We start from the raw sequence: 72,089 nt of genomic DNA on the forward strand, positions 1-72,089 counted from the left end.
AGATAGGATGGCAGCTGTAGGACCCATTGTGAAGGAGCACATGGAGAATGCTCAGAGAGATCAGAGTACCACTTATAATCAAGCAGCCCAACCCGGAGAATTCAAACCAGAAGACAGACTCCTAGTTCTGGTCCCCACTGTGGAATGTAAGTTCTTGGCTACTTGGTAGATTTCGTACGAAGTAATTGAAAAGGTTGGGGAAGTCAGTTGCAAAGTACGGCATCCGGGGAAGAGGAAAGGTGAGCAAATTTACCATATTAACCTCATAACGAAATGGTACGATCGAGAGGCATTGTTCATTTGTCTTCCCCCCAAGCAGTCAAAAAAACCTGTCCCCAGGATACAGTGCAGTTTGGTCCAGACTCGGTCTCTCCTCACCAACGTCAGCAACCAAAGGAGTGAGTGGAGGGTAATCTGGATGTATTTTCATTCCTCCCAGGCTTTCATGTTCCAACATGAAATATGCACCCTGCCGGGGAAAACGATGAACTAAAAGTCGTATCAGGTGCCAGAGGCCCACAAGAGACTGATTGATGAGGAGGTAAGGAAGATGTTGGAACTGAAGGTAAATGCAGAGTCCAAAAGTGTTTGAATTTGATGCATATCCCATGCCTTGTGTTGATGAGCTTATTGGGCAATGCATGATTCATAACCCTCCTTGATCTCACGAAGGGGTATTAGCAGGTTCCCTTGTCTGTAGGGTCAAAGGAGAAGATAGCCTTTGCTACCCCTGGAGGCCTTTTGCAGTACTGGATGATGCCCTTTGGTCTGTTTGGAGCTCCCGCCACATTCCAGCACGTGATGGATCAGGTACTGCAACCCCACCAAGTATATTCATCTGCCTATTTGGATGATGTTGTGATTCAGAGCCGAGGAAAGTCACTTACCTCATGTGCAGAAGGTCCTGGAGTCCCTCCGACAAGCAGGCTTGACAGCGAACCCCAAGAAATGTAAGCTGACATTCAGGGCAGGGCCTTGTCAAACCCCAGGAGGCAAAACTCTGTGCTATCCAGGACTGGCCAAAACCAATGATGAAGAAGCAGATGATATCCTTTTTGGGCCTTGCAAACTTTTACAGATGATTCATCCCTGTCTTTGCTATGGTAGCGGCCCCTCTCACAGAACTGACTACAAAGAAACACTCCTGGATAGTGACATGGAGCGTTTGGCAACCTGAAGAGGGCCCTAAGGTCAAAACTGGTCTGTACTGCCCCCGACTTCAGCAGGGAGTTTGTGGTCCAGGCAGATGCCTCAGAGGTGGATCTGTGCACGCTGCTAGCCTACATCAAGGTGAGGAACACCCAGTCCTCTATTTGAGTCGGAAACTGCTGCCTAAAGAGAAGAACTATTCAATGCAACTACATGGCATGAGTGGCCGCTTGTTACAGAAGCCCTGAACATTTATACCTCTTTTTAGTGTTGTATAGTGTTTTTAGTGTATTTTTGTTGCTGTTTTTTAGTCACACCCGGGATCAGCTGTTAGCCCTGAACCACACACCCCTTTGCTGCGACGAACAGCCGGCGATCCCCAAGGTGTTACGGAGGAGGAGAAGAGGATGCAGAGCGGGAGTGAAGCGCAGGGAGTGAAAAAGATGGTATAAACCATATTTACTGTCTGTAATCATGGGGAACATAAGATCTCTCCCCAACAAGATGGAAGAGCTCACGACGCTGACCTGGCTGCAGAGGGAGTACCGGGAATGCAGCCTCATGTGCTTCACTGAGACGTGGCTGAGTAAACTTTCTCCGGACTCACACATCACCCTGGACGGATTCCAACTAGTCTGGGTGGACAGGAAAGCAACGGAGTGCGGTAAAAAGAAGGGAGGGGGAATCGCTGTGTTTGTGAACAATAGATGGTGCCACCCGGGACACATCAGTGTGAAGGAGCAACTCTGCACCAGAGACTTGGAGCTGTTAGCGGTCAGCATGCGGCCATACTACCTCCCGAGGGAGTTCTCACGTTATTGCCGTGACTGTGTAAATCCCCCCCTCGGCGGTTGCTGCTGCAGCTACGGACCAGATCCACACTGTCATCTCGCCGCTTCAAAACCAGCACCCCCAATCCCTCCTCCTCATCCTCCGGTGACTTTAACCATGCCTCCCTGTCCTCTGCTCTCCCCACCTTCACCCAGTATGTGAAATGCCACACCAGAGACAATAAAAGTTTGGACCTAATGTATGCAAACATCAAGGATGCATATACGCTCAGATCACAACCTCATCCATCTGGTCACAGACTACACCCCTGTGGTGAACAAACAACCACCTGTGAAGAGGCTTGTGAAGGAGTGGTCTGAGGAGACCAGTGCCAGGCTCAGAGACTGCTTTGAAACAACAGACTGGGAAGCACTCTGCAGCCCCCACGGCAGTGACATTGACAGTATGACCCACTGCATCTCTGCCTACATTGATTTCTGTGTGGAGAAAACTGTGCTCTCCAAGTTGGTATGGTGTTTTACCAACAATAAACCCTGGGTGACCTCCGAAATAAAGGCCCTGCTGAATGAGAAGAAGAGGGTCTTCAGTTCGGGGGACAAGGAGGAGCTGCGCAGAGTCCAGAAGGAACTCCGACTGAAGATCAGGAAAGGGAAGGACAGCTACAGGAGGAAACTGGAGAAGCGGCTGGAGCAGAACAATGCCAGGGACGTCTGGAGAGGGCTGCAGAACATCGCAGGCCATGGAAAAGGCCCCCCCTTCACTCCTCAGACTGCCACCTTCAACACCTTCAACAACTGACTACCTCACCAACAGACCACAGTTTGTGAGGCTCCATCACTGTGTGTCTGACGTCCTCTTCACCCTCTACACATCAGACTTCACCCACAACACCACCCACTGCCACATCCAGAAGTTCTTCGGCCATTGTTGGATGTGTTTCTGAGGGGAACATTCTGGAATACAGGACAGTCATCAGGGACTTTGTCAGCTGGAGTGAGCTCAACCAGCTTCAGCTTAACACCAGCAAGACGAAGGAGATGATCGTAAACTTCCGGAGGAAAGCATCCCACTTCACACCGGTGAACATGCAGGGATCGGACATAGAGGTGGTGGAGAGCTACAAATTCCTGGGTGTTCACCTCAACAATAAACTGGACTTGACTGACAACACCCATGCTCTTTATAAGAAGGGCCAGAGTCGCCTCCACCTGCTGAGGAGACTGAGGTCCTTCGGAGTGTGCAGGGCTCTCCTCGGGACTTTCTATGACTCTGTGGTGGCCTCAGACATATTTTATGCTGTGGTCTGCTGGAGAGGGGGCAGCACGGACAGAGACAGGAGCAGGCTCAATAGACTTATTAGAAGGGCGAGCTCTATCCTGGACTGTCCTCTGGACTCCATAGAAGAAGTGGGGGAGAGAAGGATGTTAGCTAAGCTGACATCCATCATGGACGACACCTCTCACCCCCTACATGACACTGTGGGGTCCCTGAGCAGCTCCTTCAGCTGCCGACTGTTGCACCCACGGTGTAAGAAGGAGAGGTTCTGCAGGTCCTTCATCCCGACTGCTGTCAGGCTCTCCAACACCTGCACCACCTGATAATGTTGTAGTTTCCTGTTACTGTTCATGTTTCGACTCACTACTACTCACCATGGCTGTATTTTTATTTATCCGTATTTACATTTCTAATATTTTAATTATATACATTTACCACTTACAATGTCTAAGATCACTTACAATGTACAATATTATTTATATCATCATGGATACACTTATCTTACCATAGTACTTATATCATGGTCACTTTACATCGAAATATTTTCTTATTTCATTTTATTTCATTTATGCCTTGCAGTATTATTCATGTCATGGTCACTTACTTTTGCAGTATTATTTATATCATGGTCACTTACTTTTGCAATATTATTTATATCATGCTCACTTACTTTGGCAATATTATTTATATCATGGTCACTTACTTTTGCAATATAACTTATATTATGGTCACTGTACATTACAATACTTTTTATATCATGCCACTCTTTTATCCTTAGTACCCTTTTGCACATTGTCTGTTTGCAGGTCGATTGTTTTCTTTTTTATTGTGTAGGTTACAGAAATTTCTGTCTGGTTTTTTTTTGTGTTATTGCCTTTTCCATTTTTATTTCTGTAGTGTATACTACACTTTCTTTCTGCTGCTGTAACAAGTAAATTTCCCCGTTGTGGGATGAATAAAGTATATCTAAACTAAATTGCCAAGAATGCAGAAAAAACTTGAAACGGTGAAATAAAGCTAAATTTGCAATAATGCTTTACACAGGAAAAGAGCAGGTAGGTTATTTCCCTCCCTCCCTCTCTTTTAGGTTTTGTGTGTGTTTGTGTGTGAGTGAGACTGTGTATCTGCGTGGTGTAGCACTCTTCTTTCATAAGCCTCCTCCCCTCGCCACCATCTGTTCACAGTCAGACAGCAGCTCTCACCTGGACTCTTTTGGTTAACTGTGGATAGTTGGACTTTTTTCCAGTCATGATTACAGTTTCTTCACCGGTTTTTGCTCTGCTACTGTTTGTGGTGAGTGTTGAAGGAGTCTCCTGTTTCATTTACCTTATTTGTTTTCCCACGAATATGATTTGAACTGAGAGTTTAGAACTGTAAGTTGATTTTGTCTGGTGGTATATCGAGTCTCTGTGGAGTTGGGGGATATAAGTTGTCTGTGTTAAATTGTGTTAATGTTTCTAAATTAACACTCAGAAATGAACAACTTCACTTATTCTGGAGGTACATGGGCAGACATATTCAATTTAGCCATAGGACCAGAATTGATTTGCAAATGTTTGTTCTTCCTACTTGTTCTCATTGTTTCTGGATGTTTAATCATGATTTCTAATGTTTCAATGTCAGGCAGATCATAAACCTGTTCAAATAATAATCTTATGTCAAAAACTAAGTTTAGGGTTGTTTATCTTTTGCATCATAGGTCAATTATCTTCTTTATGTTGATCCTCACAAATATATGGCTGGTATGGCAGCACAGCCACCTGTACATGGCAAAATCGCCCATTCCAAAATTCTCAATTTAACGAAAAAATCAAGGTTCAAACCCCTGCCATGAATATTTTTCTTTAAATCATAAAATGTGAAAATCAAAGATCATATTACATAATCTCCATTTGTATATTAACTATATAATATAATAATGTTTCTGGATCACAAAAGTACACTTCTCAAAAACAGAAGCATTTATGGATTAAGATATTGTAATACATAATGCCATGGACCCAGTATTAACAATAGGTTATGATTTCTGAGTTCTGAATTCTAAGGGATACTTAGTTGAATTTTGTATGCAGATGAGAATTCATCTTCAGGTCTTATTAAGTTGTTCCACCTCCTTATATGACCAACCAGTTCTTCAGGAACTCAATGGATGATTCTAACCAGAACATGTTAGCACAGCAGCTTTGTAGCCCAAGGCCTTATTTCTGAGCTAAATTGGATCTCAGCCATGTTCTTCTCCCACTTTATTATATGACTTTCAATGATTCATCACTAAATAATGACTCAAGCAGCACCAACCATATTTTCTCAGATGAAGAGTGAAGACAAGCAGTATCTATCACGAGTGTCGACATTACATTCTTTGTGCTCAGCAGTTTTTAATTAATGTGGTTGTGAGTCATACTGAGGTCACTCCCTTTTCTCTTCTCTTCATAGCTCCTTTGTTGTTTTGGCATACCCATACATACATGTCCTAGGAGTGGTTGGGTGTGAACATAAGCAGCTAAACAGGACCAGACAGGTGGCTGTTTTCACACACACCCTTACAGTATCTGTTCTCATAGAATAGAAAAAAACATCTGCATCAGCCTCCCACCTGTAATAATAGGTTAAAATTACATTTTGATAGCTAACTCCCCACAGAAGTCCCTGTAAACTGTTCAGTACAAATAAAAACTGTTGTCCACTGAAAAAAGTGACACAGGTTGAAAAACATAATCTGCTCAGGTTAAAATTCTTTGATTTTTGCATTACTATCGAAAATAAAAATAGCAGAGTAGGAAGGCTGCTGCATGACAGCAAACCCTGCAGTCTACATCTTGAAGTATCCTTGGGCAAGATACTGAAACCTAAATTGCCTGTCAGAATGTGAATAATGTTTAATAGAAAAGCGTTGCTTATAGAATGGCTTTTTGAATGTGTGTGTTTGAAAGTGACTTATAGCACTTTGAGTGGTCGTTCGTTAATTCTAAAAAACGACATAGAAATGCAGTCCATACTGCTGACAAACACAGTTCAGTGTTGAAGTGCATGTAGGCTAATTTTGACTAGCCAATCTCAATTTAGCAGCTCATGCAACTCTGCTCTTGCTAATCATCTAGTCTAGGTTACACCTGTATTCTTTAACCATGCAGCAATCAACACATGAATAATTTATGGTCAGTATTTAGTGAGTAACAAGTCAGTACCACTGGGACTCTCCCCTGCAGCTTTGATAATAATTTTCAGCATGTAGTTCATAATAATTCAAATAATCATCAAACAATAAATATGAATCAAACTTTCAAAATCTCTAATGGTTGTTAGAGATTTTACTTAAAAATTCCAAATCCCTAGGACTTCCGGTTATGGAAGCTTAGGAAGCAGACGCATGGTGCCGTGCTCCGCTTAATAGCTTACTGAAATTGGCCTTCTGCCGATTTTTCACCAAGTCAACTCGACGATAACCGTGCTCTAATAAGTGGAAACACTGAAAACGAGACCATGCCACCGAAAAAGAACGTCGGAAACAAAGATGAGAATAACAAGCAAGTGCCGTCAACGAGTGCCAGCAGCAGCGACGGGCTAGCTGACCAGCCTCCACAGCACGCGCCTCAGTGGTTCATCTCTGAAATGGAGAAAGGAATAAATAGGATAGAGTCCATGATTGAGGGACGTTTAAACAGGCTTTCCGAAACAATGGAAAAGATCGTCAAAGACAACGAAGCTATTGGACACCGAGTAAAGAGCATCGAGGGGAAGCAATGTGAGTTTGAAGACGCGCTAGCCGCCATGCAGTGTGAGTTGGATGACTACAAAAAAACTACGGACGGCGAACTGAGTGACCTGAGGGAACAACTGGATGACCAAGAGAACCGAGCCCGTAGGAAGAACCTGAGGCTGGTCGGCTTTCCAGAAGGAGTGGAGGGGAAGGACACGGTAGCATTTATACGAGAATGGCTACCCAAGATGCTTGACTTAGAAGGGGAAATCTTTGAAGTGGAGCGTGCTCACAGGTCTCTGCTACAACGCCCAACAGACGGCGCCAGACCCCGCGCCATTGTGATCCGGCTGCTCCGCTTCTCTAACACGGTCAAGATCACCGAGGCAGCCCGAAACAAAAGTTTGCTACAATATGGCAACTCGGCCATAATGATATTCATAGATATGTCAACAGCCCTGTACAAGAAGAGGAAAGCCTTTGCACCTCTGAAAAAGAAACTCAAAGAAAAGAACATCACCTTTAGGCTGCTGCATCCAACCACTTTCATAATGGATCTGGAGGGGGGACGGCGCACCTTCACAACGCCTCAGGCTGCTGAAAATTATCTGAAGAGATACCACCCAGATGTGCTGCCATAAGTCTAACTTACTACAAGGTAAACTGGATTACGCATCTTGACCCTGTTCCGTGATCTACAAAGACTTATATCAGCAGCAGATGGACAGGACTGACTTCCGATGGCCGAAGAAACTTATTTCCCCTGCTGGTGCAATTTTACCGCCCAACAGTGCTTGAATGACACGGACCTGTTTGGCCAGAGGATTTTTGTTCTTGCTCCGACGCGGTGTCACTGTTCCCTGGAGTAACTGCATGTCTGCCGTTGGCATCGTTTTGGACTCGTAACCTGGCTGTCACTCTCCTTCTGGACACTGCTCAAACTTGTTCATCTTTATCGCGGACCCCAGATGTAAGTAGGTTACTAGGGGGGTGCATTTGTGTTTTAAACTATGTTTATAAAATGTTCCAAATCACCATATTAAGACAGACATGGTCTTACTTGTGTATACTGACGTTGTTTTGGGTAATTGTTATTATTTACATTGTTCCCTCACCTTAAATAGGCTAGTTGTAATTTTCTGGTGTGAACTTGGCTTAATGGCTAATAGATTACTTAATTTTTAAGGAGGTTAGGCACCATTTAATGACGCAGCAATATAGGTTTCAGCTGCGTTAAGAAAGCGTCAGGAAGATTAGGGTCCGCACTTCCTCAGTTGGGGAGGGAGTGGGGCAAGAGGGGTGTTTTCTTGTTTTTTGTTTTTTGTTTTTTTTTTGTTTTTGTTTTTTCGTTTAGTCTATGTTTGTTCTTTTTTCCTTTTACATCCTTACTCTGTACACAAGACATAGAAATGTATCCATTAGATAAAACAATAGCCTGGATTTATTGCCTGTTTCTGGACCTTACGTCACCTCATAGGAGAAATAGATATCTAGGGGGAAAAAATGACAGCGGTAGCTTTTAAGTATTTGACATGGAATACTAATGGCATCAATGATTTGTCAAAACGCAGAAAGGTACTTAACTTTCTTAAGAATCATAAAATAGATATAGCTCTACTACAGGAGACTCATCTAACCGATGCTGAGCATGTTAGACTAACACGCCAATGGCAAGGGCAGACCTTTTACTCCTCCTTCACAATCCAATCCCGAGGTGTCGCCACGTTGATAGGTAAAAATGTCCCTCTACAAGTAGATAATGTTGAAAAAGACAAACAGGGCAGATACTTGATACTTAAAGGCTCCCTATCAGGTGAACCCATCACGTTAGTTAATATATATGGCCCAAATTACGACTGCCCTCAATTTTTCCAAAGTTTATTTTTCACACTAACTTGTCATGCTAGTGAACTTTTCATAGGTGGTGATATGAATTTAGTCCTGGATCCATCCAAAGATCGGTCATCCTCTAACCCCAAAGCTCTGTCTCAAGCAGCGAAAACTCTCAAAAAAGAAATGGCTGATTTCAAACTTGTAGATGTCTGGAGAGATAAACACAAGTCAGTACGTGAGTGTTCCTTCTACTCACATGCTCATAAAAGCTACTCTAGAATTGATATTTTTCTTACTCATGCTGACAGATTTCACCTTATATCCTCATGTGAATATCTAGCTATGACTCACTCGGACCATGCTCCTCTCATGCTCCAGATGGCCCAAAAGAACGCTACTAGTAATTTCAGACTTTGGCGATTCCCCACACACCTACTTAACGATGTAGATTATGTTAAACTTATTAGTGATAGAATGGACAGTTTTATTAGCATTAATAAAGGGACTGCCTCACCAACAGCTGTTTGGGAATCCTTAAAAGCTTATGTGAGAGGTGAGACTATAAGCTATACATCATGGAAAAAAAAACAATACATGCTGAAAACCAAAACAGTTGAATCAGAGATTAGGAATCTTGAAAGGGAACATTCTCAGACTCATAGTGATACGACTTTAGATCTTTTAAACATCAAGAGGACTGAATATAATCTGCTAACCACTAGGGTGATCGAGAATGCTATTTGATGCCCTGTATCACTGTTGTTTGTTTGAAAAATTGAAATAAATAAATTGTTCAAAAAAAAAAAAAATTCCAAATCCCTGACAAATGAGAGCAGAATCTTTAGGGATTCACTCTACACTTGCTAAAATGCATTCTATTACATTGTTATATTTTTCTAACCATATGATAACATTTGACTTTTTTATATGTCATGGAACCTCAAGCTACTATGACATACCTCAGTAGTTCTTTTATTTTTTTGCATAATTTTTTTAAGCATTGAAACTGTTCTCAAATAATATTGGTAACATACTCTTCTGGAAAAACAATAATTTACTTAGTCAAATTGAAACCTATCCAATCTATTCAAAATTATCTGCTGGTTCTAGGTTGTTCCTGTGGTGAAGGCCAACTCTGGAGACAATCTATCAAGAAAAAGAAGAGAATGGATTCTCCCTCCAAAGCCTCTAAAAGAAAATGAAAACTACACTCATCTGGAATCTATAGCCAGGGTGAGTGGCTGATCTACAGTTCAATTTAACGCTATAACTCTGAAGCAGAAGATAACAAATGAAACAGTAGAATCGCAATGTCTTCACTGAGTGACACACAAATTCACTGGATGTTGCACGAGAGTTAGTCAGTTGGAGCCATTGTTTATTTACTTTTATTTGAACTATTCATTTATTTAGGTATTGATAAGCCCCAACTATGTATTTTAGTATGGAGAGCAGATTATAAAAGGTGTAATTATTTGTTAAGAATTATATTATTAAATTATATTATAGAAAATGCACTGCATAACAGTTCTTAATTTAGATTGAGAAGATGGCATTACCCTCAGCAATCTAAAAATGAAAACAGACATCAGTTCATCACCCTTTTTTCTTCAGGAAATTGTGTCAATACATTTTGGTGAACAAATACTAAATAACCATCACCAGCCATTAAAGAGAGAGGTAATGCAACAGCAAAGAATGGTCATTATTTGTTTACTTTTTCTTATTTAGTACTTCTTGAGCAATGAAGTGATCTGTTTTTCTGTTTTGTTGGTTTGTTCTGTTTCTTGTTTCAGATTCGATCGGATTTTGAGATATACGATAAAAACATTCGGTACTCCCTTGAGGGCATTGGTGCAAACCAACCTCCCTTCCACGTATTTGTTGTTGACCCTATAACTGGATTCATTCGTGTGACGAAAGTGCTTGACAGGGAGAACATTCATACATACAATGTGAGTGATCTGTGACTTTATTCTCTTTTTCTGTACTTTATGACTTTCATGTCACTTTTCCTGTGTTCAATTCAATATCTGTTTTTTATATGTAGTACCAAGATCTTTAGCAATATTATACATCAATGGCAAAGGTGATTATGTGTGTGATTATAACTTCTGTTTCAGCTGTCAGGTATTGCTAAATTCAGTGGTGGCGCCGAGGCAGAGAAAAGAATTGACATACGAATCAAGGTTGTAGATGAAAATGACAACGCTCCAGTGTTTGGAACCATTGAGAATGGGAAGGTGGATGAGCTCAGTCCTGCAGGTCAGTCTTCAGTCTTCTTCTTCTTTTGTGATTAGTTTAAAACTTTTAGAATTGTTCTCCTCAATCCCCACCTTTATCACAAGAATAGTGGTGCAGGAAGGGATGAATGACACGTCTGAGTGAACCAAAAACGATTTTAATCTCCTATTTAGTGTTTGACTGTGGGAAGTTTTTATTTATTTCTGGTCTCATTCCCACCTTGGTTGTGGAGCTGAGTGTTTTAGCCACATCCTCAGTCTGCACACCTAGCTTTGGTCTGCATGCAGTTTCCACAACATTTTATAGACAATTTTAACTTGGGATTGTGGCTTGGATTGGATTTTAGAAAAGACAGGAGGCTGAATTATGTTGGCTAATCCAACATGTGTTCCACTCCTCTTAGTGTGTAGCGTGTGTAACTGTTCACAATCACCAGCACACCTGTATGTGCTCAGATCACTCACTCCTCACTATTTATCTCTCCTTCTTCTATCCAGGCATATTTATGTTATATTAAGTTTATTTCATTTATCAACCAAACAAAACAATTTAAATGCAAACACAAAATATCAAATCTTAATTGAAAAGGAGCAGTAAGATGATTAATGTTATATAATCTGCCCCTCTTTCACAAGACATGAATTTACAGAGCAAATAATTGAATAAAAATTAAAATTAAAATAGTTGCACGCCAACACACCCCCTCGCATCCCTCTATTAGTTTCTAGGTTACACTTCATTTTATACCATTCATAGAAATCTCACAAAATAATTAACCTGAAAAAAATCTTAATTAACACATATTGTATTTCCTCAACATACTGGCTTTAAATGATTTTTTTTTATATATGTTTGTTTCAGATTATTTGGTTTCTTTGTTGAGATGGTTGCATAAACTGATTCCTTTCACTGTAATGCAACTTTCCATCAATTTGGTAATGAATCTCGTTTTTGAACAGCTCTGTTCCTTTTAATTTATAGTGGCTTTTTCTCTTGTTCATATCTTTTCTGGCTGTTGGTAGGCAAAGTTTTTTTTATGAGTTTTATACATTACTTGCAGAATGCTGTAATCTGCTAGTTCCTGAAATTCCAACAACTTGAGTGAATAATGGGTTTGATGGATCTCTATTTTGACTTCTACTGATGATTCTAATGGCTCTTTTGTGTTAAATGAAAATGAAATTAATTTATATTTTGCAAGCACTTCCCCAAAATTCAACACAGTCAGTCAGATTTGGAACAATCATTAAGTTATATAAAATGTATAATGCTTGATTACCTTATGTATCCTTTACTTTGTGTTACAGAGCTATTGTTTTAGATATTTTCACCTTTGTGTAATGTGATTTCCAGTTCAAATTCTCATCATGGCACCTAATTTCTTTTACTCTACAAATTTCAGTACCTTGCATAGTAATTGATACATCAATGTTTTCCCTTGGTTACTAAATATCATAAAGTTTGTTGTTCAAGATTTAATCCTACTTTATTAATATTAAACCTTTTTTTATGGTTTATTTTGTCTATTTCTTTTTCAACCACATCCAGCACCTGTGTTAAATTTTTCCAGCGTAAAATAAAGTAGTATCATCCCCAAATAAAATACACTTGAGCAGTTTGGAAACGTAAACCAAATCTAAATCATATACAAATTGAAAGCTTTTTGTCCAAGAACCAACCCCTGAAGTAACCCAAAATTAATATTATATTTCTACAAATCATGCATTAATAGCTCCCCCTACCTGTGTGGTAGTCAACATACACTACCAGTTACTAGTTCTAGCCACTCTTTTGTTCAGAGTTCTTTTAATATTAATGACCTCTCTAAACCTGGGTCTGTACACCCCAATATAAATGTATCATTTGAAAAAGAGACCTAATGGGGCTGTCAGAAATAAGATAATAAAAATAAAATAATCTGAAAATTAAATTCCTATAGAAGTGAGGGCCCACTTGATGATGTACATGCATTTTTATGTGATTTACATGATGGTGATCTCTCCTTTATACATCTCATATTTGATGCTGAAGTACCATTGGAATGTTTTCTGTCTCTTTATCTGGCAAACATGCACCAGTTAAGAGATTTAGGATTAAAAATAGATGTAACCCTTGGTTTAACAATAAATGTAATGGAACTATTAAACAAAGAAACATAGCCTAGGCATTCACTAGATCTTCTGGCAGATATTTGTAATGTTTTTAATAATCATTTTATCAAATCCAGCCCTCTGTTTGACCAACTCAATGGTGTGGATGAGACTCTAGAGGATGATGGGTTATTATATCCACAAGCATTTTCTTTCTTGCTCTTAGACCTATCAACTGCCTTGAAGTTCTTCATGCCCTATGCAATTCTAAATGCATGGAAAGCTCCCTGGGCACAGACCAGTTGGAAACCCTTTATTTTAAAGATCGCTGCACCCACTATTGCAGAGCAGTTGACACAATTTCAATTCAACTCCTCTGGCTCAATTCCAATCTGGAAATCCACCTTTGTGATATAAAGGAGAAGACACAATCCATCTGAACAACCTTAGACCTCCAAACTACCATGTCTCCAAGTTGTTGGAATCTTTTGGTAATGAACAGCCCACACTTTTTGTCTGGTGTTTTAAGCCCCCATCAATCTGGTGTTAGAACAGGCCATAGTGCTTCAAAGCAGCAACTATTGTTATTGCCTATGCTCTTGATAGCAGGAAACATTGAGCAGCATTGTTTATTGATTTATCTGAGGTATGAGACACTTTTAATCATTTTTGATGATGCATCATTTAAGTGGTTTGAGGACTACCTTACTGACCAAACACAGTGCGTAGATTACAAGATCAAGAAAAAATTACTTTTAGAGTATCACTCCCTGAATGGGGCTAAAATTTAATGTATTTGGCTGGATGAGAAATCCCGAGCTAGGACGGGCTCCGGAGAGCCGCACAGTATGGACCAATTTCGGGAGGAGAAGACCCAAGGAGATATATAACAAAATAAATCAGGCAGAGAGTGAAGAAGAGAGAAGAAGATAGAAGGTGCTGGTTTCTGGTGCCTGATGGGTGATCCCCCAGCAGTGTAGGCCTTTAGCAGCATAACTATGGATGACTATGGTTCAGGGTTGAACTAAAAGCTTTATCAAAAAGCAAGGTTTTAAGTCTAGCCTTAATGTAGAGACTGTGTCTGCCTCCCTCACTGAGAGTGGGAGCTGGTTCCAAAGGAGAGGAGCTTGGTAACTAAAAGTTCTACCACTCATTCTACTCTTAGTAACTCTAGGCATTACAAGGAGTCCAGAGTTTAGGGAGCGAAGTGGTCTGTGTATGATGAGTATTCATCATTAACACTAACAAAGTGGAATCTATTTGATAAATAAGAACTTAACCAGCTTAATGCTGTCCCTCCAATCCCAACCTCTTGCTCTAATCTTTGAAGGAGAATGTTATGGTCAATGGTGTCGAATGCAGCACTGAGATCTAACATGACCAGCATGGAGACAAGACCCTGGTCAGGGGCTAGGAGAAAATCATTTGAAACTTTTAAAAGTGCTGACTCTGTACTATGGTGCATTCTAAATCCAGACTGATAGGCCTCCTGCAGGTCATTTCTCTGGAGGTGATCGAGCAGTGTCAGGTTTGGAGGTGTGTGGGGAGGAGATGAACGCGGTAGGAAAAAAGGGAAGGGAAGGACCAAAACGCAAAAACTAAACATGGTTTAACAAAAAGTGTCTTTTATTTAAAAAAGGTAAAAGTAACAAAATAAATATTCACTAAACAAAAGACGCACTCAAAAAACAGGAGTGGAACAAGTACGGACAGGAAACTACTTACGTATGGGGAAACGTGTTGAGAGGTGACGGGACACATGAACATGACTAGATTAGATGACGAACAGGACATGACAAGAATTGACGTACCAACAATCACATGGGGGAACACAAAGACTTAAATACACACTTGAACTGATGAGTAACTGGGGACAGGTGGCACAAGTCAAACAGGTGAACCTGATGAGGGCAGGAAGTCATAGGGTGAAAACACTTATCAACTTATCAACGAGAACAAAATACAATAACCAAGACAGGGATGAACACAGGAGAGGCACAGGGTGAAACATAGTGAGGGAGAAGGTGGGGAACACAGGAGAGGGGCACAGAGAACAACACAGGAGAATCACAGGGTGGAGCAGAGAGGAAGGCAGAAGGGAACATGAGAGGAACACAGGAGGGAACATGAGAGGAACGTAATAAAATACATAACCGTGACAGAATACAATACCAGTGACAGAAAACACCATAACCATGACCAAATAAAACCATAACCATGACAGAACCTCCCCCTCAAGGACCGGATTCCAGACGGTCCATACCTGAATTTAAAGGAGGACTAAACATGAAACTGAGAGGGGTGGGAGGAGGGTGGGAATCTGGAACAGAGCACGGGGGCTCGACCCGGAGGCCAGTCAAAGTCAGAGCCCGGGGGCTCGGGTGGGTGGCCCGGGGGCCGGTGGGAAACAGTACTCAGGGGTTCAGGGAAAGTCAGTTGCTTTTGCAGTCCAATCAAAGGGAGTTCAGGGGAAGATAGCAACTGACATTGCTGCTGTGACACATGAGGCTCTGGAGCAGATGGCAGCTTATGCTGCTGCTGAGACACAGGAGACTCTGGAGAAGATAGAAGCTCCCGCTGTGGTCGACACTCAGGAGGAGATGACCGATGACGCTGCCGTCGCTGTACCTGAGGAGAAGACAGCTGCTGTCGCGGCACCGGAGAAGACGACAGCGACCGCCGCCCCAGCTGCCCAGGCGCCAGCCAAACCCTCGACCGTGGGACAGGAACAGGAACTGAAGCGGAGCCAGGCGAGACCCGCATCCGTGGAGCAGGAACAGGAACTGAAGCGGAGCCAGACGAGACCCGCAACCGTGGAACAGGGACAGGAACTGAAGAGCCGCCCGCCGAAACCCCCAGCTGAGGGACAGGAACTGGCGAGACGACTGCTCGAACCCCCGACCGTGGAGCAGGAACTGGAGAGCCACTCGCCGTAACCCTCAGCCGAGGGGCAGGAACTGGCGAGACGACTGCTTGAACCCCTGACCGTGGGGCAGGAACAGGAACTGGAGAGCCAACTGCCGAAACCCCCAGCCAAGGGGCAGGAACTGGCAAGACGACTGCTTGAACCCCCGACCATGGGGCAGGGATTGGAACCGGAGAGCCGCCCGCCGAAACCCCCAACCGAGGGGCAGGAACTGGCGAGACGACTGCTTGAACCCCTGACCAAGGGGCAGGGACAGGAACTGGAGCAGAGCCTGACAGGACCCGCAACCGAGGGGCAGGAACAGGCACTGGAGAGCCGCCCGCCGAAACCCCTAGCCGAGGGGCAAGAATTGGCGAGACGACTGCTTGAACCCCTGACCGTGGGGCAGGAACGTGGGTAGCATCTGCCAGTATCCCGATGCCGGACCGTGAGTGACGTCAGCCGGGACCCCCGACGCTGGAACGTGGGTAGCATCTGTCGGGATCCCCGACGCTGGAACGTGAGTGACGTCATCTGGTTGGTTCGTACTGTCAGGTTTGGAGGTGCGTGGGGAGGACACGAACATGGTAGGAAAAAAGGTGACAGAAAACACCATAACAATGACCAAATAAAACCATAACTGTGACAAGCAGCTGATTTACAACGGCTCTTTCTAAAAGTTTAGAAGTAAATGGGAGGTTTGATATAGGTCTGTAATTTGCTAAGATGCCTGCATCTAAGCTAGGCTTCTTTAGCAGAGGCTTAATTACTGCTAGTTTAAAAGCCTGTGGTACATAGCCAGTTAATAAAGAGCTATTGATAAGATTCAATACAGTGCTGCCGACTTCTAAGAAAGCCTCTTTAAAGAGCTGAGTAGGGATGGGGTCCAGCAATCAGGTTGAAGTTTTAAAGGATGAGACTAAAGAAGATAGCTGTGAAAGGGTTATCTGGGAGAACTGATCTAACTGTGAGTCTAGGTCTACACTTTTATCATAGTTGACAGTTTGTGACCGAGTTTTTGGGGAGTAAAGGTGAATTTTCTCTGATAGTTTCAATTTTATTAGTGAAGAAGTGAATAAAATCATTACTGCTCAATGACAATGGGATTTTGGGTTCAATAGATCTGTGGCTCTTGGTCAGCCTGACTACAGTGCTGAAGAGAAACCTGGGGTGGTTCTTATTGTCCTCTATTAGTCTAGAGTAATATGAGGTTCTGGCATGTTGAAGAGCTTTTTTATACACTTCAAGGCTACTCCTCCAGAAAGTAAAATTAACTTCAGAACTGGCGGAGCGCCATTTCCTCTGTAACCTCTGTGTTGCCTGTTTTAGGGCTTGAGTTTCAGAAGTAAATCACGGAGTGAACCTCCTCTGATGAATTATCTTCTTTTTCAGAGGAGCAATACTATCAAGGACAGTTTGAAGTCCTGAGGTTGCATTATCCACTAAGTTATCGAGTTCTGCAGGAGCGAGGTTGAAAAGATTATCATGTGTTTCATTTACGCATGGCTGCAGAATAGAGGGAATTATCTCCTTGAATTTATCAATTTTGTTATTGGACAGTAACCGACTATGGGAGAATTTTTGACTCGCCTGAGTGCAGTTGCTAGTCATAAATTCAAATGAGAGAAGGAAATGATCTGATAATAAAGGGTTGGAATCACACACTACTAGATTCTCAACATCAATGCCATGTGTCAGTATAAGGTCTAAGGTGTGGTTTAAGTTATGAGTTGGTTTATCTACGTGCTGACTGAAAACAAATGAATCTATTAGAGAGTTAAACACACCTCTAAGGCTATCATTTGCTTCATCAACATGAATGTTAAAGTCACCCATGATGATGTTTTTATCTGCACTAAGGACTAGTTCTGACAGAAATTCTGCAAATGCATCTGGAAACTCTGTATAAGCAGCGGGTGGGCGATAAAGGATGGTTAAATAAACAGGTTTATGTTGTTTAAGGGTTGGGTGGGAAAGACAAAGGGTGAGGCTTTCAAACGATGTAAAATGTTCTTTAACACAAGGGGTGATTGTAAGGTGAGAGTTATATATTGCTGCTACCCCTCCACCTCTACCTGTACTTCGGGGAATATGTGTATTACTGTGGGTTGGAGGTGTAGCTTCATTAAGGATCACAAATTCGTCCTGTTGGAGCCAGGATTCTGTTATACAGAATAAATCGAATTTGTGATCACTAATCAGGTCATTGATCAGTAGAGATTTGGACCTGAGTGATCTGATGTTTAGTAAGCCACATTTAATTTGAATATGTTTAGATTGGCATGGGTTGTCTTGATTTTTACTAGGTTACTGTGGACTGCTCCTCTCCTTCCTATCTGTCTAATGGGGACATTATGAGTTTTGGGGGTAGACACACTCTTTATCATAGATGTAGGTGACTGATCCAGAAGCGCAGATCCTCATCCAAATCCTCATCCTGATATGTGATGGCAAAATAATCCTACCCAGCTTCATTATGTATAGAGCAAAAATCTTGGATTTGTATCTGCAAGGAAGTATAATTTTAAAATAGTTTTCATCATAAAAGACCTATAGGAGCAAACAAAATAAAGTTTACAGCCAATTGTGATTATCCTACCGTAAGCGTGGCACCATTAAATGGTGTGCTTTTGGGCATTCAATTAATCTGGCTATCAGAAAAAATATTAAATATTAATATTTAAAATATTGATATTAAATAATAACTTTAATTGATAAAAGCTAAATTGGGGCACCACCCTTCAAAGGAAGGGAAAAGATTTATCTATTAAGTGTCATGAAGTTGAAATTTGGAACTCTGATTAATAATTAAATTAATAACTATAAGCAAATTTACCACATCAATAGCTAGCAAAGATGAAGGATATGGAGTTCTTGACAGTGTAGAGATTGGCAGAATCAGAATCAGAATCACTTTTATTGCCAGGTATGTGAACACACACGAGGAATTTGACTCTGGTTTTACTTTACTCTCTTAGTACAAACAGTTGAAAAAAACAAACCAACATAGAGATAAACAAGAACAAAGACAAAAAAGAAAAGCCATGTACATGTACAAAAAAGCTAAATAGTTGGTGCAATGGTGCATAGTGCATGGATGAAATAAGAAATATACATATACAGTGTGCACAGTATATTAGTATGTACAGATATTTTACAGGTGATGTTACTGATATTTGAGTCCGGTTTTAGCTGTTCGACACAGAGACAGCCTGAGGGGAAAAAACTGTTCTTATATCGGGATGTTTTGGCGTACAGTGATCTGTAGCGCCTTCCGGAGGGGAGAAGTTTAAAAAGTTTGTATCCAGTGTGTGATGGGTCTGCAGAAGTGTTACCTGCCTGTTTCCTGACTCTGGACAGGTACAGGTCCTGGATGGAGGGCAGGCTGACACCAATAATTTTCTCTGCAGACCTTATTGTCCGTTGCAGTCTGTTCTTTTCCTGTTTTGTGGCCGATCCAAACCAAACAGTGATTGAGGAGCAGTGAACAGACTGAATGATGGCAGAGTAGAATTGTGACAGCAGCTCCTTAGACAGGTTGAGCTTCCTGAGCTGGCGCAGGAAGTATAACCTCTGCTGGGCCTTTTTGATGATGGTGACTGTGTTGGTCTCCCACTTCAGGTCCTGGGAGATGGTGGAGCCCAGAAACTTGAAGGTTTCAACAGCAGTCACAGAGTTGTTGGTGATGGTGATGGGCGGCAGAGTGGGGGGGCGTCTCCTAAAGTCCACTGTCATCTCCACAGTTTTGAGCGTGTTCAGCTCCAGATTGTTCTGACCACACCAGCAGACCAGCCGTTCAACCTCCAGTCTGTGAGCAGACTTGTCACCGTCCTGGATAAGGCTGATGAACGTTGTGTCGTCTGCAAATTTCAGGAGTTTAACAGACAGGTCTTTAGAGGTGCAGTTGTTGGTGTAAAGGGAGAAGAGCAGTGGGGAGAGCACACACCCCTGGGGGGCGCCAGTGCTGATAGTCCGGCTGCTGGATGTGATGCTCCCCAACCTCACCTGCTGCTTCCTGTCAGTCAGGAAGTTTGTAATCCACTGAATGTAGTGCAGTCCCATGGTGACAGCATCATCCGCTGGCCTGTTTGCCCGGTAAGCAAACTGCAGGGGGTCCAGCAGGGGGTCTGTGATGTCCTTCAGGTGCGACAATATCAGTCTCTCGAAGGACTTCATAACTACAGACGTGAGGGTGACAGGCCTGAAGTCATTCAGTCTTGTGATGGTGGGTTTCTTGGGGACCGCGATTATTGTGGAGAGTTTGAAGCATGAAGGGACGGCGCACAGCTCTAGGGATCTGTTGAAGGTCTGGGTGAAGATGGGGGCCAGCTGGTCAGCACAGACCTTCAGACAGGATATTCTGTGGAAAAGCAGACAAACGTCCTCTTCACAGATCTTGAGTGCTGGTGGGGGGTCAGAGGGGAGAGGTGGCAGGAGGGGTGTGGATGGGTCTTGAATATCTGAGGGGGGGAGAGGTGTGAATGAGTCGAATCTGCAGTAAAACACATTCAGCTCGTCAGCCAGTTGATTGTTCACTGCAGTGTTGATCTTTTCAGCGTAGCTCCTCTTAGTTGCTTTCACCTTGGTCGTCAGTGTGTTTCTGGCCTGGTTGTACAGGACTCTGTCCCATCTTCTGTAGGCCTCCTCCTTGACCTGACGGAGCTGCCTGAGTTTTGCAGTGAACCAGGGTTTGTTGTTGTTATATGTGCAGAAGGTCTTGGTAGGCACACACATGTCCTCACAAAAAGTGATTACTGATGTCACGGTATCAGTCAGTTCATGCAGGTCTGAGGCTGCAGCCTCAACAACACTCCAATCAGTGCAGTCAAAGCAGGCTTGTAATTCCAGAATGGCATCGTCGGTCCATCTCCTCACTGTCTTGACCATAGACTTAGCACATTTCAGCTTCTGCCTGTAGGTCGGGATAAGATGAACCATGCAGTGATCAGAAAGTCCCAAGGCTGCACGGGGGACAGAGTGGTATGAGTCCTTTAAAACAGTGTAACAATGGTCCAGAGTGTTTGTGTCTCTGGTGGGACACTTAATGTGCTGTTTATATTTAGGCAGTTCATGGCTGAGCTTTGCTCTGTTCAAATCCCCCAAAACAATGAGCAGAGAGTCCGGGTGTTTTTTCTCCACGTTGTTTATCTGGTCGGCCAGGTGTAGTAACGCCTCAGTTACACAGGCCTGAGGAGGGATGTAGACTCCGATCAGAATAAAACTCCCGCGGTGAAAAAAAGGTTTACAGTTAATGAATAATGTCTCCGGGTGAGGACTGCATGATTTGTTTAGAACCGTGACATCAGTACAACATCCTTTGTTAATGTAAAAGCAGATTCCGCCTCCCCTAGTTTTCCCTGTGAATTCACACTTATGCAACATTAATGAAGACATGTTTTAAAGAAAAACATTTATTATGAAAATAATAAACGTATAAACACACAAACTGACAAAAGGTGTACTTACTATATACAGATGTGCAGATGTGTATGTGAGTATGTGTGTGTGTGTGTGTGTGTGTGGGTGTGTGTGTGTGTGAGTGAATGAGATTCAAAATGCGGCTGGCCACCATGAAGACAAAAGGCCCCCTGGAGTGGTGGGAGCATGTGGCTGAGATTAGATTAGATAAGATGAACTTTATTGATCCCATTTGGGAAATTGTTGTGTCACGGCAGCAGGGCAACATCCACAAAGAGTAAGATGCAGTATTTGTTTGACATGACTAAAATAATAGATATAACTATATGTGGTAAAATTAGTATGAATTTAATATGAGCAAAATAAATAATTAATTGACAGTTATTGCAGCAGTAATTACTATTACATACTATCAGAGGTGGGAATTGTACAGTCTTATTGCTTTCGGCAGGAAAGACTGTATCTGTCAGCAGCGGAGCTGAACCAGTCTGTTGGAGAAAGCAGTCTGCTGTCTGTCCACCAGGTGGTGGAGAGGGTGCTCTTGATTATCTATGATGAATAAAAGCTTATTCAGCGCCCTCCTCTCCACCACCACAAAAGGCTCCAGGCCACCTCCTGACTGTCTGCTTTTCACCTAGAACCCAATTATTTCCCTCATTCCTGACCACACATCCCTTAATTTGTTCTGCTGGAGTTTGGCCTCCAGTTTCCTCCTGTAGGAGTCTTTGCACTCCCTCAGCTTTCCCCTCAGGTCTTGATGTATGACCGTCTGTTCTTGTCTATCCCCAGACCTGAAGGCTTTCTTCTTCTTGTTGAACGCTTTCAGTTCAGTGGTGATCCAACGCTTGTTATTCGGAAAGCAGCGTACAGTCTGGGCTGGCAATGTGGTTTGTTCACAGAATTGTATTTATTCTGTTATGCTGTCTGACATGCTGTTAATGTGCCCATGTGGCTCACAGAGCACATCCCAGTCAGTGGACTCAAAGCAGTCCTGCAGTGCCTCATTGGCCTCCTGAGTCCACCTCCTCACAGTCCTTGTGGATGCAGGCTGTCGCTGGACAAGAGGGACATATTTCGGTGTCAGCAATACCAGGTTGTGGTCTGATCTGCCAAGTGGGGGGAGGGCAGTGGCACTGTATCCATCCGGAACATTTGCATACAGAAGGTCCAGTGTTTTACTCTCTCTTGTGGGTCAGTTAACATACTGGCGGAATGAAGGTAAAGTTTGTCCAGTGTGGCATGATTGCAGTCACCAGTGATGGCTATAAAAGCATTGGGATACTGCCAGTGATGGCTATAAAAGCATTACATGTATGTGTTAAGTTTGGGGAGCTGAGTGTGTGAGGTGTTGGTGCCAGGTTTAAGAAAGTAGTTAGATGCATTCAAAGAGAGTGAACAGCATAACAGACCTAACATTAGCTTTCAAATAATTACCAAATATCACAACAACACAAGTCAAACTTATAAACATCATGTGACATAGAAATAGAATTAACATTCCTTTGCTTAGCCTAATAATAATAATAAAGCCCAGTTGTTCTACCCGTCCATGAAAAAGAGGAAAAGTTCCTTTTTGGATGTGCTGTTTGAAGTCCAGTGAAGTGGTCTTGTTAGTTTCTGGCTCCTGTTGTGCATCTGTTGGTCAGACCTTGTGTTGTGGCCAATTGTGCTGAAGTCCTTAGGCAGGCTCTTGTGTTGCTGCCTTTGGAAGATTTTAGCAGTCTGCTCCAGGCAGGCCTGCTTGAGGTTGTAGAGCTTGGGTAGGGAGGAAGTCTCCCTTGCTGGGAGAGCAGGAGCTGTACCTACTCCTCCGGGAGAGGTCAGTAGGAAAAAGAGAGAGGAGAGGGGAAACTTAGTATTTATTGGCCTTGTGACCTCATGGGTCATGGGGCACACAGGGACCAATAGTGGTTGAGAGTTGTCTCCAGGAGCAGTTTTAACACCTATGTGTGAAGATGAAGCACCCTGGGAGACTGAGTTCTGGAAGCTCTCTGTCTTCAAAGGAGATATGCAGTCAGGCTTTTGGCTACACATGAAGGCTCAACTATGGTTCACAAATACCAGGTCCCAACACATTAATATTATGTTATCTGCTGGTTCTCGTCTCTAGCCTTAACATCCTGAAAATGTCTCCATGTAAGAATGACATACATAAGGAATACATAGCTGTTATTTTGAGTAAATTAGAGGCTCTGAAATGAAGGTGTGCATTTCCTAGACATTGCTTGGTCTTCTATCATGTGGAGCTGGGCAATAGTAAATGCTTATAATTAAGGAGAAAGATAATAATTGCACTACGATCTTTGAGTACAGCCATTGTCGGAAATTATTTTGAAAGCAGTAGGCTCTACCTGCATTCACTGTTCAGTTTAATGACTGTTTCACTTAATCTTGTTTTTGCAGGGACTTCAGTAATGGCAATCACTGCAACTGATGCTGATGAACCGGGGAATGAAAACTCTCAGATTGCCTACAGCATCATAGATCAGAATCCACCCAGTAACATGTTTTACATTACCAATGATGGGACCATCTTTGTTAACAAGCCTTACCTGGATCGAGAGGTGCTGTATCAACAAAAGCAAAGTGTCTCCTTAATTTTTAACATAGCCTGACTCTGACTTCAACTAGATTTGATCATTTTGTTATGATTTCTAATTTCAGAAAGTGGATCATTACACTCTGACAGTGAAGGGTCAAGACCGAAATGGCGAATCAGGGGGAAATAGTGCAACTAGCACTGTTACCATTAATGTGCGAGACGTGAATGACAATCTTCCAACTCTGAAAAAAGAGGAGGTAATTTTCTTTCTCACAGTCTTCAATACAAGCATGTTCTTAGATAGATAGATAGATAGAGTACTTTATTCATCCCTGGAGGGAAATTAAGGTGTCATAGCAGCTTGTGTATCGGAACACAACAAAACACAATGCAATAGAACAAAACAAAACAAAACATTTAGGTAAAAAGAACAGAAACAGAAACACTTGGTGGTTTCCATAGCTTTAAGTGTTAATGAGAAAAAGAAAAGAGTACATTGAGAAATGGATGTGCTTATGGATGACTATTCAACTTGGAAATTAGCCCTGTTATTTTCATTTCATCTGTCTTACTTGCAGTATGAGGGCAGCATTATGGAGAACACAGAAGGCGTGGAGGTGATGAGAATCAAAACAGAGGACCTAGACCTGGAAGGCACAGACAATTGGGAAGCTGTGTTTGATCTTGTTAAAGGCAATGAGGCTGGATACTTCAGCATTAGAACGGACCCCAACACCAATGAAGGCATCCTAATGCTTGACAAGGTAGGTTTTATTTATTTTATTACAGCATACGTTGAGCTAGCAAGCACATCCTTGGCTCCTGCAGTCTGTGTGCCACGTTCTTCAGCTCATGTCACGAGTCCACTTGCTTAAGTGTTAGGCAAGACTGAACTGCACATCATTCACTGTGTGAAATATGTGTGAAAAGGGAGGCATTGTGTGAACCTATGTTTATGGATGAATTTTACTTTCTAAGACTGGAACAGTAATGAATAAAAACAGACTATTTAAGTTTTTAGAGCAGGTTTCATGATAGAATGTCAAGGCTGCTCTCTGAGGTGCCATTTTGCATCAGATACGGTACATACATTTGTATGTATAAAAAAAGTGATGTCATGAGCGAGGGAGAGATAGTTTAAGCATAACATCACACAGCTGGAGATGGGTTGGTAAATAGCGAATATAGTGAAAAATAGCAAAAATAGTGAATTGCAGGTAATTGATCTCAAAAAAGCTTACATTGCAATAATTAACATATGAAAATTCCAGTCAACCATCTCTGTGTGCACCTTGCGAAGATACATGCCAACTGTACTATTTTGCAATACAAAATAATTGTGCACTCCACTGGACATTGCAACATATAACAGGTGCATTAATACATTTAAAATTATATTACAATTCAAACCGAAGAGTTACACAGAATAATTGGTGTAATTTATATATTTATTTATAATTGCTGTCAACTAATGAAAAATATAATCCATTACTTGATTTGACTAACAGCAGATAAATGTCATGCAACTCATCCCAACAATTCAATCTCTGTTAGAGATCTTTAATTTTTTTTAACTTCTCCAAAACTAGCTCCCATTGTTTCCCACCAAATACAATTCTACTATATACGTAGCCTATTGAGCAAATATTAATAATGTTTTTGATGTTCGAAATGTCTTTGTTTGTGCCATTTTACAGGCAGTGGATTATGAAAATGTGAAGGACCTTGACCTGGGACTAGTTGTTAGGAACAAGGCTCAATTCTTTGATGGATCAATGGTCAATAATGGAGGTGGTATAAGTTTCCCCGGTGGGGCAGGGGGAGCAGGGGCTGCAGGTGGGGGAGGGGGAGGGGCTGCAGGTGGGGGAGGGGGAGGGGCTGCAGGTGGGGGAGGGGGTGGGGGAGGGGCTGCAGGTGGGTCTGGAGGATCCTCATGGCAAAGTGGGACTAAATTTAAAACTTATCCAATCAAAATCAATGTGAAGAATGAGCCGGAGGGGCCACATTTTCACCCTAAAGTCAAAGCTATCCCAATCTCAGAGGGAGGCCACTCCATTAACATTAAAGATGTTATTGCCCACTACTTTGCATTAGATGAAGACACTGGGAAACGAGCTGAGAATGTCAGGTCAGTGAATACAACTGCACATTAAATGTTCTCCAGTTAAATCGACATCAGCTTAATAATAATAACTGAAACAGTGTATTCTTTCTATAGGTATGCCAAAGGCTCAGACCCTGACAACTGGCTTAACATCGACCCCAAAACAGCTGAGATCAAACTAAACAAGATACCTGACAGAGAATCTCCATTCTTGGTCAATGGGACATACTTTGCTAAAGTGCTCTGCATTACAGATGGTAAGCCTGATCTACTAGTATTTATAACTTTATAACTACTCCAGCACCAGATGTTTTATATGTAAAACTAGTAGTCTTCATGAAAAGTAGATGTGAATAGATGCTGCCGGGAAGATTTTTGGTAATTCAGTCTTGCCAATAGAGGATCTGAAAAGTAAAGTTGTGCTTTGAAGATGGCTTTAGGGCGGAGATTTTCGCAGTGGGAGGTGGGCCTCCCCCGGGGCGGCTCAAAACTGTTTTGGAGGAGGCTTAGTGAGGGGAAGTGAAAAAATATTACTTTAGTTGTGAAAAGGAGAGGAAGGAAAGCCTAAGAATTTATGATTTTGTTGAGATTTTTTGAAGAGATATATTAGATACAGTAGTTCAAGGGAAATACATCGTTTTTAACTAACACTGAGTCAGAAACCAAAACATGCAAAAGGCCAGACCTTTTTTATTTTGTGCAGACCGAATTATCTGAAGTCATGCCAAACAGCAATTTTAGGCTTCCTTTGCTTTTGAATATCTCTGATATCCAATAACATCACTATGCATAGGCATCCAAACATAGACCTTTTTCATGGCAGCTTTTTCGACATGAAATATTAGGTTAACACATTTTTTACTAATCACATGTATTAATACTCCATCTAAATAGAGCACAACCTTAATTAATATGATTAGTAACACCTGTGTTTGCCTACTATTGTATGTCAAATTGGATTCCGTGAAAATTGTCTATTAAACAAAACAAGGCAAGTGAAGTAAGGTAGGGTACTGGGAGTGCTTTTTAAGCATTGTGATAAGGAGAAGCCCACAGTCTCAGTTATTCATTTTTGAATAATAATACATTTCCAGGAAGAAAGACAAAACATGTTTTACAATTATCTGTATCATCAGTTTCATCAGTTTTTTGTCTAAACAAGTTATATGGGGTTCATATCATTATCCGGGGTTCATGAATGAAGAATCCATAGTCAGTTAAAGAATATAAGTCTTAGCATAAGCCAGTATCCAGCTACGTCTATCATCTGTACTGACTGTGCAAGGACTAAATAAGTCAGATTTCTAAGAATGAAGTGAGGAGAAATTTTGCATCATCAACCTCACATCTTTAGTATGGTAACCAGTTGTGTCTCTCATCTTGTGTCTGACAAAATGAAAGATAAATGAATAAAATGCTGAATGAACTGTTCATTATTGTATTTTTCTAACAGACATGCCAAGTAAAACAGCCACTGGCACTGTAGCCATCCAGGTGGAAGATTTTAATGACCACTGTCCCACCCTGACCAGTAATATCCAAACTATGTGTACCACGGATGATGCTGTCATTGTGAATGCTAAAGATGAGGATGCATTCCCTAATGGACCTCCTTTTGACTTCAGTATTGTCCCAGAAGGCACTAATGGCAAGTGGCAGGTGGAGCATCTCAATGGTGAGGAAAATACTGCAGAATATTGGAGACTGAGGCAGGCATTTCAATAACAAAAATATGGCCACTTTACTTTGTCCAAATGGGGACTTTTTGGGGTGTTTCCCTTGACACAACAGAACAAAGCTTATATGCATACCCCTACTACTGCAAGGATATAGGTCTTTCCACACCCAACCTTTCAATAGTAAGGTCATTACTCACAATGCAAACTCAATAGCACTGGACATCACTCACCTGACAACTTCTTGGGTCCGGTTTGGTAAAGTTGGAATTATGCACGGTTGCATCTCTCATTACACTTAGCACACAGCAGTATCAGGTTGCCTTAATTTACCTGTTTAAAGTTTGCTCTTAGCATTAACATCTCATGTTTATATTGTGGAAAAGCAGGGATTGACAGTGTGAAAATAAAGTAAAGAAAATGGGGTGAGAAGAGAATGATGTGTAATAAAGTTCTGAACTTGAATACCACCTGGGATTTGTTGGCTGCATCTTACAAGTGTGGAATTCCATAATTTCCAGAATCCTTTGACCTGATAGTTTTTGAGGGACTCAAAATGATTTTCAACATGTCTCATAGCTTTGTCTTTTTTCCTGCAGATACTGCAGCTATCATAAGGGTTCAGGAGTCCTTGTGGCCTGGTTTCTATGAAGTGGAATTTGTAGTGAAGGATGAACAGGGTGAGGCCTGTCCAGAACCACAGATGATGAAGGTTCAAGTTTGTACCTGTGAGGATGGAGGGGTGTGTGGAAAACCCAGTGCCAATGGAGGAGCAGAGTTGGGGCCTGCAGGCATCGGACTGCTGTTCTTGGGCCTGCTGCTGTTAGCACGTAAGTTGTTTGAAGAGTCATGGGATAAAGTGAAGGCTGGTAGGCAACTTTCAAGCATTATTAATACAAAGGATATTAACTAAATAACTACGGCAAATAGTCACATTGGCAAGGGTGTACTGGGTATACTTTGCATACTTTAATACTTTAAAGATGCAGCTTGTAGCTGTGACAAGGTAAGATCTGAGTTTAAATTGACAGAATTGGAAGCCAAAGCCTTGGATGTCAGCTAAATTGTCTTAATAAATTGCTCTTATTGATTGCCTGATTACCTGATTCTGCACAGCTGTCCGATCACCGGCTGAGCCACTCCTCCCTGTTGTCCAGCAGTTGGCACCCTAACCACACCCCGCAGTCACACAGTGTTATGGTTATCAGCCCCTGCTCTGCTTACAGGAATAGTTCACAGAAAAATGAAAATTCACTCATTATCCACTCACCACTATGTCAATGGAAAGGTGGGTAAAGTCTTTGAGTCCACAAAACACTTCTTGAGACTCAGGGGTAAAGTGTTGCAGCCGAATCCAATATAATTGAAGTCAATTGTGACTGCTTCTTCAGACGTAATAGAAAAGAAGAAAAAACATAACATGCCTCCATACTTCTCATGTGATATCATCCAAGTGTCCGCAAGCCCAAATGTTCATATTCGACTAAAAACGGCATCATTTACACAATGTTTTTAGCCTAAATGATAGCCTCCTCTGAGACGCATTCACATACACACAGGCACACCAGAAACACACACACACATTCTCTCACCCAAGGGCAAATGTGTGCTGCGTGTTGTTGTGGCTACATCCACTAGCTTAGCCACTTCTGGTGCACACGGTGTAAATTACCTTGTTACGATTCCAATATGAATGTCGGGGCTTGTGGACACCACATGAGCGGTATGGAGGCATTTAAATTATTTTCTGTAGTTTTATTATTTTTCCGTGAACTATCCCTTTTAGGGCTGGATACAAAACAGCCCATTAAAACAATAAACACTGAATGATTTGACTAGTCAAATTCATAGTGCCCTCTACTGGCAACAATAAATGGTAAGTCCTAGCAGTTTGACCAGATCTAGCTTAAATTTGGTCAGAGGACCCTTTAGAAGTGGCCTGTAACACTGGACTGGACTGATCAGTTGTGCAATGAGAAATCCTGCCTGTGTCTCTATTGTCTTTTGCAGGCAGGCAGTCTTCACCATTAACTTGGTAGCATGTATCCTACTCCACCCCTACACAGACAGACAGGTGAAAACAATAACCTGTTTTCAGTTCTCCCAGCACATCTACACCACAAATCCCCTCCCTACTTCTCAGTAGAAGAGAGGGAAGCAGGGGCTCACTATCATTAAAAGGCCCACAAACTGGTCACTCTCAACAGTGCTCCTCACAGGATTAAGAAGGGTGTTGAGGAACTTTATCATTTTGGTATTTTGATATAAATATATAATAAATATATGTATTGAGACCTCAAGGAGCTACGTCAAATTGTGGAAAAGTACATAATATGCTCACTATTTTAAACATTTCAGAATTACACCAAATTAGGGGGAACAATTAGCAGTCTACATCACAATCACACAGATGACAAGATGCCCATTTTCCTCATGAGATACATACTCTCAAGGTTCACATTAGCAGAGACAGGATGACAACTCCAAACACAAAACATTAAACATCTTATCTAAAATATTCCTGCAGAGGCCTCAGACCTCTCAGGTCTACCATTTGTGAAACATAATTCAGGTATGGCATAATATTAGTACACGTACACAACAAGAGTGTGTCTAAGTAACAAATTAGCTGAAATGCAACCTACACAATAGTTATATGAATGCTTTTTGTTTTAAAAGGTGATTTACCTATTGTGGGCAGAGCTGATCAGTCACACCTTTTTTGCTCTGCTTCAAACTTGACCTAAATCCTGTAAAGGCTCACCTTTAATCTTTAGGTGCCATGAGGGGCGATTTTATTTCATTGGCCCCCTTATTTCAAAGAAAAGTCACCTCAAAAAGCTAGACACCATAACTGAAAATTTAGAGTCAGAGGGAGATATCTTGCTATCTACAAGTGCACATACGAATGCCCATAGTGGAGATGGAGCAGAGGTGATGAACGTGGGCAGAGCGTTAGCTCAGAGGATATTCTCAAGGCAATAAAAGACATGAAGCAGAATTTTCTGCTAAATTTGAAAATGTACTGCTTGCAGTGAACAGCATAAAGGAGGAAATCAAAGAATGCACAAAGTCTCACAGGCGGAAGTACAAATTTCTGGGGCCGAAGACGACATCACGGCATTGCAGGCAGCTGCTGCTGCTGCTCTCAAGGAAAAGGTTAAAGTGCTTACTTTTAAAGTAGTTGACTTAGAAGGCCACAGCAGGAGAAACAACTTAAGGCTGGTGCATCTCCCCAAAGGCGTTGAGGGAAGCAATGCTTGCCCATTTCTCAAGCGGTGGCTTCCAGAGGAGATGGAGCTGGTAATAGTGAAGGCTCATGGGATTTCTGGACTAGGATCTGACCCCAATGCAGCAGAAGGCTCTGATATTAAAGTTTTTTGACTACCGAGGCAAGATACGTGTTGTGAATGCAGCCAGGGCGAAAGGGAGTGTGCTCTACTAGAACCGACGAGTGGTGTTCTTCCCCGATCTTCCTATGGAAATTCACAAACAGCAGAAGCACTTTGAGAGTGTAAAACAGTGGCTGCAAGCCACAAGCATTCAGTATGGAATTATCTTTCCCACTTGCCTGAGGGTCTCCCACGGCAGCAGATCCTACTTCTTCGACACACCAGCCGAAGCAGAGCAGTTTCTTGAGAAGTTAGGGGAAGCAGAGAAGCGCTGAAGAGAGGGTGATTACATAATGTTGAACCCATGTTATTGTAGTTCTCTGGGACGGTGAATAAGATTTTTTTGTGTGTTGTTAAAATGCTTAACTTTTTGCGCTTTTCATAAACTAATAGAGCAATTTTCTTGCCAAATATTTTTATTTATGGCTGTCTACATATGCAGCATTTTTAGACTAACAAGGCCAGGTTACAAGTAAGCCTATAGCCCTTTTACACCCGCAACACTGTTTTTATAGGAACATTCTGGTCCAAAAATGATTGAGGGCAGACTATGGCGTTGGTGTATTTTGGCTCTCCTGGTGTATTTTGGGAGTTACTGTTAATTGGTGGACTTAGAATAATGTAATGACTTAAAGCAAGTGAGAAAGTGTACAGAGAAGATACAGAGATGAGCGGCCCCTTACAGCTGTGTGGACATGTTTGGCGCCTTACATGGGAGTGGGAGGGGATTTGTCTATCAGTGACATCGGGGTAACGTTAAGAGGGAAAACTCAAGTTCAGGACTATGTTTTGTTGATTGATGTTTTTTAAAATGTCTATTTTGTTTTGTTTAGTTTTTTTTGCTTTCTATGTTACCAGACGTCTATTAATCGTCTTACTGTTACAGGGCAATGTGGTTCAAATTTCCATGGTAAACTGGATGACTCATAATATTAAGGTTAAATTTACATCCTGGAATTGTAGGGGATTAAATAAAACCGGTCATAAGTAGATTTCAGTCAGACAACTTACGTTCAACAGTTTATTGCAGCATTAGAACATAGTTTGTGTTTGTCATCTAGGGTCCAACATAATGACTATCCCGATATGATTACACAGATATAATGGGAGTGACGAGTGAATACTTGTAAACTCCCCCAGTGGCTACAGGTGGCTGAGGGGCTGAAGCAACTGGTAGCAAATGGGTTGATGGGAAATTTGCTTAAATAGGCTGCCTAATAAGGTGGGTGTGTATCATAGTTGATTGTGGAGAATGAGGTACAGTATGTCACATGATGTGTGTCACATGATTGGAATAGCGCAGCAGTAACAAGTTGAAGAGAAACTAACATGACTTGCAAGGCATCTGTAATATCATACCTTTCCCAAAGGTCACTGCAATTTTTAAAAATTATTATATATATATATATTTAATTATTCATTTTTTATTTTATTTATTTATTATTATTTAATTTTATTCATTTTTTATACGGAAATGTGTATGAAAAATTATACCTGCCACTTTAAGGATGATATAGAGAAGAGCACACTGGATTTAAAGGGCTGAGATTTTGAGGTGGAAACTTTTTACAGTGCAGTTCTTGGATGGAGAGGGATATTGTGGGAGAAATGAACCACAGATGGAACATGTTATGGTTTTATGCCCGGTAAACTGCTCTCTGATTAAGGGCAGGTAGATTACAGACTAATATAATCTATATTATGGATTCATTTATATTTCCTGAATGTTAATGGCTGAAAGAAAGGAACAAGATAGATAAATCAGTATCATTATGATTATAATCATATCATCTTTAACATTCTTGTTTGACAATATTGATAATTATCAGGATACATGTTCCATTATTAATATTTCTTTTAATAATGAAGATTGATTATTAATTTATTTATCTTCGTCCTCTGTGAAGGTTCAGCACTTGGAATTAAGTGTCATCTAGAGGTGAAGTTGCATCTTGCAGCTGAATACTCCTCATTCCCCCCTCCCCTTCCAGACATGAAAGAGAACCTGTGGTGAACTTCAGTTGTCATGGAAACTCAAAAGGTTTTAGTTTGTCCAGTTTGGATGACAGTAAAAAACATAGCGGCCGCCACAAGCCAAGCTCCAGAGCCGGTTCAGACTTCCATGGGGCCCTAGGCAAAATTCTGCTAAGGGGCCCTCCTAACTGAACCCTCAAAATGTTGGCTTCTGATGCTTGCTGTGCACATGTGGTTGTGTGAATAGAGGCTGAGGCTGCCTGTTCTTCCCCTGTGTCTGTACTTGACAACGGTGGCTGTACTGGACCTGGGCTGCTTGTACTGCCTGAGGCGGCTGCATGTGACTCATCTGTGCTGGTTGAAGGTGTAAATGGCTCATCTGCACCTGTGCCTGCACTGGATGATTAAGCTGGCTCATCTGTGCCTGTCCTGTATGAAGCTGTCTCTGTCCCTCCACTGGCTGACTGGCTGGAGTCTGTGCTGCTTGTGAGAAACTTAAGCATAGCACCTGTAAAATATAGATAAGGCAACTATTAATTCAGCTCCATCAAATCGGCTGCACTTGTTTGACTTTCATATACTTCAAATGTAGGTGATTTTTTATATTATTATTTAATTATTATTTATTTAGCATCGTTGTCATAATATTTCATGAGTTTTATTTATTTACTAAGATATCTGCATCTATATCTGCCTGCGGGCTATCCAAGCAACCAAAATTCAATCAGTTGTAACTATACTACAACTAAAATGATAGAAGCCAGCAAGACGCACACGGAGACCGGGGTTCACCCAGGGCTCCCGCCCTGTTAATGTCGGTTAAACACAGACTAGTCCCTCCCACTCTCCCGCCCGGTGAGGAGAGTTACCTGACTGCTGTTCCCGCAGTTCATTTTCATGCTGTTTCCTCCTCTTTTTTTCATTCCCCAAGGGGTAACTCCGCTTCATCTTGCTGGGCTGATGCACATGCACTGGGAATCTGACGTCCGCGAGGGACGGTCACGTCATCACTTTTTTTTGTGTTATTTCATGGGGCCTCTATTAGTTTGCGGGGCCCTATGCAACGTGCATATTGTGCGTATTGGGTGAACCGGTACTGCCCCCCTCCATGTAAATATAACGTTTTAAATATTAAGGGCCCATTCTATGATGATAAAAACAACAATTCATACAATTTAGATGATTGCACACCAGTGAAACATCACTAGGATTATTCTATATTCAATTTCTGCCAAAAATCCTTATCACCTTAATCTTACACACTGGACCTTCAAGTTGCTCTCTATGGGCAGAGATAGTATTTATTTATTTCAATTGTCATTAATTTCATTAATTTATTATTATGCATTTATTTGTATTAACATTTATCAATTTTAATTGTATTATTTAATATTTTTTATATATATCATGGAATATCAATTAATTAATATGTACCAACATCACAACAACACTAGACATTATGTTAGGGTTAAAGACAAAATATATACAGTAAAATAAAGTATAGTTCCTTGCTTGGTGTACAATGCATCAATCAGCCTTGATAACAGTGTTTATTGCTCTACCAACAGATGGAAATGGATTAAGATACTATATACAAATCCTACTGCAGAGATCCTTACTAATAATGTGGTATCTGAACCTTTTGACATCCACAGAGGCTCTCAGCAGTGTTGGAATTATTATTTTTTTCCATAGAATGGGCCATTTATATTTAAAAACTGTGTATTTACATAGAAGGGGACCTCTCTGTGGAGGCTACCATGTTTTTTACTGTCGTCCAAACTGGACAAACTAAAACCTTTTGAGTTTTCATGACAACTGAAATTCACCACAGGTTTTCCTTCATGTTGGGAAGGGGAGGGTGAAATGAGAGTATTGGAATTGGTGGCTTAGAGAAATGTCTTCTTGCCTAACAATGGAAAAAAATAACATATATGGTTTAGGGAAGACATGATACTTTCAAAGAGGTTTGGGGACCATTCTTGGATTTTGTTGAGAAAAACGATGGTGGAATACTGGCAGATGAGGGGAATTTCGAGTAATTTAACAGAGATATCTACAATGGCTTATGACACTGTTTTATTTGTAACATGTCCAAAATATATTCTTTAAGTAGGGATCAGACCATGGTAAAAAGTAATTTTATTTATATTATCTCTGTATAATTTGTGATATTTTTATTTTATTTCATATATTTATTTTTACAATTGTTTTTTTTTGTGCATTTTCATTGTCTGTTTTTGTGAATGCTGTTAGCTGTTTGGCAATTGCTTTCCAGGGCATGTCTATACCTTTGTATGTCTTTGTCAAAATTTAACTCAATAAACCAAGGTAAATGGTGTGTGTTTATATGTCTTTATAGTCTAGATCAGGGGTTCCCAAATGTTTCCATGCCATGGCCCCCCCATACAGCATTAGGCTTCTGGCCAGGGACCCCCTTTGCAAACCCACAGACAATGCTACAAAATATGTAAAGAAACATCAACTTTTAGAATGTTTTTTTTTACTTTCATTCACTATTCAATAATTATAACATTTGTTTAGCATAAGAATATTATTAACTAACATGTTTTCAACACTGTATTATATATTATATATATTATAAATGGTGCAAACCACCAGGTCTACACAAGACGTCATGAATTATGTTTTGACTGGCAGGCAATCACAAAGATGAGCATGGCAAATAACATTTCGATATGATTTATTATTATAAATTATACTTATAATCATGATAAAAAAAAAAAAGATTATATTTTATGATAATGATTTAAAAATGTTTTATTATATTTTATTTATTTATTTATTTTCTTATCTTCCCTCCAATTTGCTAAGGCCCCCCTAGAACCCCCTTGGAGGCCGCGGCCCCCACTTTGAAAAATACTGGTCTAGATGACCACTCAAAGGGCTTTACAGTACAGTTTTGCCATTCACCCAGTACATCTAAGGGCACCACTATTTACTATGAGTGGCCATTCAGCATGCAGATAGTGAAAACTGGCATTGAACTGCTCACATTTTTTGTTAAGAGGATGACCTATCTACACCTTCAGCCAAAGCCACCCTAAACATGCCTGAATTAATACCCATTACAAGTGGTCCAGTCCCCAAACCACACTACACTTAACTAAACTAAAGTTTGTGGTTATTTTTACAGTCATTCCTCTGTTGCTGCTCTTCTGCCAATGTGGGGGGGGTGCAGGTGTTTCAGGAGGCTTTACTGAGATCCCTTTTGACACCAAATCACACCTCATTAACTATCGCACTGAGGGCCCGGGAGAGAACACGGTAAGACCAACATATTAACCACTTTAACACAACTGATAAGGAAATGAATAATGGCATAAACACTGGTCAAATTTAATTGAGATGTCTGTGTGAAAGCTGAATTGATATGTTCTAACATTTGGATCCTTGCTATAGGAAGTACCACTGCTGAATATGCCAACTCAAGTGGAAGTAGGCATGGGCAAAATTCTAGCAAAAGCGCCCGTGGCAGGTCTTGATAACCACAAGTCAGTCACTTCCATCGATGGAATTAATTGGTTCCCTCCAGATAGATTAGCCATTGGCCACAGAGAAGACACCTGGGGGATGATAAACCGGCCGAGCGTCAGTAGCTTCCACCCTGAGATTGAAGGCAGAGAATCCGGAGGAAGAGGAGGAATTTATGATGGCATGGCTCTGCCAGACCACTTTCTGGGACAGTACTATACTCAGGTGAGGACTTGTGTAAATATTTTTGACTTATAATTTTCTTTCACCCAGGTAGGCTTGGGTTGGAGCACTTAAAGCTCCCAACTCTCTTGTGGGCATGTATGTATATATCACACATTTCTAACCCTTCTACTGACTAATAATGGGATTTTCAATTATTATTTAATTTCAATTTAGGAGATATTACAGCATTCATTAAAAGTCTTAGCAATTACAACTTTTGTCATGATTGGTACAACAAATTACTGCTTACTCTACAAAATATAAACATTGGTAATGAGCTCTTTTACTCTTAAACAGAAGCTAAACAATGGAAACAAGAACCTTGCAGTGAAGAACAGTCTGTTGGTTTATGACTATGAAGGCCAGGGTTCCTCTGCTGGTTCAGTGGGATGCTGCAGCCTCCTGGAGTCTGATGATGACCTGCATTTCCTTGATGACCTTGGACTAAAGTTTAAGACCCTGGCTGAGGTGTGCGTAGGCAAGCCAATTCTAACTGAAGTTAAACAAGTGTTAACTCCTTTGCCTAGTGCCGCCATCAACACACAGACCTCAGTATCAAGTTTCGTGACTGAACCACAGCTGCCCCTTCCAACCCAACTGCGGCCATCTGTCTCCAACATAGAACAGACGGTGATCAGGGATATATCTGAGCGTTCAGATCAGATGATCAAGGAGAGCATGGCCACAGAGAGAGGAGAGATGGCAAATCAAGATCAGATGCTTTTGGTACAGCAGCAGCAGCAGCAGCCTGTGTACTACACCACAACTCCAGTGCTGCAGCCGATGCACTATGTTGTCCAGCCACAGATTCCAAACACTATGCTACTAGCTGAGGCACCAGCCACCAACTTAAAGGGCATGGTACTGGTTAACAGCACCCAGACTGGACCTGCCCCAGGTATGGTTATTCAGGGTCAGGTAGTAATGTCTAGTGGACAGTACCAGGGCCCCTGCATGATGCTTGTGGATAATGGAATCCAGGAAGACGGCACTGACCTAATCTATGCTGGAAACATCTGTGGCTCCCAAACCATGATGGTTGAGGAGGACAAGGTCCCTGCAAAGTCGATGAAAGTGGTGACAGGGATCCAGACCTGCCACATTCCGGGAGGTACTCGACATTCAGGAGGGCTTTTGAGATCTCAGAGAGGCCTGGTGGTTGGAGGGCCAACAAGCAATGAAAGTCAGCTGGTCCAGGAGGCAGGAGGAGTGTCCGAAAAGTGTGACGTATCTGGTTCTCAGAGAGTCCTCTGCAGCGAGAGCAGCAAATCCTCTGGCTCTCAGAATGTGGTGGGTTCCTCTATCATGTTGAGTGCAACTCCCACCTACCGCAAGATGGTGGTCCAGCAGACCAGAGAAATTCACTGAAGTGTGATGTAAGAAATGACATGGATAAATGCAGCTCCAACTGTCACGGCATTGTGTCAAGAATTTTTATGGGCAGCGCTCTGGATGTGTATGTCAGTTTATTGGTGGAGGGTATGCTACAGCAGCTTATCCTAGGAATTAAGCAACATGTGCCTTCATGTTCAAAGTATAGCTTCAGCTTGACATTGACGATTGCAGTTAAACAACCTCTGTTTGAGGACAGGCAAATGCTAGGCTTTTTGATGACCCACACTTTGTGTTCAATGTTATAAGTAGACATAATGTTCAAAAAGAAATTTGTGTAATAACCTGACAGAGTAAGACACTAGATGACACAAGCAGAGCTTATTGTCCCCACAGAGCAACATATTGTTCCTAATTAAATTTAGAGAAACTATGCATATCTCAATTTACACAAAAACATGGAAAACCATATCACTGGCTATCTAGCCAACACTAGAAAGAAACAATACTTTTGAACAGCTACATTAAACAACTGACTGTCTGTTATATTTCCTTTTATCATCATTTAACAAACCATACAACAAATAAAAATGTCATACAATATTTTTTATTGGTTTCAGTTTTATATTATTCCTGACCAGGAAAAAGTTGGAAAGAGGTGTGAGTCAATGAAGAAGGTTGTTTCCAATCAGCTGTAATTTGCTTTCAGGCAAAATGTGTGGTACCCATACAGCCAATGTATTTAGAGATTCACAGCTGAGACATGAGAAAACATATTGACTATTATTATTGATGATTATCATTCAGAAGGAAAAATACGAATAAACACTTTACATCAACTGCATGTACATAATGTTTCAGTGCATATTTTATTTATTATCTAACCCTCTTGTTATAACACCAAAACCAATGTTTTTATTTTAAGTAAGCCCTATATCACTTATCTGAGAAAGACAACAGCATTGATGAACTTTGTCTGCTTTTTGACAGTAAAAAACCATACCCATATAGCAAAAATAGTTTGGGCCATATTTGGTCATGAAAATGGTGTCATTATTATTTTGTTTGTCCAGCAGAATGCACTCCAACCGATGCTCCTCGGTATAATAAGTATAAGTAAATAATCATATTTGAATATATGAAACAGATGAATATTATTTTCCTGTTTGCTCACAGCTTTCCTGTGAAACAGATACAGTATACTGATTGAATAAAAAAATCTAAATATCAGGTTGGGAGATAAGACTTTGTCTCTACCCTCCCTCTCTCTATGTCTCCTCCACAGTTGGGAGCACTAGAGCTGTGGTAATTTCTTGATTCTTAGATGAATCGCAACAAAGATGTAGATTCTGCTGCATAATGATAACCACCGCTGCTTCAGGATCAGGACAGACGCACATTAAAGGTCCGGTTGTCCTGTATGTATGAGAATTTCTGTCAGAGTCTGCTTCCTCCTCTCTCCCGCACTGACCTGCGCTCATTTTACACTTTACCAATAAATACCATCATTTATCAGATGTTATTAGGACACAAACACATTTACTTTGTGTTTGTTTGATTCGCTCTAGAGTTTATGACACACATATTTAAACCTGTCACACAATACCAGATGTAACACAACATGCACAGCCAGGGCATCAGGGTTAAAGTGGCCAGAACTTTACGGATTCATGACCCTACATCATCGATTTATAACTATTTTTCAAATATAGAACTAGATGGTGAATTTCCCATGTAAGTATTAGTTTGTGTGTGAAGAGTTACAGAAACAAACAGACACACACATACACACATACTCCCCGCAGATTATGATGCAATGCAGTGTTTTAACTCCATTGTTGCAGAAGAAACAACACCTTATTTATCCTGGATGACAAATATAAATTCAAAATGTTTCTTAGGAAGATCAGTTCTAAGTGTGAGTGATTAGGAAATATCCGACCTAGTTATTGTTGACCTTGAGTAATGCGCCTCAGTGCAGTGGCACTGCCACAGTACTATGTTGTGATTATTATACCTTAAGTGTGGCACCATTATAGTTTGCTTTGGGGCATTCATTACATTTGTCAGACATTTTTTTAATATTAATATTAAAAATCTTAGTATAAAATAATAACTTTAATTAATAAGAGTTACCTTGGGGCACCACCCTTCAAAGGAAGGGAAAAGATTTTTTGATTTTTGATTACTGACTACAAATTTGGAACTGTAGTGGAAACCTTTATATACCTGTCTGAGACTTTTATGACCTTAACTGTTTGTGACCTGAAACCTGTATGATCTTTTTATTTCTTATTGACTGTCCAAGGGATTATGCATTATTTTCAACTGAAATGTATGCAAATGTGTTTCCTGTGTCTTAATTCCTGTCTGAAACTGCGCCTACAGAACCAGTTCTCCTATATAAGATGCTTGCATTTGACTGTTCTCCATCAGCACTCTGAAATCCATGGGACTCTCTGTGTTGATCCTTTCTACAGAAAGCCCCTAACAAATACACAAAGACAAATTTGGTAATCCAGCCTCTTGTATTTTCAGATTTACATCACAGAACTCTGATTAATAATTAAATGAATAACTATAACCAAAATTACCACATCAATAGATAGCAAAGATGAAGGATATGGAGTTATTGACAGTGTAGAAGTTGGCAAAATGCACACATATGCAACATTAATGAAGATATGTTTTATAGAAAAACATTCATTATGAAAATAATAAAAGTATAAACACACAAAGTACCAAGTATATGTGTGTATGTGAGTATACGTGTGTGTGTGTGTGTGTGTGTTATCTATCAATCAATCAATCAATTGTATTTATATAGCACGGTATCACAACAAACTGTTGTCTCAGGGCCCTGCACAAAAGTCCAAGATCTTAAAAAAGACAAAATCCAACTTGTTCCACACCGAGCAAGCATGAGCAACAGTGGGGAGAAAAACTCCCAGGTGGAAGAAACCTCCGGCAGAACTGGACTTGGTGTGGACAGCCTCTGCCAGGGGGAGGAGAGAGTCACAGTCTCAGGTCATTGGCTTGAATCCAGCCCGGGAATCTCCAGGTGGACGTTGGCATGGTCTTCCCAAGGGCGCATTGCTCCCCCCAGGCACTCCCTCCATGGTCCAACATGCACAGCAGGTGAACCCATGGCTCCAGATGGTCCTCAGGTGAGAGAGCTTGTGATTGCGTGACCCTCCATGTCAGCCCTGCGACAGACCGGCGACCTCCACCAACTCCATGATTAACTTCAGTGTATGATGAGTATTCATCATTAACACTAACAAAGTGGAATCTATTTGATAAATAAGAACAAAACCAGCTCAATGCTGTCCCACCAATCCCAACCTCTTGCTCTAGTCTTGAAGGAGAAAGTTATGGTCAATGGTGTCAAATGCAGCACTGAGATCTAACATGACCAGCATGGAGACAAGTCCCTGGTCAGAGGCTAGGAGAATATCATTTGAGACTTTTAAAAGTGCTGACTCTGTACTATGGTTCATTCTAAATCCAGACTGATAGGCCTTGTGCAGGTCATTTCTCTGGAGGTGATCAAGCAGCTGATTTGCAACAGCTCTTTCTAAAATTTTAGAAGTAAAGGGGAGGTTTGATATAAGTCTGTAATTTGTTAAGATACCTGCATCTAAACTAGGCTTCTTTAGTAAAGGCTTAATTACTGCTTGTTTAAAAACTGCTTGTTTAAAAGCCTGTGATTGATAAGATTCAATACAGTGCTGCCAACTAAGAAAGCCTCTTTAAAGAGCTGAGTAGGGATGGGGTCCAGCAAGCAGGTTGAAGTTTTAGAGGATGAGACTAAAGAATAGCTGTGAAAGGGTTATCTGGGAGAACTGATCTAACCGTGAGTCTAGGTCTACACTTTTTTCATAGTTGACAGTTTGTGACTGAGTGTTTGGGGAGTAAAGGTGAATTTTCTCTCTGATAGTTTAAATTTTATTTGTGAAGAAGTGAATAAAATCATTGCTGCTCAATGACAATGGGATTGTTGGTTCAATAGACCTGTGGCTCTTGGTCAGCCTGGCTACAGTGCTGAAGAGAAACCTGGGGTTATTCTTATTGTCCTCTATTAGTCTAGAGTAATATGTGGTTCTGGCACGTTGAACTTCAAGGCTACTCCTCCAGGAAGTAAAATTAACTTCAGAACGGGCTGAGCGCCACTTCCTCTCTAACCTCCATGTTGTCTGTTTTAGGGTCCGAGTTTCAGAGGTTAGGTTTTTACTAGGTTATTATTTTTAGCTCCTCTCCTTCCTATCTGTCTAATGGGGACATTATGAGTTTTGGGGGCAGACACGCAACTCTGCTGGCTGGTCTCGACTGTGAATTATTAGTGAGTGAATGAGTTTCATATTGGAAGCTGGCCAGTATGAAGACAAAAGACCCCCTGGAGTGGTGGGACCATGTGGCTGGGATTACATGTATGTGTTAAGTTTGGGGAGATGAGACTGTGGGGTGTTGGTGCCAGGTTAAAGAAAGAGAACAGCATAACAGAACTAACATTAGTTTTCAAATAACATATTACAAAATATCACAACGACACAAATCAAACTTATAAACATCACATGAAATAGAATATATCAGTCCTTTGCTTAGCCTCATGTAAAGTGTAATCCACCTGGGTATTAAACCCATTTATGTAATTTAAGCATTTTACCACGCCCCACCACAAGGTGGCGCATCAGCTTTATTGATTGTCATGGTCAAGAGTATGAGCGCCCTCTGAACCGACACGTTGACTAGAGAGAGAGCCCGTTTAGTGAGTTAGCTGACGAATATTGGAACGAGTATTGTGCGTTATGTTGAATAAGAGGAGCCGTTTCACAGTGTGAGACCTCTGAGAGAAACTCCGGTAAGCTTTGTTGCTACATGCTAAGAGGCTAGGCCCCTTTGTTAGTTGTTGAAGTAGCTTGTTGTGTGAAGATGCCTTTTGTTGAGATACTTTTCTTAAACCAATCGGAGCTACATGAATGTTCCCTAATGTTTAAACTCATCGTGGTACTGTTTGTATCATTGTGAACAGTGTAAACTGACTATAAAAAGATCGCTAGCTAAGTTAGCGTGAAGCTAACGCTAATCGCGAGTGGTGTTACCGCTACGCTAGCTCAGGTATTACCAGAAGCAGAAGCATAAACTAGGCTTAAAGCCTAGGCTTAATTTTTGGATATCATTTACAATACTTGGGCTGCAAAGCAGCAATGAGCGGGCCCGAGCACTTGCGAACTCGGAACCTGATGCGGCCATGGGGGAGGGCAGTCGAGGACTGGGCAAAACGGCTCTGTATTGCATGTTTTTTGTGCAAACGCTTCACTTTCTGTGTCCGTCACACATTGCCAGTAGGTGGCGCTAACAAAACACACAGACTAACATATTTGTTCAGGTCTGGGCTTTGATCATGTGACATAATTTTGTGGATGATTGGACAATGCACAGTGGAGTTAAAGAAAATTTCCTGTATAACAGTGAATTAGTATGTGGCACTATGACCCTTAGTTAATATTGACAGATGGAGCTGTTCAGGCCAGGGCTCTGATCTTAGGTTTAAATTTTGGTGCTGATTGGACAATGCACAGTGGAGTTAAATACAACTTAATTTTCACGCTGTTCAGTTGGTGGTGCAATGACCCTGACTTACTTTTGACAATTGGAGCTTTTCAGGCCACTTCTCTGATCATATTTTTTAATTTCTGTGCCAATTGGACAAGGCACAGTGGTGTTAAAAACATGTCACTTACTGTCGCCAACAGGTGATGCTGTGTCGATATTGACATATGGATCTGTTCAGGGCAGGACTGTGATCGCGTGAATGGGTTTTGAGGCTTATTGGATAATGCACACAAGAGTTATAATAATTTGGTATTTTTTGGCTAATCATCAAACTTTGACGCTATGCCATGGTCAGACCGTAAAACGCACAATAAATAATCGAGGTAGTTTTAATCTCCATGTTGTTGAGATGACACTTTACTAAATTTAAAGTTGATCTGATGAAAGCTCTAGGAGGAGTGTGTTCAAATAAAACACATGTAAATGGTCAAAAATGGCCACTTAAGTCAAAAAGGCCAACTTCCTGCTTTGTCTAGCATATCAATCCAAGAGAGTTTTTTGTTTGTAATGAAAAAACACATCCCTACAGATTTTTGTACATATCGTGCTGCCAGTGCTGCACTTTAGGGGGCGCTATTCAGTTTTTTTGCCACACCCATTTCTTAAAACCATATGAATGTCTTCGGCGGGGGCTGTTGTTACACAAATGTAATTTGAGGGAGATTGAATAATGTACACTGAAGTTACAGCATTTTCGTGTGTCATGGCAATTTGTTGAAATTCGATGCCACGCCTCTAAAATAGTTGTGGGATACTCGGCCCACTCCGGGGAAGGACGAGAGGAGAGAATGGCATTTGTACAGTCTTTTATTTCTGTTGCCTCCCTTGGCAACAACACACACACACATATATATATATCTCTATCTTGGCGGGGTCTTTAAACCCACACACACGCACGCACACGTCCACGCGTCTGCCGCTCTCCAGGTCTCAGGACGCCAGCCTACTACAAGAGACAGAACCAGGTTACAAGCATGCTTTTATTGATTGCCCTGATCACCTGATTCTGCCCAGCTGTCGGATCACCGGCTGAGCCACTCCTCCCTGTTGTCCAGCAGTTGGCGCCCTAACCATACCCCACCGCCACAATAGTGTTCAACAAAACATTCAGTTTCCATATGCCTACATCATCAATGTCTTGAGGCCCTGCTGACAAAGTTTGACATGGTTGTGGTCAATGGCCGAGGAGGAATCAATCAAAGCGTATGACATGCAAAAAACAAGACTTTTCCTGTTATTATATGTGATTTTAAGTCATGATTTCTATTTAGATGTCATCAGGCTGGGACTCTTGTCCTACATGTTCACTTTGGAGTAGCTTGGACCCAGATACAACAACCTTGTCTTTTGATGGTGTGCAATCAAACTTTGACGCCACGGTCACACCCTATAATGAAAACTAAAAAATCGAGGTAAAACTCCATCACGTTAAGATTTGAAGTTGATTTAATGAACACTCTAGGAGGACTTTGTTAGAATACAAAACCTGTAAAATGGCCACAAAATCCAAATTGGCCCACTTCCTATTGGGTTTTTCATAATGCCCCTTGAGACTTTTTTGTTTCGTGTAGATTGGTGAAAGCAAACTCAGGGGCTGCATTATAGTGCATTCTAGGTGGCACTGTTAAGCCATTTCGCCATGCTTACTCCATAATGCATACATTTTCACCACTTTTGACTTGTCTGCAAAACTTCATGAGTTTTAGAATATGTTTAAGCCCTCAAAAAGGCAATTCACTTGCCTGAAAAAATAATAATGATAAACATTACAATTTCATTAGGGCCTAATTATGTTCCTTTATTAAAACTTACATGTGTGGTACATTTTGAACAACAAATTCAAAATAACAACAGCAAGGCCAACAAATGAACAGCTTCACAAGGGTGATTGTATCTATCCTAATCAAGCAATAATTTTATGTTGTAAATAAATTCTACAAAAGCAAACTTGATGGGAGATTGTTAACAGACCTTGACCCATGCAAACAAACATTTTGGAGAGGGGAAAGTGGCAATGCAGATATGATGTGGTAAATTGAAACTAGGCTATAGATCCACTTTATCATAAACATTAATCTAGCAGTGTTATTTGTGTGATTGGCTTGTCTTGCATTACATTACATGTAATTTAGCTGATGCATTTATCCAATGCACCACTCTTCTATAAGCACCCTTCAATATAGGTCAAGATATAGGTCAGTTTAAATCAAATTACACTCAGATACCATTTAATAGCATGAAAGCAATCAATCGTTTTTAATAATCTTCTACCACTGTGTTGTATTGTGAGTGACACATGACTCTGCTGTCATATGCACAGAGCGCAATTGAGATTAGTTAAATAAATAAATTAACTGTGTTCACCTGTAAAACTTCTACATCAGCAGTTCCCTGAAGTGGGGAACAAAAAACAAATAAAATTTTCAAATAATTTAAATTGGCATATTTAACCCATTATTGTATAAATACATACATAAATACTAGTTTAAATGAGAATAAAACCATGCAAATGAAAACATTTCTATCATTTTTTCCCCTTATTTTGTGGACCCATGAGGTTAGTACGACGGATTAGTAATAGTATCAGGTCAATTTACAACAGCACAGGTCACATTGCAGAATGTGCACGTAGGTAGCTGGCTATAATTAATAAACATCCCCAATCTGTGATATGCACTGAGATACTTGCACATGAGAGCCTAAAGCCTGCAAAAATGCTGCGACACTTCAAAACTAAACATCCTTCATTCACTGCTAAACCATTAGATTTTTTCCTGCAGAAAGGAGCAAGAGTTGCAAGGCCAAAAGGAAGTCCTTACTAAGCAAACAAATGTGCCAGCCAAAGCTCAAAAGGCATCAAATGAGGTGGCATATTTAATTACACAGGCAAAAAAAAGCCACACGCAATTGATGAAACATTAATTAAACCTGCTGCTATAGCTATAAGTTGGGCCATGCATGGGGATAAATTAGCCTGTGGGCTAGAATCAGTGCCGCTGTCTACAGGACTATTGACCATTGCATCACCAACATGGCCCAGTGTGCCAGCTGGTGGATAGAGTTAATAAAGGGAAATATGCCTTTCAGTTAGATGAATCCACAGATCTATCAAACTCTGCCCAGCTGCTTGTTTTCGTCAGATACAGTTTAGTCAGAAAAATTGATGAGGACATGCTGTTTTGCTCCTCGCTGGAGGGGATGTCCACAAGTGAGACATTTTTACAAAACTTGACAACAAACAAAAAGAAGAGGGACTATCTTGGGAAAATTGTATTGGTATGTGTACGGACGGGTCTAGAACGATGCTGGGGAAAAGAATGGACTGAAAACAAGAGTCAAGTGGTGACGGACATGAATTTCACACACTTTATTATTCACAGAGAATCTTTTGCTAGCAAAACACCAGAGCATCTATGCCAGTTGTCTCTCTCTCTGAAGTTTCTACGTTCTTTTTTCCCTGTTAAAAGGTTTTTTTGGTAGTTTTTCATTACTCTTGTTGAGGGTTAAGAGCAGAGGATGTCACACCTTGTCAAGCCCTATGAGACAAATTGTGACTATACAAATAAAATTAGATTGAAAATGCAGCATGATGGCTATAGTAGCACTCTTAAAAGACTTTGTGAATGGAAGAGTTGGGAAGCAAAGAGTGTTTAGGGACCACAAAGATTTCCAGAAGAAAATATTTTCCCTTATTTCCTTTTCTCGACATTTTCTTATTACACAGAGAAGTCCCTTATTCCACCACATGACACTAAGGTTGAGACAAAATCCTTTACATTAATTTTCAAGTACCCATGTCAACTTTCTCAGGAAGTTGACCAGTGAGAAGACATTCTAACTTGCATGTGTATTCAGTTTAACAGGAATTCTATTCTCAAACAATAATCAGTCTATTTTGATTCACTAGACCTGTGATCTTGGATCTATATGTCCAGTACCTTGGCTCACCTGAACACCCCATAAACATGACCCTAAAAATATAATACACCTGTAAACCTCTCCCCGGCTCTCTGCTTTTCTGTACAGTTATTACTTAATCATCTTGTTTGTTTCGTCTTCTGTTTCTCTCCCCTCAATACACAATCATCACGCACGCACGCACGCACGCACACACACAAAGAGTGTTGCTCCCCATACAGATGAATAAACACACATCCCCATCCCCACCCCCTCCTACCCCCATTCATCACGTCTCTCCTATCCCTCCTTGCCTTTTTTTTCTCTGTTTGTTTTCATATTGGTGAAAGTAAACTAAAATGAGTGTTGAATGGGGACCAGAATGTAGAAAAAAGTAAATGGTCAGCAAGGACTTAAATAAAAGATAATTCGACCTAACAGCAATTAAGGTCCAAGACGAAATAATATAAAATGCCAACAGAAATTATAAAAATGATATTGCAACAGAAATTAAGTCAGCTTGACAAACAGAAATTAGGGTCTTTAAGTCCGAAAGTAAAATTCCGCTTGCAATACATACATCACATAGCCATATGCAGTCCGAAGACCATGCAAGGTCATGAAGACAGTCTGTGCAATGAGTGACCAGGGGTGAAGTTCTGCTAAAAGTGCATGTTTATATGAGAAGTTACTTACATTGCTAACACGACCCAAATCAGTGAGTAGATAACACAAAACCACCGGAAGTTATACAGTATGCATGACTTACCGAGATCAGTGTTCATTTGGTGAACTCCCCAATCCTTCAAAATCTGTAGAATGACAGCACTGTGCTGAACAGAGAGTGTGATGGGCTGTCTATGGTCTGGTTGGAGAGGAGAAATTGAGATGCCTTTTAGTAGTAATTAAATAGCCATGTCACACTGTACAAAACTTTACCTTCATTTCATCAGTATGTTAACTGCCCCACAAGAGAGAGTAAAAAACTAGACCTTCTGTATGCAAATGCTCTGGATTGCATACAGTGCCACTGTCCTCCCCCTACTCTGCAGATCAGACCACAACCTGGTATTGCTGACACCCAAGTATGTCCTTGTCCAGTGGCAGGCTGCATCCACAAGGACTTCGATGAGGTGGACTCAGGGGGCCACTGACTGGGATGTGCTCTGTGGGCCCCATATTGGCAGGACATCAACAGCATGACAAAACACATTACAGAAAACATTAAATTCTTTGAACAAACCACCTTGCCAGCCTGGACTGTACGCTGCTTTCCCTATAACAAGCCCTGGACCACCACTAAGCTGAAAGTTCTTCTCAACAAGAAGAAAAAAGTCTTCAGGACAGAGAACTGAGGGTTATGCAACATGACCTGAGGGGAAAGCTGGGGGAGTGCAAAGCTTCCTACAGGAGGAAGCTGGAGGCCAGACTCCAGCAGAACAATGTGAGGGATGTGTGGACTGGAATAAGGGAAATAACTGGGTTCAAAGCGAGAAACAGACAGCCAGGAAGAAGCCTGGATAGGACAAATCAGCTAAATTTGTTATTCAACAGGTTCAGTGCACAGGCTACATCTGTCCCCCCACCACACTCCCAGGCTCCTAGGCCATAACCACCCCTAACTTCAAAGTGCTGCTCCTCCACTGAAGGGATTAACACTTTCCACCTCCCCCGGTGAGGAGACAGCTGTAGAGGCTTCATCAAAGCAAGGCCCCAGGACCAGACGGTATCAGCTCTGGGGTTCTGAGGTCCTGTGCAAGCCATCTATCTTCTATTCTCCAGCATCTCTTCAATCTGAGACTTAATCAGGACCGGTGCTGTGGAAAACGTCCTGCCTGGTTCCACTTCCCAAGAAGACAACTTCATCTAGCCTCAATGACTAGCGACCAATTGCCCTCACATCTCATGTGATGAAGGTACTGGAGAGGCCGGTCCTAGCCTACCTCACACCACAGGAGAAATCATCGCTGGACCCTCTACAGTTTGCCCAACAGCCTCATCTGGGAGTGGTTGATGCAATTATCTAGATGCTGCAGCAAGCCCACTCACATCTGTACCAGGCTGGTCGCACAAAGAGAATCACTTTCTTTGATTTTTCCAGTGCATTCAACACCATCCAACGAGTTCTTATGAGGGAGAACCTGCAAGCTATGGGGGTAGACACATCAATCGTCTACTGGATTACTGACACTGCCGGAGCTGCGCCCCACGCCAGCTTCCGCGCCTGCCACCACCTTCAGCCCAGTGCGACAGGTGGGAGCAGGAGCGGGCCAAGACCGGGCCACAACCGGGGCGGAAGACACTCGAGCAGTGTCATCTTCCTCTCCATCTGCCTCTGGAGAGCCTCCATCAACTTTCCGCTCTCCGCTATCCATAGTGCCATCTCCGTGTGCTGGTCCGCATCTCTGGCTGTGTGGAGACCACGTTGGGCGCCAGTGTGGCAGTCGACCATGCCACAGGGCTCTCACCACAACAGCCAGAGACGAACCATTCTGGTTTGAGCATCTTTATTAAACATTTAAACAAAACTCCCCAAAAACATCTCGCTCTGGCTCAGTCTCTCTGTCAATATCCTGTGGCTGAGTGTCTTTGTTCTAAGTGTTCTTGAGGCAGCTGCCACTGTCTTTTAAGCCTGAGGATCAATCAGCTACAGCGCTCACCTGTGCTCATTGATCCTCTGTGGTGCAGGTGAAGGTGCTCTCACAGCCTCCTCACCTCCACAGTCACTTATGTCTGCTTTAGGAAGCCAAGCTCCTTGACCTGTGAGCTTATTAATTATTTTGCATTATCGGCCAAGGCTTAATTAGAGATAGAGACTCTGGTAAATGAGACTAGTCATGCTGCAAAGGGACAAGAGTGGGGAGCAGAGGGGTTGGAAGTTCATCCCTTTTCTCCTGAATATGTGGGATCTGGGATGGGATCATGCACTTACACATTGGTATGTGTAAGTGCATTTCAGGTTAAAATGATTTCAAATTGGAAACTTGAATTAATGCACCTGGTGACCTGTTGGTGCACTGAGGACACAGAGAGGCCTCTGGTTTAAAAATTGAAATAATAATAATAATAATACATTTAATTTCAAAGGCGCCTTTCTGTCACTCAAGGACACCGTACATAGTTAAAAGCAAAAAAGCAAAACATTTAAAAGGAGAAACATTAAAAAGAAAATCATTAAAAGAGTCATTAAAAGTATACATCATTAAAACATTAAAACTGATTAAAATTTCACAGTGGCATGAGGTGGGTTTAGATGGAGAAGGCAATTTTAAACAGATGAGTTTTGAGTGATGACTTAAATTGTGAGAGTGAGGTAATGTTTCAGATGACGGGTGGTAGAGAATTCCAGAGCTGGGGGGCAGAGCTTTCAGCCACTGGTTGTGAGACGGGCAGAGGGGACAGACAGGTGAATAGAAGAAGATGATCTGAGGGACCAAGACGGAGTGACAACATAAAGTAGATCTGAGATGTATGTTGGAGCTTGATTATGGATGGCCTTGAAGGTCAGCAGAAGGATTTTGTAGTTGATGTGTGATTTGACAGGGAGCCAGTGGAGCAGTTGTAGGACAGGATTGATGTGGTGGATGGAGGGGGTTTTGGTGATGATGCGGGCAGCTGAATTCTGGACCAGTTGGAGTTTATGGAGGGATTTGTGAGTGTGACAGACAAGGAGGGAGTTGCAATAATCCAGGCGGGAGGTGACGAGACTGTGAACGAGGATGGCAGTGGTATGGGGAGTGAGGGAGGGTCGGAGGCGATTTATGTTGCGCAGGTGGAAGTAGGCAGACCAGGTGATGTTATTGATGTGGGTTTGAAAAGAGAGAGTGCTATCGAGGATGACACCCAGACTCTTAACCTGTGGGGAGGGGGAAATGGAGCAATTGTCAATGTTGAGAGAGAAACTGTCAGTTTTGGATAATGTGGTTTTGGTGCCGATGAGGAGAACCTCAGTTTTGTTACTGTTTAATTTAAGAAGATTAGAGGTGAACCAATATTTAATTTCTGCCAAGCAGTTAGTAAGGGAGGTGGGTGGGAGGTTGGAGGTAGGTGTGCTGGCGAGGTAGAGCTGGGTGTCATCCGCATAGCAGTGGAAATGTATATTGTATTTATGAAAGATATTACCGAGGGGAAGAAGATAAATGATGAAGAGGAGGTTACATGTGAAGTCCAGTGTTATAATGTGAGACCAGCTCATCAAGGGTGGTTAGATTGTGAGTGTTCATGAGGGATTGAGTACTGGAGGAGAGAGAATCTAGGTTGATGTCCTTGATATTGCAGAAAGAAATGAGACGGGGGAGTTTAGTGATGGAGAGAGGGAGTCTGACATTGAATGAGAGGAGGAAATGATCAGTAATAGGGAGTTCATCTGCTGTGTGGTCAGAAGGGGAGATGCCAGAGCAGCAAATTAAGTCCAGGATGTGACCCTTGGAATGAGTTGGAACATCACTGCTGAAATCCAAAACTGTCAAGGCAGGATGTGAAGTCTTTGGTAAGAGGGTTATTGATATTGTCCATATGAATATTAAAATCTCCCAGCACCATATTGTTTGTTGAGAGGGTGGAGAGATGTGTGAGCAGAGCAGTAAAGTCATTTAGAAAGTCAGTATTGGGTTTTGGGGGGCGATAAACGGTTGTAATGATGGTGGGAGTAGGTCCAGACAACTGACACACGGTGGATTCGAAGGAGGAGAAGGCAGGGACAGACACCGGCGAGACTTTTCAGTTCTTGCGATGAATTATCGCAAGACCTCCTCCCTGGCCGTTGCCACGGGGTTGACAGATGTAAACAAACCCCGGCGGAGTGGATTAATTTAGTTGTGTAAAGTTATTGGGTTGCTGCCAAGTCTCGGTTAAACAGAGGAAGTCGAACATTTGGCAGGAGTGTTAGCCGAGCGGGCTAGGCAGGCTAGCATACTGTGGTCAGCAACCCTGCCGGTGTTACGTGGAGGGCGACGGGAAGTGGATCAAATGGAGTTTATTGTCTCCGACATGTCTTCTCGGACGATCCGGCGAGACCCACGGTGGATGTATCTCGAGCGGGGCAGGAAAAGTATATCCAGGTGGAGGAGTAATGTAGCCGGCGGAGGTGCAGACAGACGGGGACCAGCCGGAGGAGGTCAGCAGCGGAGTACTAGACCAGGCCCGTCGCGGGTTGGAAAAGCACCATGGCGACGGCTAGTCCCGTAGTCGGAGGCTGGTGGATCTACAGGCCGAAAGATTTGCAGTAGAAGCACGAATTGCAGTATATTCCTCGGATAGAGAAGTAGCGACAACACGCCAGTGTCCTCTCTACCAACTTCCGCCTCTCAAATGTCACTGAGGGACAGATATGTCTGATCTGCCGCAGGAATACAGGAGATAGTGTCGAGTTCTTGTCTTCTTTCAGGCTACACGGAGCAAATTGTGTCTGGGTTAATACTGAAGCAACAAGGAACTGCCGATCTAGGGTCTCTGTTTCAACTGTTTTTGATCTGAGTGCAGCAGTGATGAATTTACCATGGTTTTATCGCACTTGGGGATGACAGAAAGAGGGTGACAATAGTAATGCCTTTACCTTTTAAAAATTGTAATATGAGCCTTGCGGAAATATCAGACTGAGGTGTGTGTGGCCCACATACAGCCAGAGCTGGGGCAGCTGAGTGAACCTGTTCCTGGCTGGTTGCACAGAGGAGGCGCGGCACTGATGTTAGCTGGACATCATTTTTTAGGGTTTTTAGATGAGTTTTGATTTTCTATGTGGTGAGGGCCAGGGACTGCAGAGTGGTTGTCAGAATATTATCTCAAGCTGAAGTGGTAGGAGGAATTCTGGAGAGGGACATTGTGTTACTTATAGGGGTCTTTAAAGAAGCCGCTTGTTGGTCCTTTGTGGCTGCGAACACACATGGTGAGGGTCGCTGAATCGTGCTCAATCTGTGATCAGGTAAAATCTTGTAATGGAAGATTTGCATATGACCTAAGCTTGAACTCTTTCCTTTGTCTGATCAATGCTTGTGTGCTGTGTTCAACAATAAGTCCTCATATAGAAACAGTTGTGCTCGCATAAGAGGAACTGTCTGGTGTATGTACCTTTTTTTCTTTTTTTTTACCTTTAACTAACAAATGTACTTGGCAGATGTAACCTTATGTCCTTACTTGATGATGATCCCCTTGTTGACCCTGATCTGTTCAGCTAGCAAACTTCTTTCATGCAGAAGCATTAGCGGACATTTTCCTGTGTTAACCAGACTACAGGTGGCTTCAGTTTTCATGCTATTACTCAGAAATGTTTGTCTCTTATGTTTCCTGTTTACCTGACTATATAAAAACCTTCTCCTTTCACTATTCAAGGTGTTCCACTCTGAGCATTCATTCTGAGTTTGAAACCCTCTGCAGAGCTCTATTAAAGACCCAAAGATAACTCCAGTCTGAGAAACTTTATTTCACATCTCAAGATACATTTCCACCACAAACTTGGCGTCAGGAATAAGATCCCTTGAAAGATCGTCTGGAAGTCTTCGGTTAGGGCTGTCGCGGTAATCGCAAAAATGAAATATCGCGATATTTAGAAGCCCACCGCGATGCATAATGGGCCACCGCCATCACCGCACGTGACCTGATCCCGCTCAAACACACATCGTGAAGGAGACAATGGCAGTTGCACTGGTATCAAAACCAAATGTAACTTCGCCCCTTTGGGAGCATTTCGGCTTTCAGCCAAATGAAAAGGGGGAATCAGCCAATATAAATGAGGCGATCTGTAAAATCTGCTGCAAAACAATTCAGGTAAAACGAGGAAACACAACAAATTTAAGGGCTCACCTATCAAGCTACCATCCATCTATTGAGGCACGGCTGTCGCCTCCTGCCACACAGAGTCGCGGAGCAGCTCATGTCGGTGCCAGCCGACAGCTTGGAGTCGGCAAAGCCTTTGCTCGAGTCGGCAAGTACAGCAGAGACAGTGACAGACATAAACGCCTAACAGGCGCTGTTACACGGTATCTGGTTGAGGAGATGGTGCCGTTTTCCACTGTGGAGAAACCTGCATTCAAGTCGCTGCTCCAGAAATTTGACAAGCAATATGAGTTGCCAGGGAAAACGTACTTCTAAGAAACTGCTGTGCCGAAAATGTCCAATACAGTTAGAGCATCAGTTCAGAGTGAGCTCAAAAGTGTGGACCTTTTCTCTGCCACCACTGACATGTGGTCAAGTGTGAATATGACTCCTTACATGAGTCTAACTGTACATTACCTGACCACAGACTGGACTCTTAAATCACGCTGCCTCGAAACAGTGTTTATGCCCCAGAATCACACATCCGACAACATCACAGAGGCTCTACGCAGCGCATTTGATGAGTGGTCCCTGGATGAGAAGAAGCTGGCGTGCATAACGATGGATAACGGGGCAAACATCGCCGCAGCAGTGAGAAAATTGAGGTGGACGTGGCTGAACTGCTTCGGACATAATTTACACCTGGCAGTGACAAACGCAATGGCAAGCGTTAAAGATCGCACATCCCGAGCAATGGGTCTGTGCCACACCTTAGTGGGTGCGTTCTCCCAGAGCTGGCTGAAGAGGAGGGATCTGGCGAAAGCGCAAGCGGAGCTCCAAATCCCGCAGCACGAACTCATAATGGTAAACTAGCTTTCAGAAAATATTTATGATCTAATTGTAACCCACTGTAAGTCCACTTAATAACACAATTAGCCTATCATTGAGTCTCCATATTATGATTTGTCAAAATAAACACCTAGTTAAAACGCCCTTGCAGCCGACAGGCTATTTTCCCGTCTTGCTGTGAATATTTAGCTTTTTGAGATGTTTAAAAAATATTAATCATTTATAAAAAATACACTGAAACGAAAAATAATGTTAATTATTGACTTTTAATTTAAAAAATAATAATAAGTTGGTGTAATTTCAGTTCAATAATTATACGGCCATTACTCCGTCCATGCAGGACTGTCCAACAAGATGGGGCTCCAAACAGAAAATGGTGGACCGAGTCTTGGAGCAAATCCCCGCTATAGAAAGAGTTCTGGATGATCGGCGGCATCAGCATCTCATCCCCAGCTGGCAGGACATTGCAGTTTTAGAGTCGGTGAACGCAGGAATTAAAGCCAGCGGCTGAATTTACGGATCTGCTGTCTGGCGAGAACTATGTCACGGTCTCATCCATTAAACCTGTCCTGAAACTCCTCACTGAAGATGTTTTAAAACCATCAGACGAGGACACCACTCTGACCTCGGACATCAAGCGGAAGATGTGCAGTGTTCTCGAGGAGAAGTACAGACCAGCTGCTCTACAAAAAAAAAGATGGTGCAATAAAATCGCATACTGCGATATTGAGCCGCCCTGACTCACCACAGGGGGAATTCCTCAACCGTGACAGCCCTATCTTCGGTGATTGATCACCCAGGAGAGAAAATCTTCTGCCTCTACCTCTGACATTTAAGCAAGTTGCAAGGGAAGATCCGTTTATTCAGTCCAAAAAACAGGCAGAGTCAAAACCAGGAGATCAAAATCAGGCAGACAAATCCGTCAAGGGAAAGGCAGGTATCCGAAGTCCAAGAAGGCAAAACAGGGTCAGAACAAGAAGGCAAAAGTGTAAATCCTGGAGAGCTTGGCAAAATATAACACAAGACAATCTGGCAGGGATCAAGTGAAAATGACTGGAATATATACTGAGGAACTAATGAGCAAATGGATTGCAGGTGAGGAGGTGGGCGGGGAAAACCAGGTGAGGGAAATGAGATGATTGCATGGCAGGGAAGAAAGGCAGGCTCTGAAATGACAGGAGAGTTAGTGATGAGACATGGAACCAAAATAAAAATAAAAACAAACTAAGAGTTAGTGTAACTACGTTACACAAAGACCTCTCTTTGGTCATCTAATATTTGGTGAGATGTTGAAATTCAGACATTCAGGCATTCTTTTTTCTCAAATAGAAAATCAAACAGACATAGGAAATAACATGTTTAGGGTTTTATTTGGAACAGGGGTATTAGTCATTGTGTCTGGATTATTGTGGTTGATAATGTTTATCTAACCCATTCCTAAAACTTCTGACTATTATTATAAGTTGTTCTAGTTGGGAAGGCATTTTTCCTGTTTTGCCAAGTAAAGAAAAAAGGATTTGTGGAGACGTCCACATCTAAAGTGTTGAACTGAAATTGTATGAGTTCATGATTTCACACACTTAATAATGGGTATTACTGGAAGCAAGGAGCTTCCCAATCCAGAGGGTCCCATAGGTCATGTCATGTTTGCTGTGGTGATGGGAAAGTGTGACATTTCTTCCGGTATGGTACAGAGACTTTGACTTTCCTCAAAATGGGTCATTCAATACTGACAAAATTAAACTTTGAGGAGAAAAACTCCTCAAGAAAGAGAAAGAATTAAAAACCAAGAAAAAGGTCAAGGTTACAATGTGGAAAAACATTGAAGATAACAAGAAATGTCTTGAAATGTGGAAAAAAAGATGAAGCATAATTTAGGGACAGAAAAATAACATTCAAACAATGGACTAAAGTGAACATGAAAGAGAATAAGAAAGGAACAGAACAGACTAGGAAAGTTGAAAAGAAATCACATGGTTCTCTGTATCCTCCATTAACAGGGTGTGGTGATCCTCTCCTCGACGTCTGCTTTCCTCCTCCCCAACGAAAAAAACCCTCCTCCAAAGGACATGCCAGTGAGACCAGACTCCACCGATCAATGACCAGGCTCATCTCAGATGCTTCCCACCGCTCCTCCAGCCCACCCTGCAACGGGAGGACTGGATGATGACATCACCTCTTTCTTTCTCATTGCGGGTAATACTTGTCAAAATCAACAGCAAGGAGAAGTCTTAAACACTCCTATGATCAACATCATGGGACCAACACAGCGGCATCCCCATACCTGACAACCTTGGCAATGAACCAGGGACTTATGAAACACATCTGAAACAGGCCTTCCTAAAGGGTCTGCTCCCCCGACTAGGGGCAGATGTAGGTCGCACCTGAATCAGGCCTGAGGATTCTCGCTTGACCGAGGTCAGGCACCATGCTGAACATGCTGAGCATCAACAGAAGGAAGCTAAAGACAAAGCTCAGCAGAAGAAAGATCAACAGCTCCAGAAAGCACAGCTCACTATGAGCAGGCTGTGGCAGCACTGGTGGGGCCCTTTAACCAAGAAGGCGGCACCAATAGAGCCAACTATATGGCTCCAGGAACAGACTGCGCAGTTGCAGACGTGGCCTTGGGCAAGGCTTCCCTCGACCTCTCCGACAGGACGGGGAGTCACATCTGCAGGCGGAAAGGACTGTTCGAAGTGAGGAGAGGACGGTGCTGCAAGAACTTTCACATCTGACTGAGATGCAGGAAGTGGTGAAGAGGCAAGCAAAGGGAAGACGACTCGTCTACCTGCAGAGGGGCAGAGAAAGGGAAGTGAAACACACACACACACACACGCTCATGCAATGGAGAGAAGCTTACTGTGCTAAACATACACACACCAGAGTACATACAACCTTTTGGCTCTAATGTTAAATACAATAGTGATGCTCTTAAGAAAATTCCTCAACTCAAATTTAAGGTAGATTCTGGTACAGGTTATTTTGTGGTTAGGATGTTAGATTTGCCCACATTTCCTGAAATGCGTGGTCACCTTATTTTATTTATTTTATTTTCTCTCAAGCAGTCTGAGTGCATTTGATCTAAAAGTTTCTCCAACCTTCTGTTTTCTAGCCACACACTCACTGTTGTGGTTGAAAATCACCTTCATTCCTATGCCATGTTGTCCAAATCCCTCTAATGTTCTCCTTTACTTTCAGATCTACCTGAAACACTGTGGGTAAAGGACAAATACAATGTGGGTCTAATCAGTAACTGCGACCCGGTCAAAATCACTCCAAAATCTGATTATCGACCATGTAACCAACAGTATCCACTTAGACAGGAATCTGTGGATTTGATAAGCCCTGTTTTTGAATCTTTTTTGCAGGCTGGTGTTATTGTCCCCTGTCCTGATTCACCTGATTCACTGTTCCAGTTAAGAAAATCTGAGATAAAGGTCTACAAAGTGGCGATTTTTGCAGGATTTGAAGGCTGTGAATAATTTTGACATTACTCGATCACCTTGTAGCTCCCCCAAGTACTAGACACGAGGCCTGAGGTCATGGTTAAAAAAAGGGTTTATTCCAGGATCAGACCAACCCATGAGATGGGGTTGAAAGAGAAAAATGAATAGATAAAGGATACAATAACAAAATGCACATATGTATGTCCTGACAGCTATACAAAAGTTGATATATAGCATGAGATAATATGCACATGTCACAATTTTTTTTTAGCTATAGCATTATGCTAATATAATTATTACACTTCTTCACCATATAAAATGAATTAGAACCAAACATACCTCGTAGGCTGCTTACTATTAGAGAGGGGCTAAATCTTCCTTGTTTCTTCCTTATCTTTGTCGCCTTTCTTTCTTTATGTGCTTTTTTCTTTTATATTTAAACTTATTTAGAAAGATTGTCTATTGTATTGCATTTTCCACACCGTTCTTGCAGGGTGTGCACTTAATTGTGCTGTGTGGGAAACAAGGACTGCAGTAATTAGTTCCGCTTCTGGGTATACTTCATTACAGGTAGAAACCAAAGAAAGGGAGGCTAAACCAATCGAAACTAACTGATAATATGAGGCAGTTGAGACAGGTTGAGAATCACAGTGTCATGTGATAGCACCCGAGCGTTCTGCCACGCTAAAAAGGTATGCAGTTACACTGCTCTCACACTTCTTCAATTGCAGGAAGACACCAGTAGATGACATCCCAAGCCATCATGGAGAGACCATGCCCATGGCGTCCGTTTCGATATCTGGGGTTTTGTGGCCTCAGGGGCTACCTATGCCTGTTATTAGTGATTTCCTTAATTATTGTTTTGCCCATTATACTGCTTACATAACTCCTATTCAAGTCTCTGATGATCTAAAGAAGTCCTCTTTCCATACAGGACAAAATCATACCAAAACAGCTACTGCTATTATCCTTTCATATTTCACTATGCCTTAATTTGAATCTCTGTAAATTTTTAAGGTAGATGTGTGTTGTTTAAGAAATTTGTACATGCTTGTGATCAATGTATGATCAAAAAGGGAGAGTGTAATGGAAATTTGCATATGACCTTAGTGTAACACACAGAGATTTTATTTTCTTTGTAGCGGCCGTTTTCATGTTAGCTTGTCATGGTTAGCGTGCTAAATTAGCTGACTAGCTCTCATCTGGGCACCATTTAACAGAGATTTCGTGGTTTTCTTTTCTTATCCTTCAGGAAGCAAGGTAATACACAGTACGCTTGCAATATGATGTAAGTGTAATTCAGTGGACAGTTAAGCAAGTTAAAATCTGTGGTTTTAAGAATTAAAATGCATTGATGTTGCTTTGTTAAGAAACTAGTGTGGTTAACTGTGCGCCGCCATTATTGGTACGGTGCTTAACCTTCTCACAGGGATCGGTGAGCATGATTATTGTTTTCAGTGAAGAATTTCTTATGCACTTTATTCAGTGTTTGTTCTGTTGTTTCGAATTATTGTTAACTGTTAAAAATGTGTGAAGTCAATGTGTACAGATAACAAAAAATTGTCGTATGAAGTATAGTTTGACTAATTCTAATACACATTTCATGAAAAGAGTGATGTTAATATGGATTTCATGATGTTAAAAACTGGTTAAAACAAACTTGTTAAAAATGGTAACTCATTAAACTTTTCTGACCCTGTCTATTGATAGGTCAGGTTTTTTTGTGTGTGTTGACTTCTTCTTCGAGACCAGCACAGCGAAATAGATGGCGAGCCTTCCCACCTGTACGTATAGAGAGACCCAACGATTTTCCTGTGGTGTAGTGATGGGAATTCCGGCTCTTTTAAGTGAGCCGTTTCTTTTGACTTGGCTCACTAAAAACAGCCGGCTCTTTTGGCTCCAAAGTGGCTCCTCAATTTTTCTGTTTGTTGCTTAAATGAATTTATTACCAACAATGATGTAAAGGTATGTGTAAATGAATTATTAATTTAAAAAGCATACACTATATCAAATGTTTAATATTTACATACTTTTATTTATATACTGCTGCAAAAATAAATTAGAAAAAACAAAAACAAATTTGTAGCTATTTACAATTCAACTTTTTAGGATTTCAAACCTTCAGCTTCTTTCTATTAATAATTAATTAATTTTAAACTTGTAACAATTTACAGTGAAACAACAGATACGCTAACATAATCACACAACAAAAAATAAATTAAAATATGTTAAACAAAAAGACAGGTAACAGTTTTAGCAACTCTTCAGCTAAGATTGGCATTAAGGAAAGCTAAATTCCTGAGCTTTGAGGCATATAGGTAACAGTTTTAGCTACTCTTTAGCTAAGATTGGCATTGAAGAAAACTAAATGCCTGAGCTTGGAGGGGTTCATCCGGTTTCTTCTTTCAGTAATTATCTGTCCTGTTTTGGAGAAGATTCTCTCTGAGGGGACTGATGTCGCTACAATACACAGTCTCCGTGACATGACATATGTAAGGCGTGGATAAACTGAAGCCTTGGTCTGCCATCAGCTCAGTGGGTCTGCCTTGTAACACATTGTTGTTAGAGCTTCAGCTCCTACATGCCCATCTGTTGTTGGGTAGATTTGAGCTGTTCTGTGGCTTTTGTGCTCCTGTGGAAGAATTCCACTATCATCTTCACTTTGTCAACAATGGGCTTCATAACCTTCAGAGCATCTCTTACAATCAGGTTAATTGTGTGTGCAAGACATGGGTGGTGGGTCAATTTCAGGGTCTTAATTGCTTTGGTTACGTTAGCTGCATTGTCACTAACACAGCAAACCACTTTGTTTTCCACATCCCACTCTTTTGCCACTTTGAGCAGCTACTCTGCTAAGTTCTCAGAAGTGTGTCTGCCACGACATAACTCAAAACAATCCAGAAGACAGGACATGATCTTGTAATTTTCAACAAAAAGGCATTTAACAGACAAGTAGGATGTGGTGGTTCGGGATGTCCAGCTGTCAGTTGTTAGACAAACTGCTGTGGCTTTTTTAACCCTCTCTTGCAATGAAGCACGCTCTCTTTCATATGGGCCTGGGATGATTTTTTGGGAAAGTGTTTTCCTGCTTGGAATTGCGTACATTGGATTAAGTGCATGAGTAAATCTTCTGAATCCTTTATCATCCACGATTGAAAATGGTTGCAAATCCATTGCAACCATTTTTGCCAGTTCTGTCTTGCTTGGGTCAAAGACGTTTGTAAAAACTGGCTCATAGAGCTCTGGGTTGAAGGTTTAGGTAGGCCTAGTTGTGGTGGTGTACTGGATGATGTAGACCATGCAGCAACAGTTGCAGTAGAGACACTGGCACCTTCATTAACAGCAGGTTAACTTGCTTGTCTTTAATCTTCATGTACCTGTGCAGGTTGTTCGTGGAGCCTGCTCTATATGAAATTTTAATCTTGCAGACTCTACACTCTGCCCTTGTGTTGTTGATATTATTAAAATGACTCCAAATCTTGCTGCGTTTCCTGCTGTCACTCATTTTCTCAACTTTTTTCCTTTCCTTTACCGTACTTGCGCGTTGTCTTTCTTTAGCGCTGGCTCCCTCTCTCCTGTCCATGTGCTCACTGACTGTGCTGTGTGTGTATCCCTGCCCCTCTCCCCCCTGCTCAGCGCACGCACTGAGCGCAGGCACACAGGCAACACTGCACATATTGACAAATCACGTGTGGCTTGAACAGAAAAAAGAGCAAATTAAAAAAAAAAGGGGGCTCCCAAACAGGAGCCACATCCCGTCGTTCAGTTCAAAGAGCAGACTCATTCGCGACCGACACATCACTACTGTGGTGGCTGGACAGGTTTGCTGCACTTTTCCAGTGTGGTAGGACCAGGATTTGAATACACCCTCACACTCAGTCCCTTGTACAATTCCGACCAACCAACACGTCCTCACCCTATTTGGACATCTTTGGACTATTATTAGTTTTGACTTTTTTTTCCCTCTTGCACTCTGGACTCAATTAGACAATTTACCTTGTTACTCCAGGAATTGTATGTTGGTGGTTGATGTACAGGAAATCCTCCTTAAGTGAATGGTGTTTCTGAGTGATGATTGTCAATCAATGAATCAAATGTATTTAAATAGCACAGTATCACAACAAACTGTTGTCTCAGGGTGCTGCACAAAAGTCCAATATCTTAAGAAACACAAAATCCAACTTGTTCCACACCAAGCAAGCATGAGCAACAGCGGGGAGGAAAAACTCCCAGGTGGAAGAAACCTCCAGCAGAACCGCTCAGTGTGGATGGTGTAATAGTAAAATCAGTTTCTTTGTTTCAAGTCCCCCTTTCCCACGACACAAGAAAGCAAGTTCTTTTGGGTTTTAAATCCATATGTCTAGACTCTACTTCACACCTAAGTGCAAGATCCTGCAGGATGCCCCAGGTGTAAAACACACCCAAGGGGCTCGATGACAATACCTGCAACAGACAAAGGGGTGTGAAGACACTCTGGGTAGGGGGGCAAACCCCGGCTGCGGGAAGGGGGCCTGACCTCTGCAGCAGGAAGGGGGCTGACCCTTGCAGGAGGGGGCTGACCCTGCCGCATACAAAGGGAATGTGAAACACCCCCTTTGGGTCGTTCCTCATGTATAAATGTTTAGTTTTCTCCATGCTCTGGGTCTTTTTTCATCCTTGACCACTCGCATGTTGATTGACCTTTTCTTTGCAAAGAAAATAAAACCTTGTCGGCCGGCAGAAGTCTCCATTTCATTATTCACCAGGAACAGAGAAAAGTTCCACGATAATGGCCTCTGCCAGGACCGGTTCGGGTGATGGAGAACAAGTGATATATAGGAACAAAAGGAAGTAAAGGGAGGGAGGTTGAGTCACAGTATCAGGTCAAGGGCTTGAATCCAGCCCGGGAATCTCCACATGGACGTTGGCATGGTCTTCCAAGGGTGCGGTGGTCCCCCCGGGCACTCCTGCCTCCCTCATGGTCCAACATGCATAGTAGTAGGACCCATGGCTCCAAAGGTGGGAGGTCCTCAGGTGAGAGTGCTGGTGGTTGCGTGACCCTCCATGTCAGCCCTGTGACAGACTGGCGACCTCACTAGGTCCATCCCTCATCAGGACCCGAGCCAGGACGGGCTCCGGAGAGCCGCACAGTATGGACCAAGGAGGGGAGAAGAAGACCCAATGAGTTAGAGATATGTAATAAGATAAAACAAAATAAACAAGGCAGAGAGTGAAGAAGAGAGAAGGTGCTGGTTTCTGGTGCCCTATGGATGACTATGGTTCAGGGTTGAGCTAAAAGCTTTATCAAAAAGGAAGGTTTTAAGTCTAGCCTTAAATGTAGAGACCGTGTCTGCCTCCCTCACTGAGAGTGGGAGCTGGTTCCAAAGGAGAGGAGCTTGGTAACTAAATGTTCTACCACCTGTTCTACTCTTAGTAACTCTAGGCACTACAAGGAGTCCAGAGTTTAGGGAGCGAAGTGGTCTGTGGGGGCAGTAAGGGGTTAAGAGCTCTTTAAAATAGGATGGGGCCTGATTGTTGAGGGCCTTATAAGTTAGTAGGAGGATTTGGAAATCCATCCTCTGTTGAACAGGGAGCCAGTGAAGTGAAGCTAAGACAGGAGTAATGTGATCCCGTCTTCTGGTTCCTGTCAGTACTCGTGCAGCAGCATTCCGCACTAGCTGAAGGGTCCTTAAGGATCTGCTGGGACACCCTGATAATAGGGAGTTGCAGTAGTCTAGCCTAGACGTAATAAAGGCATGAATCAGTTTTTCAGAATCCTGTTTTGACAGGATGTGTCTGATTCTCTTTATATTACGCAGATGAAAGAAAGCTAGTCTGGAGATTTGTTGTTGGGTAAATGACAGATCTTCATCAATGATAACTCCTAGGTTCTTCACAGTGGAGTTCGCAACCAGGCGGATATCATCTAGGTCAGTGGTTCTCACACTTTTAACACCAAGTACCACCTCAGAAAATACTTGGCCCTCCAAGTACCACCATAATGACCAACACTGTACAGTAGCTAAGTATTCATCAAAAACAAGGTAGAGGTTTTATTCCTAAAGAAGTATATTTAATATTGTCAGCCATAACATTTTACACAGTTTGAACAGTAAGACTGCGCTTAAATATAGGAAAATAAAAAAAACTACTTAAATAATGATTCAATTAAAAATGTATTGCACATAAAAGTTAAATGAACACTGTACTTAAGTAAACGTAAAAAAACTAAACAAAAAAACTGTTCTTAAAGATTAAATAAATGGTGAGTGTTTTAAAGTCTATCTTTGTCTTCATACAAACAAACAATATGTAATAATGAGCATACAACATTCATGAACAGATGAAATGTGAAGGTTCAAAATATCAATGTGTGCGTCCAACGTGACATGCATGCCTTTCTAAATGTTTACAGTGGTGAACCTCTAATAACAAACACATAAAGGCTAGTTGCCATCAGTACTCTGTCTTCAAGCTGCAGTATCCTGAAACATGCGAAAACGTTTAGTAACTCGAACACAGCAGACCAGACAAGCAAATGTAAAATGTAAAAAAACTAAACAAAAAACTGTTCTTAAAGATTAAATAAAACTGTACTGTACTTAAATGTTAAGTAAAAAATGTACTGTACTTGATAAAAAAAAAAATCAAAACAGGCTGTATGCATAGCTGCAAGAAACAGTTCTTGCTGTCTCAACGTCACACACTGCTGTATGGCTGCTTTCTGAAACAGAAACAAACACACCAACACAGAGGAAGAACAATAAGATTAAGAATAAAACAAAAGTGAGGAAGAAAATTAAGAATAACAGCTGTAATTAAACATACACTGACTATTGATGACAACTTACATGAGCTTAATGTGATGGCTGTGCATGCCTCTGTGAACACGGTCCTGCAATGTCTGGGTCAATGGAGGTCAGCTTCAGTCTCAGGTTTGGCTCAGCATCCACCCTGCTTCTGTACATTGTTTTTATGACAACAAGTGAAGAGAAACCTTTCTCGCACAGATAGGTGGTTGCAAAAGGAAGGAGAAAGCACAGGGTATTCACTGTACTGCTTCATCCAAAAGTCCAACAAAGTGTGCTTTCTGAAAAATGCCTTCAGTGTTTCATCACAAGAGAGCTCTATTAAACTCTCCTGCTCAACAACAGTTAAATCCATTGAGGCCACGTGAGAGGTCTCGATGTTGAAAGGGTTTCTCTTCCAGCTACTCACTTGAGCTCCAGGCATCACTGGGAAATAATTGCGGAACTGTTGTCTGAGTGATGCGAGGTGTGCAGCAATGTTCTCCCTGACTCCATCATCAAGCATCAGGTCATTATCAGACAGAAAACTCTCCAAAGCAGGGAAAGCTGAAACATCACCTGTCTTGATTTTGATTTCAAATAACTCCAATTTTTTTCAGCAGTGCATTAATTTTGTCCTGCACATCAAAAACATTGATGGAGAGTCCCTGCAGTCCCAAATTCAGTTTGTTTGAACGTGAAAAAATGTCAGACACGTATGCCAGCTGACTGAGCCACACAGCATCTTCAAAAATGTCTGACAAGGGGAAATTTGTGTCCTACAAGAACATCTGGACCTCTCTGTGCAATTCAAAAAGCCTTGAAAGCACCTTTCCTCTTGAAAGCCACCTTACAGTATGAAGCAAGAGTTGGACATGCTCACTACCCATCTCCTTGCAGAGCACATGAAATAAGTGAGCATTCATCGGTCTGGCCTTGATGAAGTTCACAGTTTTTACTGCAGAGTCCAGCACAGACTTCAGGTCATCAGGCATCTTCTTCACTGCCAGCGCCTCACAATGGATACTGCAGTGAGTCCAGCTCATCTCAGGTGCCACCTCTTGGATTCGAGCTGCTACCCCACCTTTACGAACCGTCATAGCCCTCACGCCGTCTGTACACACACCCACACACTTTTCCCAGTCCAGTCCGTTCTCTTGGATAAACGCGTTCAGTACCTGGAATATGTGCTCTGCTGTAGTTCTGGTCTCAAGTGACTGACAGAACATAAAATCCTCCTGAGCTGCACCATCATATTCATATCTCACATAAACCAATAAATTGGCCAAATCTGCAACATCTGTAGTCTCATCAAGCTGTATGGCAAAATAACGACTGTTCTTAATGCGCTCAATCAATGTGTTTTTAACATCGCCAGCCATGTCTTTTATTCTCCTTGACACGGTGTCATTTGAAAGCGGCACCAAGTTTAACTCTCTGGTAGCTTTCTCTCCACACATGATCCGTGTCATCTCTTTGGCCAACGGTAAACACAACTGCCGATTGTGTGCGGCTTACCGGCTCTGGCGATCCAGAGGCTGGCACGATATGAAGCTTCCTGTGCTTTGGCTATAGGTGTACCATAGGACTGAATGGTGGACTTTGACTGCTTCAGTTCATCACATTTTCGTTAAAAAATTTCACTGGTTTGTCGTTAAGTGCCCTGTGTTTGGTTGTAAGATGCCGTTTGAGATGCGATGGTTTCATGCATTCATTGCTCAAAATGTCGCCACATATTACACACTGCGGCCTGGGCTCTTCCTCTCTCCCGCTCCAAATAAATCCAAATTTAATATAGTTTTCGTCATATCTCCTCACTGGTTTGTGCCGGTTGTTGTTGCTAGCAGCTGCTCTGGGGGCTTTGCTGGGGGGCGTGCTGCGGGCCGCGCTGCGGGCTTCGCTGGGGGCTGCTCTGGGGGCTTCGCTGGCGCCACCAAAGTAGTCGCTGTGTGTACCTGCACCCTGCCCACACTCTTCAGTTCTCGCTCTCTCCTGGCCCACACTTCCCTTCGCAGACTGAAGCCATGACAGTAGTTTAGACGTCTTCATTATTAAAAACCTCCAATTCTTGCCATCACCTCTTGCCTATAAGAGCTACTGTGAATGACTGTTAATGTCAACGTCAATGGCGGTTTCGCGCTACGTAGCTACTGCTACCCAGAAGCACTTGCAAACTTTTTAAAAGTCGTAATTTAATTTGTATCTCTTTTCATTTTCTTGCCATCCGTTAATAATATATTTTCATCCATTCTAATATGTTTGAAAGTATTTCATGTTTATTTATATTTATTTCAGTGATTCTTTGGTACGTGTACCACACTTTGAGAATCACTGATCTAGGTTAACCTGACAGAGTTTCTCTGAGATGCCTAGGACCCAGGATTATGACCTCAGTTTTGTCAGTGTTTAACTATAAGAAATTCTGGGTCATCCAGGCCTTGATGTCTTTAAGACAGTTTTGAAATCGAATTAATCGATTGTAACTCCAATTAATATTGTGGGTTATTTTCTTTATTGTGAACTGTGAAGTAATTTGATTAACCTGAATTCATGGTGATATCAGAGATTCACATTAAACAGGGTGCACCTGAGGTAGATTTAAAGCGAGGAAGAGCTGATAGTGGCCAATGTGAGCTTTATCCTTGTTTTGTTGATTTTGTAACAATACCAAATTGTATACATTGCATATTATTTTTTATTTTCTATTTTTCTACTAAAGCCGGCATATCTCCATATTTACCTTGTCTCTTGAGTCTCGTTTAAACACTCCACGTCGCTCTAGCAGTCAAACCTAAACTAGTGCATCTTTAACATTACATGTTGCAATTCTCACTGTTATGGAATTGTCATAGACATCGTCTCTTGTCCTCTCTGGGGCATAGTACAACAGGCTGTTGTGTTTAGGAAGTGTGAGAGCTTGGCGAAGGTCAAAGCCTTCACTCCCTAGACATCACAGATATGAGACTGCGTAAGCAGGCAATACTTTCTCCATACCTATAAAATACATTTGATTGTTTAGGAACAAGCACACCCATAAATTAATGATCTGTTGGGTTTTAAAGTGTGACTGCAGGAAAGCAGACTTCAGAATATGAGAGAACATCATGTACAGATGTTGTATGGATGAATTCTGATTTTCTCCTTGGCCAAGCTTCAATAAATATTTCAGCATAAGACATCAAAGGGCTCCTGAACGCTTTCTTCATTGATGAGTTGACCATCGATCAGCAGATTTTCCACAACACTCACCATACCTCACTAGTGTTATAAACGTGCCAATGCGTTACATTAGCTTGAACTCTTTCCTATGTCTGATCAATGCTCATGTGCTGTGTTCAGCAATAACTTCTCATATAGAAACAGTTGTGCTCGCATAAGAGGAACTGTCTGGTGTACGTGCAGACAGACGATTCAGAACTAGACAGATACCTTGTTTCTTTTTTAACTAACAAAGGCCCTGAGTGTTGCTATGCACTTGGCAGATATAACCTCAGAGTTCTAAATGAGCAAAACAGGCAAACAAAGTCAAACCTAACAAAAGCAGAACAGAACAACAGGTAACCACCATCAGAGACCAGCAAGAGGCTGAACTGAGCCAGCTGAGGCATTTTATACTGCACCTGGGCAGGGGGAGGAGCTAAGGGAGGAGTCTTGCTGGACTCCCTGGTCTGCGTTCACAACGCTTCACTACAATCGTCGGCCCGACGATTAGCACTCACTGCCAAGGCCTAAACACACTAAGCACAGGCCTCAGAGAGTCAGTAGCCCCAATAGCACTACTACCAGCAGCCTGAGGAAGGTGGTGAAGGTTTGGATGTCTGCCTGCATTTGAACGGGTGGTTCTTCTCAGGGAGACCTCACTGGTACTCTGTGTTGCAGCACTAGATGTTGGATTCACTGGACCCTCACCTGGCTGAGGTGTTGCAGCGGCATCAGTTTGATTGAGTGAAAGGGTGGTGGTGACTGGCCGAGCTGGTTGGTTGTTTCCTAGAACAGCCATGGGTTCAGAGATCACTACAGCCCAGTCACCATCAAAGGATGACCTGCTGGAGGTCAAGCAGGGGAGCAACGGTGTACAAGGAGCCTCCCACTGCTGGGGCATCAGTACTTTGTACACTGTTGAGCTCCAGATGTCTTGAATTTTATGACAGCCCCTTACACCAGTGTCTCCAAGGAGGACCAGCTGATCTTCTTGTAGGGGGGTATCTTAAACATGCTTGTCATAGTGCTGTCATAGTGTTATAGTGAGCCCCCTCCTCTACACCCTCTACACCCATGACTGCATCCCTGCCCACCACAGCAACACCATTGTCAAGTTTGCTGATGACACCACAATAGTGGGACTCATCTCTGGGGAGGATGAGTCAGCCTACAGGGATGAGGTGGAGCAACTGACAGCGTGGTGTCGGAACAACAACCTGCTCCTGAAGACAACTAAGACCAAGGAGCTCGTTGTTGACTTCAGGAAAAAGACACACAAAATCCGGCCACTACACATCAACAGGGTTTGTGTGGAGAGGGTCTCAGACTTCCGATTCCTGGGGGTAAACATCAGCGATGACCTGACCTAGGGACTGCACACTGCTGAGCTGGTGAAGAAGGCCCAGAAGAGACTCTACATCCTGAGGGTTCTCAGGAGGAAAAACTTCGCAGAGAAACTTCTGGTGTCCTTCTATCGCTGCACAGTAGAGAGCATCCTGAGCTATTGTCTCAGTGCATGGTTTTCCAGCTGAACAGCAGCACAGAGGAAAGAGATTCAGAGGGTCATACGTGCTGCCCAGCGGATAGTCGGAGGTCGTCTCCTGCTACTTGAAGAACTACACAGCTCCCGTTGCCTCAAGAATGCTGCGAGGATCCTTCAGGACCCCTCACAACGTGGACATGGACTGTTTGAACTTCAGATCCATAAAAGCAGGACAAACAGACAAAGGAATAGTTTTTACCCATCAGCCATTACTTTACTGAATGCTTCTAGATAACCTACCATATTCAATATATCATCACCATGTGAATTACAATCCCACGTGCAATACATCATGTGCAATATTTTTGATATATGTATGACTGGACAAATGTATGAGTCTTTGATTACTGTTAGTTTAGGTTTTTCTCATTCCTTTCTTATAGCATTGTGTATTTATTTTTATTTTTTTCTTACAGATCTTTTATCTATTTATTTTCACTTTTGTACCTGCACTGAAGAGACTGCACCTTAATTTCGTTGTACAATGCCACATTGTTACAATGACAATAAAGATTTCTGATTCTGAAAATAAAGTCAACATTGAATTGTGGGTATTGGCCTAACATCAAGAAGAATGGAAACTCACCAGTGGACTGGTATGCAGTGGTGTTGTAGGCAAAAGTCACTTGGGGCAGGTAGCTGGACCAGTCCATCTTCTTAGTGATGGGCAGAGTGTGGAGGAGGTTGTGTAAGGTGCGATTGTACCTCTCACATTGGCCATTTCCAGCTGGATGGTAAGGGGTGGTGTGGCTTTTCTCAATGCTATACATGGCAGAGCTACTGGATGAGGTTGCTCTCAAAGTTCCCACCCTGGTCAAAGTGGAGGAGACCAGGTACACCAAACCTACAGAACCACTCATTAATCAATACTCTGGCCACTGTAGATGCCCGCTGGTCGTGGGTTGGGATGGCTTGGGTATACTTTGAAGAAATGTCTGTCATGACCAGGATGTTTTCCACCCCATTCTTTGAGGGCTCCAGGATGGTGAAGTCAATAGCCAGGACCTGATTTGGATGAGAACCAAGCAAGTGACCCATATATGCACAGGAAGTAGGTTGTGTGTCTTTGGCTACCTGTCAGCGCTCACATTCCTGACACCACTGCTTGATGTCATGGTCCATCCCCAGCAGCGCTGACGGACAAGCTCTGTTGTTCGCTCAGCACCTTGGTGTCCATGTTCATTATGCAGCTGCTGAAGTACCTGTGTCTTGAGTGATGCAGGTAGTACCAACTGGAGCACTTCATCTCCTCTAGGGGGGGTGACACTGCAATAGAGCACCCCTCCTTGTTCAACTAGCTGGTCTTACTGTCTGGCCAACACAAGAACCTCTTTGGAAGCCTGGTGTCGCTCAGCTGCATCAGGGGCCTTCTTTCTGGTCCAAAACATCTGGAACTCTTTGATTATTGGATCAGCTTCCTTTAAAACATGCAAGTCAAGGGTAGAATGGCAGGGGAAAGCTGAAACCATGGCCTGGGTCATCTGGTTCTCCTCAACAACCTGCAATTCTGGGACTGACGTGCCTTGAGCTACATGCTTTGATGTGTGGATGCCTGTACTTTATGGAAAATCAAAAGAAGCCAACTGTACAGCCCAACGATGCTCTGTAGCACCCAGCTTTGCTGTGGATAGGTGACTGAGAGGATTGTTGTCTGTATACACCACACACTTCTGTTCCAATAGATAGTCCCATTTTTCTGTCATGGCCCATTTAAGGGTAAGAAATTCCAATTTCATGGAGCTGTAATTTGTCATGTTGCGCTCTGCTGGCTTAAGGCCACTGCTAGCACACGCAATGGGGCTGACCTTACCCCCTTGTTCTTGGGAGAGTAAAGCACTCAGTCCACTGTAGCTGGCATCAACCTCCAAGACAAA

The 72,089-nt window shown here is 42.1% G+C and overlaps 1 protein-coding gene and 1 pseudogene across 2 annotated transcripts; one reads left to right on the forward strand and one right to left on the reverse strand.

The window, feature by feature from the left end:
* The first annotated feature begins 4,352 nt into the window (after positions 1–4,352).
* dsg2.1 (desmoglein 2, tandem duplicate 1) lies at positions 4,353–38,990 on the forward strand. Of its 2 annotated transcripts, XM_069522659.1 has the most exons (14): positions 4,353–4,509; positions 9,860–9,982; positions 10,546–10,704; positions 10,873–11,014; positions 23,810–23,970; positions 24,071–24,205; positions 24,527–24,712; positions 25,646–26,076; positions 26,167–26,309; positions 27,506–27,727; positions 28,328–28,558; positions 36,252–36,382; positions 36,518–36,814; positions 37,112–38,990. In XM_069522659.1, the coding sequence occupies exons 1-14, from the start codon at positions 4,465–4,467 to the stop codon at positions 38,180–38,182; spliced, it is 3,477 nt and encodes a 1,158-aa protein (XP_069378760.1). In that variant the 5' UTR covers positions 4,353–4,464; the 3' UTR covers positions 38,183–38,990. The 2 variants fall into 2 exon arrangements, with proteins under 2 accessions (XP_069378760.1, XP_069378761.1); XM_069522660.1 differs by lacking the exons at positions 9,860–9,982; positions 10,546–10,704; positions 10,873–11,014 and having other exon boundaries at positions 4,382–4,509.
* A 27,260-nt stretch (positions 38,991–66,250) lies between these two features.
* Positions 66,251–69,471, reverse strand: LOC109632009 (zinc finger BED domain-containing protein 5-like; annotated as a pseudogene).
* Between the last annotated feature and the right edge of the window lie 2,618 nt (positions 69,472–72,089).

The sequence above is a fragment of the Paralichthys olivaceus genome, chromosome 3, assembly GCF_024713975.1.
Source record: "Paralichthys olivaceus isolate ysfri-2021 chromosome 3, ASM2471397v2, whole genome shotgun sequence".
Taxonomy (NCBI): Eukaryota; Metazoa; Chordata; class Actinopteri; order Pleuronectiformes; family Paralichthyidae; genus Paralichthys; species Paralichthys olivaceus.

Excerpts from the sequence above, each read along its gene's own strand:
- dsg2.1 (XM_069522659.1), top strand. The coding sequence starts at position 4,465 with ATGATTACAGTTTCTTCACCGGTTTTTGCTCTGCTACTGTTTGTG. Across the intron at positions 24,206-24,526 it reads CAACTCTGAAAAAAGAGGAG|TATGAGGGCAGCATTATGGA; the intron begins GTAATTTTCTTT and ends TCTTACTTGCAG. Across the intron at positions 24,713-25,645 it reads GCATCCTAATGCTTGACAAG|GCAGTGGATTATGAAAATGT; the intron begins GTAGGTTTTATT and ends GCCATTTTACAG.